The sequence below is a fragment of the Sesamum indicum genome, linkage group LG5 (genome assembly GCF_026168435.1).
Source record: "Sesamum indicum cultivar Baizhima isolate 11 linkage group LG5, ASM2616843v1, whole genome shotgun sequence".
In the NCBI taxonomy this organism is placed as follows: Eukaryota; Viridiplantae; Streptophyta; class Magnoliopsida; order Lamiales; family Pedaliaceae; genus Sesamum; species Sesamum indicum.
The window spans coordinates 12,849,261-12,921,349 of record NC_142661.1 but is presented as its reverse complement, the minus strand read 5'-3'; the positions used below and the strand labels follow the sequence as shown (position 1 = coordinate 12,921,349).

Here is a 72,089-nt window from a genome sequence, read left to right as displayed (position 1 = left end):
GTTGGCTTCAGTAGGATCATCGACAGTTGATTGCTCTCCTACAAATCTTACCAACTAGTTGAAAAACGCCATTGATGGACTAAGAAAAAGCAAGAAAAACTCAAGAAGAGGAGAAGATGAAAAAGTATAAACAAAGGAGGTCAAAATCAAATTTTACAAAAATAATATATGAGAAAGGGAAAGTTCGAAAGCTTCAAAGAATTTTTTTTTTTTTTTTCCCCTTAGGGATTAGGGTGAGTATGAAAGGTATGACTTGAAGTTGCATCAGGAAGGAGGAGTTAAGATAGAAGGTCACCCACGACTTAGCCAAGTTACGCAAAAACCATAACCACTAGGGGTGGTTACCTTCAATGGCCCACTATACGTGACAGGTCACCCTCACTCGCCCAGTACCAAGGCAGGCTAGGGACCTACCATCAAATCATTCTGACAAGGGGCCCAGATTCCAAGAAGGTTGTCTCACCTTTATCTGCGATAGGGACAGTCTTGTCTCTCTAGGAAAAGGGGAAGCCCTTGACTAAAGGCCCTGAAGTTCACTACTCTAAGGATGATTAATTTAGTCAATGAAGCCTAACTCAGTTGGTGAAGTTGAGACCTCATGATCTTAGAGATCATGGGTTTAAATCCTACCAGATGCTTTTAGTGGAGAAGAAAAAATATACATGAAATTAAAAGAAAATCAAACTCCTACCACTATAACAAGAAAGAATATCACTATCAAAAGGATGATTGATTTAGTTCGCTCCCCGGGGGGGGGGGGGGAGGGGATGATGCCGAAAAAATATACTTGGCCCAAGTGAGGCCCAATTTACATAGAGACCCAACGAGAGACCCTTAAGTGCACGAGGTGCTAGAGAGAATAACCTCTAGCCCAGCAGCTGACTTGGGTATCGAAGTTCTAATCCTTTTTGCAGGTCCCTCATTCTAGACTTATGAGAGCCAAAGCCCAAGGAATCCAAGTCCCAGATACATCTAATGAGCTAATTTTGCTCGCATCATAATTGCTATCTCGTGTCTTTATATTCTGCTAATTATATATATTCCAATGAAACAAACACTAAATATACAAAAACATTAAAAAAAAACAAAAAACAAAAAGTTGTATATTCCTATAATTAAATTACATTAATGTACACATGTTTTTTAGCACTTAAAATTCTATAAATAAATAATTCATAAAAATATGTAAACCATCATTATATGTTTAATTTCTAGTGTTAATCTTTATTTAATTTCTCAAATTATCTTATTTTTTTCATTAAAAACTAAAAATATTCTTTTATCATTAAATTTATATTGTAGAATGTCTTTTCTTGAAATTTGAGAGAAATTCATAGAATGACCGTTATTAATTTATTTGGTATGTAGAGTTTTGTTTGTGACTTGAGAAATTGTATTTTGAGATTATAAATTTTATATATTTAAAATAGTTGAATTTTAAAATTTATTTAATTGTACAATTAATTGACTCTATACTAAAGACGTAAGAAAATTTATGAGTCATTAAATTATGGGTTTTTTTTTTTGGAAAACCTTTAAATTATGGGTTAAACACTTACACTCTTCAAGTATATCATCATTATTAATTAAAAAAAAACTTTAATTATCTCCTTTTTTCAAAAAAAAAAAAGAATACTTTAAATTTTGAATAAATTGATAAATATTTTTTAACTTTAAAAAAGGATAAATCATTATATCAGCCAATATGAACCCAATTTGTTCATAATTTTTGTTAAGTAAAGTGCAATAATTAATTATAATTTAGATAAATTGAAAATAAGTATTTTATTTAAGTTATTAAGCACTATCATTAAAAATATTGCACGTATAATAATTCAAATATGAAAATATAGTGCTTTGAATTTATATTTTTCAGTAAATATGTCAATACCAATCTTATTTTATTTAACCAGAATAATTTGCTATCAAATAATGAATTTTTTGCTATCGAACTCTCTTCAAGCAATTTTCCACAACCTATACAATATGATGATTGCCAATGAAATGGCAACTCCTCAGCTGATATCCTACACCGAATTTGATCAAGAATGCACCAACACTTCCGATGAAATCCATCGATGCTGAAAACACAGCTCGTCTTTAATCATATTGATACATTACTCAATTTATTAAAATATTAACATTATCAAGTATTTTTATTTTGGTAGGTCTTGCATTTTTAGAAATAGCGCCAACATTAGGGGTAAAAAGAACATTAACCACGTACTTCGAAAGTTATATCAGTTATTGAATTTGTTATCGGGAGATAATATATGAAATTATGTATTCCAACTTCGCGGGTATATACAATCAAACATTAGTCCGACAAAAATTCAAGCCTAAAGAACTTACATGAAGGTGAAAAAAAAAATTAAATAAATAAATGATTAGATCATATTAGAAGGGATATCCGACACAATCAGCTATAGTAAACGGGGCCTTATTGAATAGTATTGAAATAAGTGGACCAGCTTGCAAGTGTGGGCACCAAATTTTAAAAATACACTGATTTTTTTATTAGTAATTTTTAATCATTAATTATTTTTCTTCATAAATGTATGAGAGCATAATATTTTATTTCAAAAAGAAATGAAATGTTCTGTTAAATTTCAAATTTTTATATAAGTATTTTAGTTTTAATTACTACTTGTAAGAATAGTGGTGTGTAGTCCGCAAAGCTTTTATTTTTCTATGTCTCATCTAATATTTGACCTCAAACTGAAAATGAAGTCCAACGTACATTACAAAGTCAAATCAAGCTTCATCCACCTCTTTCAGCAGCTAACTCAAGTCCATTACGAGTTGTTTGAAAAATTATTAATACATAATATTTGATGAAATTCTATTATTTTTTAATAAAGGTTTGAAATTATTAATTTTACTTTTACTGTAATTTATTAAAAAATAAATTATAAATTTATTAAAAAATCCAAAACAGGGTAGATAAAAAAAAATCGTGTAAGCATTATCCACTTTATCTATAGAAAATTTCAAACAAACTTATTAAAATGAGTAAAATTATAATTCATAATTCATAAGGACGTTTTAAATATATTTATCATAAAAAATTGATGAAAAAACCTACTGAAAAGTGACCAATTCGGATAGTTGTTGGACAAACCTTTAAAATCAAGATAATATTGGTAACTTTACAAACAACGATGTGGTATTTATAATTATATTAAACATTTGGAGACTTGTTGCAATTTACACTATTATAAATTAATACGTGTACAAAATACACATTACATATATATATTATTAATATCTTATCTTTAAATAAACAAATAAAAGAAGAAAAAGTAAATTGTTCAAAAGCAGCAGATGATGAAGGTTGATTTCTGAATACAGATAGTATAGCCACAGAAACAATAAAAGCAAGATCAACTGGTTCACTTGATTCATGATCTACTCATGCAGCCAAATCCTAAGCATCACATTCTATACACAACAGATAAACAGACCAGAAACTACAATCGATAACTAAACAAAACTTTGCAAACTGATATCCTACTCGTATACGCTTCATATTTAACACCATAAACTGATATATTACAGTAGCTTTTGTACGTTTTCAAGGGTCCAAAGCATATATATATATATATATAAGCTATTTCGAATAGGCGCCTGACTCCATGTTCTCGTCGACTGGCTCTGCCAGTGTCAGAAGTACGTACCTTTAAACGGTGCTGCAAGTCTTCCATTCGTTTCCCAGTCTTAACCAGACATGCAGGCTGTCGCTGTTGCTATCATGTGATTATGAATATGAAGAAGGATACATCGGTATGTTACTTGAATCTCAAATTTTTCTTCACACAAACCGGTCGTTGGCTGTTTTATCACCTGCACCACTATTTGATTCCAAAATCAAGTAGGTACTCGTGTGAAAGTTTCCATTCTTGAGGAACGAGCGATAAGCCTACCTCTTGCGCTTGCTTTTCTGAGACGATGATGATGAAGGATTGCTGTGCCAGTTCCTTTTCCGTTGGTTGATGAACCAGTTGTTGATCTGTTTCAGTTGCAAACCCGTTTCCTGCACTAGTCTTGCCTTATCTTCCTCCTACAAGAACATATACTTTACAATGTTAAGAGTCAAGTGGAAATAAGATAAAAGTTCAACCAGTATGTTCAAGAGAGTATATATTTGCATTTATTGCATGCTTACCGTTGGATAAGGCCACTTGGAGTGTGACTGCCACCAAGCTTTCAAGACTGATGTGGTATCACCCGGCAGTTTTCCTGCTCTTCTTTTTCGTAATATTTCTTCTCTGATATCCACAATCTTCTCTTTATAACCCTAAAAAGAAGAAAATCCCAGTTAAAAATTAGTTAGCTACGCAGCAAAGCATGCATCAAGATACACTAAGGAGTGAAGTTCATGTGTTTTCACCTGCTTAAGCTCGTGTTTTAATTCTTGCCTCACCCGTTCCATCAAGGATCTCTCTGTTTCAGTGGGCACCAGGGGACCAAATCCCATACTGTCTGGTCCATCCAGACTTTCATCGAACAAGTTAGTTTCACTATCTGCCTGGTCCTCATCATCATCAGACATGGTTGCTCCTGTACCTTCACCTGGTGCAACCCCTGTCAAGTAATTGTCCAAAAAGATTCATACAGAAAAAATTAGTCCGAGATGAACTCACATGAAAATTGTGATATGTGATTCCAGTTTCTTTTCATTCAGAAGGGCTATAGGAATTTTCAGTCAACGGCAATTGAAAAAATGGAAATGATATTATTCATGCTTTCGCCCATCTTGCGAGTGTATGTAAGACATCACTATCGCCAAACATTAGGAGATGTCAACGTAGTTGTCCCTCTTGAAAGGACACTGACAATGCGGCCATGTAACAAGATGTTGAACAGAACACGCGAAGGAATTAGTGGAGAAATCAAAGAAAGAATTCTTAATCAGTAAAGGTTACAGAACAGAGTAAAAAACAACATTAGTTTCATACAAATATAAGTAGAAACTCAAGGAATTTGGTAAGGACAACCACCAAAATTTAGAAATAGATGTTGCAGTAGTCAATTCTAAAACGTTACTACTCCCTGGCTAATGAATATACTGAAACTAATACATTAGTGATTAGTAGTTTCTATCCATGATTTCACAAGAGACAAAATGTAGAAAGACGGCGCATGATTAATGTGAAAATTGGATCTGCAAACGAATATAAACCAGAAAATGCAGAGTTCAGATTATTACATATAGAAACAATCAAGGAACTAAACATAATGTAGATGATTAAAGGCCCCATGCAATTAGTGTGGTTTTCCAAAAGTTAAAGCTCTGTAATAGCAGGAAATTCAGCAGAACATTGCACTAGGCCATATTGATGGAGTCACATTGTAGTAATAGAACTGGACACATTGATTCACATAATTACCTGTCAAGCTTTGCAAAGATTGCTCAAGCTCCCAACAAGCCATGACTGCTTCCATAGCATGAACTCGGACATGTTGTTGCAGTTGTTCTTTAAAGGAGGAGAGCAATAGAACATAATGCGTCTGCATAAATTTCAAGTTTCAGAATAGGGAGTCTGAATAGCAAAGCAATTATACTATTAACTATCATGTCCTGAAAAATGAAACCACTTTCAAATAAACACAGCAGGACTGAATATATTTACATATAGTAAGTCTAGAAAAGATTACTATGTGCTTCAAGACTGCATCTTATAAGCACCAATTCTTGCCACTGAAGGAGCTCTGGAAGAAAGAGACAATATTCTCTGTCACAAAGACAAACAACTTGACTACCCCCCCTTGCGAACATTAGTATGAGGGTTATATTTTCAAGACAACCATTAACTGGAGTTTGGTATAGCATTTTAGTCTGAACCAAAACCATACTCCAGTATGCAAAAGCTAAAGATTCATGTACAATAGCTTTTTACAACTCACATCAACTTGTTGAATTTATGGAGGATTATGCCAATTAGTTCAATTACTGTCACCACAACAGATAATTAGATAAGGACCTTCAGGACTTGTGATCTTGTTTGGAGATTCATGATCTATCCATTTTCAGAGAAAGGAACTTCTAGAAGCAAAACCAAGTAAAAGTGGAGCTACATCAAGAAAGAGATTCTTTAAAGCACTAAAAAATTGGAGTTCCAATTATAGTGTCTGATAACAATATGGATTCCTCTTTTGATGCGACAACCAGATATACCTTCTCCCTCCACAGTGTTGCACTCCAATTATACTCCTCCAGGTATCAAAACTTCCACGAATATCATCAAACTGAGGTGCCAAGATTAAATAAGTATATGTTCCTATTTTGAGGTTACCCAAACTTACCCTCTTTCCTACTTATTCTCTTCTCCTTATGTGATGAATTCAACAGTACTACATAGCCCTATGCCACTACAGAACCAAACAGTAACGGCATTTAAGAGAAAAAGCCAGAAAATCGACTGTTTGATCACGGAGTGCCTGCAACTCCCTCTTAGGCAAACATAGGCAGCTAACTGAAACTACTGATCATGTATTAACTTCCCAACTCATGAAGGAAAAAGCCATTGAAGGATACATTTCAAGGAAAGTTCGATTGAAGGAAGGCCACACATTTTACAATCATACGGATTTACTGAATTGACCATAGAGAAAATATGGTGTCCACATGCAGTCAATTAATTGAGGGGTAAAATGGATTTTCTGAACTACCCCTAATAATCCGCAAAGCATTGTAAAAAAGAACCTTTGGTTTAACAAGAGAAGGATATATTCTAGCTCGAGACTTGCCACGTGTTTAAGCGTGTTGAGATTGCTTACCGTTAATTTACCCCATCACCAACACTAGAAATGTCAATGGGGGCACTAAATATCCTGACAATTCAACTCATATTCAAGAAGACTACGACGCATGAATGCAGCATCTGTGCTAACAACAAGCCATCATTCAACACAACAATTCCAAAACTCAACGAGAAAATCACAGTCATTTACCTAACACAAGACGTTAAGAGATTGGAACTATGATTTAGAAAGACTGGATTTAATCCGTCTCACTTATAAAAAAGAAAATTAAGCTCCAAGATTTTCTTGAATTATAGCAGATGAATTCACCCAAAAGACCAGAAACGGCGTAACGGGGTGCAAAATTGGCGCTGCTTCTACTCTTCTTTTCATCCGATAAAAGAGAAAGGAGTAAAGAAGAATTAACCCAAAATAGAATTTTCATCTAACAAATCATAGAAGCGACAGCACATGCTCATTCTCACACAGATTGAGGCCATGAGCACAAAGATTCAACACCAGAGATCTAAAATTTGATATTGGAAACTAGACGACGAAAATTCTTGAGATAAAATCAACTGAATGCCATAAATTAGTTAAACCAAAACCCAGAAGTTTGTGAAATTCTAGAAAACTTCAAAATCCTGTTGCAAGAATCCAAAACAAAATTGGCCCAGAGAAACATAGGCATTAAATAAGCACATAAACACACACTTAGTTATATGCATCACTCATATATTAGATAATCTCTGTTGCTTTCAATAAGTGAACACGGGTATATATACCATAAAATTGTCGAGGTCTTTATCATCAAGGGGCTGTTGACCATGTCCTAGAACAGAATACTTAGCCACCACCTGAGACGACTGTGCCAGCTGAGCGTCGATCCTCGGCAGTTGGTCCACCGGAGTAGCTATACGGAGGCACGACACGTGCGCCGACAGAAGCTGTTCGTAAAGGGGGTGGTTCAGAATATCCGCCTTGCACTTCTCTCTCTCCCAGTTGGTGTTGTTGCCGTTGCTACCACTATTATCCCTACCGCCGCCGGCGCTGTCTTGAATGTGATCATTGTTGTCCGGGGGGGTAGGGGGGCTGGGTTGACTTTGAGTGGGGAGCCACTGGTGGTGGAGGGTGGAGCTGTTTAACCATGTGGTGGTGCTGGTGGGAGGCGCTGGTGGTTTATCCTCAGTGGAGGGGTGGTGGTCGGGGAGGAGGGAGCGGAAGACGGAGGGGTGGGGGTGATCGGAGTAGTTGGGATGGTGGAGGGGCAATTCTTGGGAGAGATGGTGGTGGTGGTGGTGGTCCTGAAACGCCATGTCTGTGTTAGCAATACGCCTATTTTCACAAGTGCCCATACACTGTTAATATATAGTAACTGATGCTATTAAGACTTTCAGAAGCAGAGAGAGAGAGAGATGAGAGAGACACAGAGAGAGAGAGAGAGAGAGAGAGAGAGAGAGAGATTTTCCAAGTGTGACAAGGTGCACGGAAGCCAACCTGAGGGAGCTCTTCATTTATTTATTTTAATATAAAAAACTTATCCTCATCTAATCAACTTTTAATTACCACAATTATATCTTTAATTAAATTATTTCAAAAATTAATTATAATTATACTTTTTTATAAAAATAATTCTACATTATTTTTACACCATTATATAAATTATTTCATTATGTTGATGACACCTTAGGTTAGTTTTCTTTTATTTTTATTTTTTTTTTGTAAAATGTGATTTATTAGTCCCATATTTTAGAAAAATATTACAAAGTTAGTCCCATAATTTTAATATAAATTTCACACTTTAAAACATTAACGTAAAATTAGTCCACTCCTTTAGAAAAATATTACAAACTTAGTCCCAAATATTGCAAGTTACTGTGGGACTAATTTTGTAATATTTTTTTTTAAAATAAGAAATTGATATTGATTATTTCAAAAAGTATGAGACTATTATTGCAAATTACCTTATACTCTGGGACTAAAATTTCAATTTTCTTAAATTAATCGGATCGTAACATCCGGGTAGTATTAACTCTTTTAGGGAAAATAGATTTAGTTATAGTTTTTTACTCTTAAATAAAAATGTTAATAATTAAATATGGTATATCCATAATTGCATTTTCAAACTTTGATCTATTTAATTTTAAATAAAATGTACAATTTTATCACATTATTTTCAACATCTAATTTTCAAAGTTGTCCAAAATATTTTTGGAAAAGAAAACCAAACCACTGCATTTAATCCTTCCAAATTGCAAATCAGTCAACAATGATTCATTTCAATTCTATTTGTCAGACATGACAAGTTAAGTCTGAGTATGACTAATTTTCTTTTGGATAAACATTAAAAATTTGGCTCAATTAATAAAAAATAATAATCGAAGCATATTTGATATGTGTGTATAATTTATATTTTTTACTGTATATATTTAATTAAATAAATACAAAAATATAAAATCAACGATTGATTAAAACGGGTAAAATAAATTAACTTTAAATATACATGAACAGAAAACTATATTTACATAAATAAATAATTAAAGAAATGGTTACTTGCTTCGAAATAAGTATATGTAACGGTATTTTATACCAAAAAAAAATAATTGATCAAAATTGATAAAATGAATCGACTTTAAATTTGTATTAATAAAAATTATTAATAGAATTCATTAATAAGAAAAATGCTTATTTCTTGAAGAAGTGAATATTATACGTATTTTAAACGATTCGTATTTAGTCAATCATGATAGTTATTCTAGAGATCTCCCCCTTAATAAATAGTACTAGTGATCATGACAGGCTCGATGCATGTGCGAAACAGGGCAGAAATTTACTTAATATTTATATAATTATATAAAATTAATATGGTATACTAACTGTAATTTTTGGTTATAAATGTTGTTTTATAATTTTTAAAAAATTAAATAAATAAATATTGTAATTATCATGATTTTTTTTTAATATATTTACAAAGAGCATTGTGCTTAGGGGATAAGAGTACAATAAAATGGAGATGAAAGAGATCAAAAAGAAAATGAGGAAAGGAAAAAAAAAAGAGAGAGAGAGAGAGAATTTATTTGTCATTTAATTTTTGGTATAAGGGTAGTTTAGTCCATATACATAATGCATACTAAGTTATTTACGCGGCCTCCCTCGACCTTAATAATATAGTATAGTACATATAGATAGATATATAAATATAAAATCGACTTATTTTAAATCGGCCGGCATTTGATTATGTCAATATTTATTTAAGTTCGATTAAATTAATAATTAAATTAAATTCAAACGTGATATTTTATATTTCATAAATTTAAATGATTATACGTTCAACTCGATTTGATTTGTTACGTCGTAAACCAAAAATAGTCACAATAATTAGGAATTCTTATAATTATATTAGGAGTACTAACTTATTAAAAGAAAATATTCCACCAACGGATTAGTTTGCCGAAATTATATTTTTAGTCTTACAGGATAAGGGATTCAACACATTTAGTCCTCTATTTTACGTAATTCTTGAAATGGTCCGAAAAATATTGAGAAAATTGGACATATTTAGTCCTCAATGACCCAAATTATGAAAACCCCCGCATTTAGTCCTCTATTTTGGAATTAATGTGTTGAATTTTTTAAATTTTGGGACTATTTTGAAAATATCATAAATTAGAGGACTAAAAATGTTGAACTCCATATTATATGGGACTGAAAATATAATTTTACCAAATGAATTGTTTAAACTCTTATATAAATTAATAATTAATTAAAAAGAACAAAATCACCAAATATGAGTAGCATGTAATGTATACTTGCAAGCTAATAATAATTACAAGTCTTGGCTTACAAGGAAAGGAGGGAAAAAGGTTCCAATTCCACTAAAGGAGTTGTTGCTCTAACTGATTAAATGAATTAATTTTTTGAAAAAAAATTCTTTATTACCATCCTATATATATGTATATATATATATATATATTATGAATAATTATATTTACGCTACCTAACATATGGTTCATTATACAAATTATCTGTGTATTTTAAAAAATTACACATACACCCACCAGAAATATCGACATTATTTATGTAAATATTTTTATTTTTTAGAAAATTACACATACATCCCTAGAAATATCAAAATTATTATACAAACTACCCTTATTTTTTAGTTGTTTGGGGTAGTTTCTGTTATTATGCAAAAGATAGGGATGACTTGTTTAAATAAAATATAAATTAAGGAGTGTAATTCCAATTATCCCTATCTATGTATACTTATATTGAAGTGTTAAAATAAAGAGAACTTTAAGAGTGTTTGGATAAGTTTTATAAATTTTTCGAAACATCTTATGAGATGTTTAAGATCTTATAAAATGTTAAAAAATGGTTCGGTATATTATTTTAAGCAGCAACTTATGAAATCAAAATATAGATAAGATTACATTTTTAGTCCGATAAGATAGAGGGTTCAAAACTTTTAGTTCTCTATTTTAGGGATCCTTAAAACGGTCCCAAAATTAAAAAATTAGGCACACTTAGTCCTCTACTTTACGAAATTTTCGAAATGGTCACAAAATGAGAAAAATCGACACATTTAGTTCTCTACTTTACGGGATTGTAAGATTAAATGTGTCGATTTTTCTCAATTTTGGTACCATTTTTGAGAATCCCGTAAAGCATAGACCTAAATATATTGAGTTTCTTTTAACTTTAGGATTATTTTGAAAATTTCGTAAAGCATAGGACACCAAAAGCGTTGAACCCTCTATCATATTGGACCAAAAGTATAATTTCACCTCAAAATATAAGAGGTTAGAAACTCATAAATTCCTCTAAATAGAGTACAGAATTTTCATTATTAATATTTTATAAGTTTTATAGTCTTATTTTATCTAAACACTTTAAGAGCCATTTTTTAAGGTAAGATCAGATATGTTTACAAACTCCAAATACATCTTATAAAATGTACGAATTTATAGAATATTGAGTAAATTACACAAATACCCCTACTTTTTCACAAAATTACCAGTACACTTATCCTGAAGAGTGTTGACGTAATTCACCTCAAAAACTATTGATGTAAGTTTTTTTCTCTGAGGGGACCGTCGATGTAAATTATAATAAAAATCTTACATGATTTATTATTAATTTTATAAAAAAATAGAATATTTATATAATTAAATTTAATTTCAAAAATATTTATTTAATTAAATAAATTTAGTCAAACACCCTCTTCGTTCCAATAAAATCCATGAATATTCAGCACAAATTATCCATCCAAAGCGTGAGATAACTTTAAATAAGAAAATTCCTTTAAATAATTATAATATTAATAATAATAATAATATAAAAAAAAAAGTGGGACTCGAAAAAAAAAGATAAAGAAAAAAGGTTTCGGCTGGGTTAATGAGCTGGCTTAACACCGGCTTCGAGCATAAAGGCTTGTCGGAAAAGTGCTTACAAAGAAATTAGGGGTCGGTGAAAAAAAATTAATATTTAATTATGATTAGTTATTATAATTAAAAAATAATCGTAGTAAATAATTATTGATCGCTATAATGCAACAATTGATAGTTGTGATATTTGCGGGTGGCTAAAAGCCATGTTAAAATTAATTTTCATGATGGATAATTCAAGTTTTTGCGTCATTTTATTTAATCATAGTTAATAATTATTATTTATTATAATTTTAGTCTATAGTCAATAGTAAATTTTCTTCTAGTGGGACCGCAACCCAGAGGTTGGAGTTCGTGTGATACAAAAGTGGAAAAAATGTAATCAACTCTCTTGTGATATCACAAATAAGCAAATTACCTCCTTATAATAAAAATAAATACTGATTTACCTTTCTATATTTCTTAAAATACAACAATTCACCCCCATATGATTTTTAAAATGAAGCAATTTACCTCCCTATATAAGGAGGTAAATTGTTTCATTTTAAAAAGTACAGGGAGATAAATTGCTATATTTCTTTTTATAAGGGGTAACGTGCTCATTTTCACATGGGGTTAAATTACTATTCACCCTACGAAAGTAGGTATTTAGCCTATTTTTATTTGTGGTAAGGTATTTTTTTATTTAATTTGCATTTATACGTTGATTTCCAAATATTGATTTATTGCATATTAAATAATATTGTATTGATTGATTTAAAATTATTAATATTATTTAAATAAAAAAAGAAAGAAACTAGATGAGTATATCGAACTAAAGTACACTCATGTCAGACTAAAGTACAACACTTACAGCATGACTTTTATCTGGAATCACCCAACGAGTTGTGAAGCCTAGAAGCAGCTCATGAGCCTTGTTGATTATGTTTTAAAATTTTTTAGTTGAAATTGGAGTAGATAAATTATGCTCTTAATTAAATGTCATTTATTCACATTTAAAAAACTATAGATGAAAAGAACATAAATTACACCTATCATATAATTATTTATGATTGATAATTAAGTCCCGACGAAATTTTTTTTTTTCCCTAAGAAAATATAGCAGTCTGGACGTTCCCAATATATGATTATTGTTTAATTGTATTTATTAAATATTGATATTTAATAAGAATAATTGTAATCGAGTTATAATAGTTCATCGCTCAATAATATTTTTACCCCTGACGGGATGTCGATGCAAATTACAATTACAGCCTCAAAGACTGTGCTTGTAATTTTTCGGAAAGTATTGAATATTTGTGTAGATAACCATAAAATCAAGAGGAATAGACATGGACCATAAATTGTGCAAGCAACTTCAAATATCATTTATGCAATTATTTTCATAATAAACATACAAGCAATGGCTGACCTGCAATTATATATAATTAAGACAACACAGTTTCTGTAAAATGTCACTTATTTTTTTACCCATGTCTTCTCGTTGTTTGAAAAATTACAAGTATCTTTTTCGAATTTCAATGTTCGTCCAATGATAAGCTCATCTGGTTAAATTTTTGTCTATTTTTTGTGGTGAATTGTCCAAAATACCATTTCGGATTATGAATTATAATTTTATATATTTTTTAGAATTTTTTAAAATATCTTTATAGACTAATATGCCTATCAATTATTTACTACCTACCCTCAATTTTTTGAACAAACATCACGGATAAAGTAGCAATTCCCACCTCACCATTCAGGCCCTCCAATATATTTATTTAATAAAACACCTATCTTTTTAATCAATTCATTCCATCAATTATTTTTCACTGACACATATTTAAAATAATATGTTATTACATAAATATAATTTAAATTACACACACATTGAATATATTTCATTCACTAGTATAAATTACTAATTCAACTCAATTTTTAATAATTAAAAATTATCAATATCGATAAAAAAAATAAAAAAAATAACGACCTTTACAGCCTCAAATCAAGTGATACAAATACTTTTTTTTTTAGGATTCGAATTTATAGTCTCATACTTATAGAAACTTTTAATCTTCGTTCTTAAAAAAATATTATCAATTAAATATACATTTAAATATATTTATCATATGATCAGCGTCTTATGAAATATTAACAATAGTGTGGTAAATATAAAATTACCAATTTGATATTTAGTTTAAGTTATACCACATTTAAATAAAATGTAAAAGAATAACTACGTGGTGGAATTTGATTGGTTGATGAGTTGGGTAGAAATGATAGGTCAATTTCATGTTTACTATATTTTTGGTGTCTTATGAGTATTGGTTTTTGTTGTCAATCTTTTCTAAAGACACTGAATGAGACAAAATATGGTAATTGATTGTCTTATTTTCCTTCACATCTTTATTTATTTATTTTTTTTATTTTTTTCTTTTTTTTTTCAGTAAACGTAATTTTCATAAATAGAAAAAGATATAGTACAACAATCATGAATCAAGTAGTGTTTCCTTCAACAGGCCAAGGGATATGCCACAATCTATAAAATGCATTAATAGAGCTAACTAAGGTAATTCCAAGTATACGCTGTCTAACATCCTCCACAATTAAGTTAGCTACAATATTCGGGTTCCGCTCAGTATGCTCGAATCGCCTAAGATTTCTCTCTCTCCAAATATGGTAGATACACGCTCCCAGTAATGCGCGATAGGCCATCTTTTTAAATTTTTTCCCATCTTTTTGGAGGAGGGGTTGGCAAAGAGAATTAAGGTTAAAGTATATAAAAAAACTACCCATATTTTGAAAACTCTGATAAAAATCTCTCTTTATTTTAAAAATATATAAAGTAAAAATCTCTCTTTGTTTTAAAAATATATAAATTTTTTTTTTATTTTTTAAATGTAGCTCAATTGTGCCTCCCTATTAAATATAACTAACGGTATTAATTTTTTTACAAAATAATTATTATATCTTTATTTAATATATATATGTATTATTTCTTATTTTAATAACAGTTGGATCTGTATTGACTATATCAAAACCATCAGATTTAATATATTAATTTTAAATGTTGGATCTTAAATTTATAAAAAAAATTCATAAATTCATGTTTTACTAATTTTAAATATATTATAAAAAATATTATTTTAAAAAAATAATTAAAAAAAAATTAACCCACCCCCACTCCCGTTGCCCTCTCCACACACGCCCAATCCCTCCGCCACCCTCCCCACATGCCGCCTCCCACAAAAAGGGGCGATGTTGTTGCATTGTTCTGGACGCAGTTGCCCTTGCTGCCACCGTCATTGTCGCCCATTTTATTTTTAACTTTTAAATTTTGAATTTTAAACTAACTAAAAAATCACTTTAATTAAATTAAAAATAATTCAATAAAGTATATTTAAATATAATATAATGAAGTTTTAAATTTTAGTTTAATAATTATAAATATTATTTAAATTTAAGTATAATTTATGTGGATATTTTTAACTAAATAATAATTAAATTATTAATATTATATAATTTTTATCATTTATATTAGTTAAGATATTCTAAATTTGAAAAATGAATTTACTATATTAATTTTTATATTGTGGTTTAATTTAATATTTCAATTTAAATTATAAAACTTGAAAATTTTATATAATTTTTTTTTCATAGTTTTAAGTAAATATATCTAAAAAATATTTTCTTTTTTAGATAGATAAAAGGGCAAAAAAAATCACTCAAAACAAGTAAAAAATGTACATGTGAAATATATAAACACCATGAAATTTTTTTAGTAAAAAAAATACTAAAAAGAAATAAAGCCAAAAGCAGCTAACCCCCCCCCCCTCCCCAAACGCACAAGAAATGTGTGTAATTCAACCTTCCTTCAATTACTAATTGAACAAGTGTTTTTTGCTGAATTTTACAAAATACAGGTGGGATTACTTTTTTAAAAAAATACAAGGGAGTTTTTGGCTATTTTAACAAAATATTGGAGGTAAACATTTAAAGTCGTAGAATCTTGTTATTCTTTTACTTACAAAATCATATATTTATATTAAAATTATATACCAATAATTCAAGAGAAGAAGGGAGGTTTGCTTGGCGGGGGTCGATCGAAAGGGGGCTGGCCGTTGCGAGGGAAGGGAGGGGCGGAGGGGCTCTGGTTGCGAGTGGGAGTTTGCATTGATGGGGAGGAGCAGGAAAGCAAGTCGAGTAGGGATGACAACAACATAGGTTTGAAGCTAGTTCACCTAAATTCAAGACCTGCTCCAAATAAAATTTCAAAACCTGCTCCAAATAAAATTTCAAGACCTGCGCCCTGCCCCACCCCAAACCCACCCTGCCCCGGATCCGTCCCACTTAAATCAAACATAAATTTTAAAACATAATATTAATAAATATTATAAAAATAACAAATTATTAATATATATTTCATTCTATTCACTTCAAATAATTAAACTTAGTATTAAATTTTCTTGAGTTATTTGTAGGGTAAATTTAAGTTGAAATTTAGTTCAAATTTTAAACAACGTGATACATATTTGATCCGGCTCGAATGTGCAACCTCGATCAAAGAGCTTGATCTGGCCACGTCACTTCCCCAAATTTGTGATGGGTCCTGTGGATAAAACAGGAACGTCAGGCTGGTCGGGTTTGTTCCCGACGAAAATCCTCCAACGCCCAAATTAGTGGTGGTCAAGAAAGAAATATGCGATCTAAACTTAAAGAGTCGATGCAATCAATGCCAATTACCTCGATTTAGTCAGATTTGAAATATTTATAGGGTACAAATTGAAGCTGTAAATCAATCCACGTGTCTTGATTTGAGCTTCCCTTACTCCAATTGTACGGTGCTTATTTGTCCTTCGGGTCCGGATCAAATTGCGGGGCGGATTCCGACGACCCGACCTGTGACCTCATACGCGGATCTTAGTGAAATGACTTACGCCCTTAATAAATGGTTGTTTCATCTTTTAATAACTAAATCCTCGTCAATATTTAAATCTTTAAGCTTGCATATTTACATAATATGATATGATTTTTTAAACACTAAATACTGCATGAAAAAAAAAAAAGAAAAACAAAAAAGTTTTGCATGAATTTTAGCCATATTTCATTTAGTTTATTGTTTACTCTCATTGTAAATTACTCATATATTTATTTTTCATTACAATCAAATAGGTCTTATACTATATTTATATCTACATTTTTTTAAATATATTCTATTCAGTCCTTTTTTCCCTTCAATTGTGTTTCTTATAATTCCTCTAATGTAGATTTATATTCTTTCTTTATTTTTTTAAATAAATAATATAATTTTAGGTTTAGGTATTTTAACTAAAATGAATTATATAATATAAAGAAAATATTTAACTAATTTTCTATTTTTTATATTATTATATAGAGTTGAATATAAGCAAATATTTTTTAAGAATTTGGATTTAATGTAATAATTTTCTAATAACTAATATTATTTATAAGTATATAAATATTAAAAATAAAAAAAATATCAACGTGGGTCTAGAATAAAACTCGAGAGCCAGCCTAATTTACTTTTTTTTTTTTTTTTAAATCCTGGACCCATCTTGGGCCCACTTATGAAAGTCAAATCCGCCCCAAACGTGGTGGGGTCCTATCTAACTCAGCCTCGTTGTCATCCCTAAGGCCGAGGAACTAATTTGATATATGTTATAAATATCAAATATGAAATGTTGCTTTCTATCATGACAAATAATAAACAATGATTTTAAGGGAAGAGAATATGAGAAGTTGATCTCTATCATATTAATCGAGTGGTTTACGTAAGTAAGGGTATAAGTGTCTTTATATCCCTAAAACCATAATACAAGTAGTTCATTATCAACCTCATAAGTAGTTTAACTGTGCCGAATATTGACACCTTATTTTTGTGAAAGATACGTTACGGGTTTGAGTCCCAACAGAGGAAGTTGGGAACCAATTTTAATTTGAACCTCCTTTAAATACAAAAATTCACGTAGATGGTTTAATCGTGGCTTTAAAGAATAAGAAGGTTTTATGAATTTTTTCTTTATTATTTAGGACGATTTTATGCATATTTCATATTTAGAGAAAAGAAAATATGTTATATTATGGTTAATTAATTCCTCAAAAATATTTTGATGATTTTTCTTGTACAATTTTTTTTTTATACATAGAAAAGATAATTACATAATTACATAAATATCTAAATGTTAGATCATTACACTAATTATAACAAAAAAAAAAAGAACAAATCTATACCTTATCATAATTGAAGAGTATCTCTTTAGTGTCTCAACTTTTTTTTGGTCTGTTATTTTTTAATTTTTTAAATTATTTCAACCGTTCTTTTTCCCCTCAACCTTCAATTATCTCTCTCTTCGCCCACTCTTCTCTCAATAACTTCCGACAACTTTTAGATTTTCACTATTTTTATTTATTTAATTAACATATATATTTAAAAAGTAACAATTAAATTATTTTTAAGTTTTAAATTAATTGCACGCGCTTTGGGTGTGCGATACATATTAATTACAATAATTCCACATAAAATGAGACAAATACCCAGACGTTTAGTAGGACTTGAACCATGACTTAAAACTTGTTTATAAAACCTCAGCCTTAACCATTAGAAGTATCCATGAATTATATACCTTCACTTGCGATGTTTGCAATAATTTTTTTTTTTTTTTTTTTTTTGTGGAGGGAATAAGTTGTTGAGAAAGTTGTAAGTTTAGTGATGAAAATTGAGAGCGGTTGAAAACAAAAAATTGAAAATGAAAAAAAAAATGATATTGGCCCGTTGAGGGAACAACTTAATATATTACAATTTTATCAATAAATCATAGAAGTTGGTAGGGAATTGCTAATAGCTTTTGGATTAAAATTACTTAATTTAAGCACTTCAAAAGTGAAAACTGTGTTCAAAAGCATCATTTTCAATATATTTTCAACAAAATGTTAATAAATGCTTAAAATAAATATGCGCAAATACCATTTCTTAAAAATACTCTTTTCAACTGATCATCGACAAAAAGTCCGTAAATACTTAAAATAAGCGAAAAAAATACAATCTTGGTAACTAATACAGGGAGGTGGTAGTTTCAATCAGACCAATTCAATACTGCAATAAATGATTGCAATTTATAAAAGATAATAATTTTGGTCCGAAAAATTTAAAAAAATCTCCAATTTTTAGGTATCATATGCAGGTCATGCGACAATTTCCGACCAAATTACAATTTTCGGAACCAAAATTTCCATATTTCATAAATTACAATTCTTTAACACTGAGTGGACCTGGATTAAAACTGCCACCACCCTTATATTGCGGATCAAAATTGCAATTTTGCCCCAAAATAAGGTCGCGCGAGCACCCTTTTTAATGCCGTGCCCACCACAGCGAAGACTGCCCAATTCTCGTTGCTCACACCGTTTTGGTCCCCGCCCGCCCCATCACTCCCAACTTCAATCTTATCTCCCTGTCACTATCATTTCCAGCCCAGCCCCTCCACTCCTTCCTATTTCCCATTCATACTCTCCTATCAAAATAAAATATATATAATTATTCTTTTTATAAAATTTTATTTTTTTAAAAAATCAATTTTTTGTTTCAAAATATATTTTTAATTTATATGATAACTTCCTATTACTAACTCATAATTATTATTTCCCGTAATGCAAAAATAAATAAAATTTACGTATTTTTTGAACTCTTATTTAAAAATATTCCAAGATAAGAATAGGACCACAGTGCGTACTCGAGGACAAATGAGAACACATCATCTCATGTATATTTATTTTTTTTAATAAAATTTTGGGCGATATAAAAATAAAATTTTTTGTTCTTATTTCGTTGTGAATTTTTATTTTTAAGCACATTAGTTACATAGTCGATATTTTATTTAAAAAAATCAAGAAAAAATATGCATTTAATTTTGAAGTTATATCATTAGATAATTTAGTCTAATCGCGTTTCATTCGATATTAGTCCAAGAGAGAGATGAATCCAACTCGAGACAATCGGACGATAAGACTCCAACCCTAATAACAACCCCAAACCTCGTATTTTTTCTGTGAGGTGTTGAATTTGAAGATCTGATTTAATTATAAATATGTACGTATGATAATTATATAAAATTATCACAAATGAATGGCTGTGACTGTTCGGAATTTAAGATCTCAAGCTTCATCAGTTGCCGTGCGTCAGCCACTGCTTCGTGGACCACCTATCATCGATAGGAGTAGGCGTCGGAGTATCTGTCGATCGACATATATTTATATCCCATGTGTATGTGGGTCTTTTTAAAAGATTTCAAAATGTAAAATAGCGAGAAAATTACAATTATTTAAGTAATATATATACTTACTATTTACTGTATATAAAGTCTAAATTTTAAAATTCTAAAGGAATATTTGGGATTAACTTTTGATAAATGCATTTTGAATCATTTTATTCTTATTATAATTATCTTAATGCAAATCGACTCATTTTTAGTTGAAATAATTTTAATGATTAACCATTATTAATTTTTTTTTCATTTCACAATTTTATATGCTTAAATTATAATTTATATATTATTTCCTATATTATTTGATATTGTTTTTATATTATAAAAAAAAAACTATTTATGATCAATTAACGAGAAAGTAATTCTTTTTTTATTTCCATGTAAATTTACTTCAATCATTTTTTTTTCTTCTCATAGTGAATTTATTTATTTTTTTAAAGTTTAAACTGTTACGGAGGAAAATTATTTTGTTTATATTAAAATTATCCACCTATATATCATCCTTAAAAAAATATGGATAGTCTCAATAAACTCCACTCGTATAAATTGATATATTTCTAAAATAAATATACAAAATATTAGTATTAATCTAAAGAATCTAATCTGTTCTTGAGATAAATTTATTAAATAATTTAATGATTATCATAATTATTAATACTTAACCAAACAATCTAATTGGTTATTTGAATTAACTTATTATATGTAATTAAGTGATTATCCATCAAGAACTTAGGACCCCTTATTTAAGTCCACGTGGCTCATGACTCGTTAGTGTCTCGTTGTCCGATTTGTCTATCACGTACAAATTTCACAGTACTGTTTTAAAAAGACGTTTCGTTAGAGAGAGAAGGTTTTGGAGCTTATAAACCATCCAAAGTCCTTGTTTGCAATCAAAATGAGATACTTATCTATATTACGAGCTAATTCTTATATCAATATCGAGGCAAAATTGCAAAACTGTCCCATAGATTTGGGTCATTTCTACTTGACTCCACGTTTTACTAAATTTTAAAATTAACTTCATATTATCTTAAAAATTGCAAAAAGAGTCTAAAATTATTGCAAAAAAGACCCCACAACGTTTTTGGATCTTTTTATCACTTTTAACGAATGCGTGGGGTCAAGTATAAAATAATCCTAAAATACGGGACTAATTTTTCAATATATCTCGATATTAAACGAGCACCTCATTTAAAAATTACATACGAAATTTATATATGTAGATGTATGTATAGAGTAGATGTTGGTGGAGTTGTCTCTCTCGGATGTAATAAGGCAGCAGCAGGAGGGTGCAGGTGCAGGCGACTTTTTCTGGGAGAGCAGGGCTGCGGAGAGGGCGACCGGCGGCAGGGGTTGGCAGTGGCGGTGGTGGTGGGGGGACCACTGGGAATCGAGGTTGTAGGTTGGTCCCCTACATTCTTCTTTTTAATTGGTGTGGTGTGGACAGAAAACCTTTGGCGTCGGCACAGCAGATTCCAATCACTCACAAAATCTGTCCCACGCAACTCTCAATAATGATAATCTGTACTATTCTTCTATGTTTTTCCACTCTCTCTCTCTCTCTCTGCATCCAATTATTTACAACTTTACTCCTCATTTTTTTATTAATTATTGTTGTACGCAGTTTTTGTAAGTATTTAAAAGAAAATATTGATTTTGAAATGATAAGAATTTCTTTTTATAAAAATAATAAATTATAATAAATATGAAGAAGTAAGTGAGAGAAAAATGTGTAGTTGGTGGTTAAGAGGAAAAAGATATAATTGTGAGATTATTAAAAAATATTAAAATTACTAATTTGACCAAATTTTTTTAAAGGAAAGAAATGAAATAAAGGGTAATTTTGGATTTTCAAAAATTGGTACGTCAAAGGGTTTTCTTTTATAGTAGTATAGATATATCAGTATATCTATAAAATTTAATATAATTATAAATATTTTATTGTATATTATTGAGAGTATTATAAATACCTTTTCAAATAAATGTGAAGTGAAAATTAGAATTTTACTCATATTGAATATCTTTTTAGGAAAAATATTAGAAAAGTGTGAAATATACGAGGATGAGTAAAGTAAATAATCCGTAACACATATTAGTTCATATTTTTTTAGAATATTTTAAAGTATATAAAATTATAATCACAATTCAAAAGTCATTTTAGCCGATTCACCACAAAATTAAATAGAATATAATGGAGGCTAAAAGAATGAGCTTGTTGTTAGGCGAATGTGTATTTGTAGTTTTCAAACAATAAGAATGTATTTTAAAATTATGACGAACCTAATAGAAAATCGTTGTAATTTATCCTTTATTTTATTAAGGGTTAATAGAAGACAACCCAACGTACGAGGGGTTTTGCACTTTGCTATCCAATTATTTTTTGATTCTTCTTTTTACATTCGACAATTTAACCTTTGAATTTTACATTTGACGTCACAACAAAGGAGAGAACAATTAAGAGGAAGAGAAAATAAAGGGTGGAAAAATAATTCAAGAATAGTGGTGGGGAAGAATAGTTGGATTCAAAGTGGGGGTTCGTAGTCCAATGATTTCAAGCACCGGCAAAAATTCTTACATCCATTACTTGGTGCTGCTTTTGAAGTAGGGGTTTGTAGTTGCAAAAATGGTGAAGGTAAGACTCTTTTTTGGATTTTTTTTTTTTAAATTGTGGTTTACCTCAGTCTTAAATTCACGAAAGCACGAATATTTACGCGATTGGAATATTCCCTTTTAATTTAATTGAAAGTGAAAAAGAAAAATAAAGTTTTATTAAATCCAAAAATTGGATGGTCAAATGTAAAAAAGAAAAAATGGTTTTGGGGGGAGGGGGGAGTGGACATTTGCTATTATTAAAATAGCTAACTTTTGTTTCGGGATTGTTGTGGTCAAAACGATGGAATTTTATATATGCAGTGAATGACAACTTCTCAAATAATAGTTGTGAGTGGTTATATTGCTATTACTCTTCTTGGATAAATAAGTTATGACAGTTTGAAGTTATATCGTCAAACTACGCATTTCAAATATTATGTTTGGATTGCCGTCAGCCCAAACAAGTTCAAAATGCACCCGTTTCTTGTTATACACAAAGTAAGTTTAAGAACTCTTTACTTTTCTTAAAAGGGCTTATAGCCCATAATATTTTATTTTTGAATTTTATAAGCTTGTTTTTTTTGAAAAATTATCAAACATTCTATAAAATCTTATAAGTTTTCAAATATATTATAAGACGTTTCTTCAAGTACTTATAAGTTCACTCAAATATACTTTAAGTTTATTGTTACTTCTCTCCTTCGTCGAACCAATAGAAGGGCATCGGGGTGGGTAGAGTCGGATTGAATTTTTTATTACAATTTATATTGTATTTTATTGGGTTAATTATATTTCGTCATCTGAACTTAATCATTTCTATATTTTGACATCTATTTTTTTTTCTTTGTATAAATTTACCATATCAACTTTATAAATTTTTGCATTTTGCCATTTATAACTAATTTTTCATAAAATTTTTGTAAAAAAAAATATCACATGCAATGCACATATAACATTTAAGAGTTATGTGATGTGAAGATAAAGTATCACTAGAAGTTCTTTGGGATAATTTTATTTTTCGTACCAAAGTATACTCTTTTTTTAGTTTTAGTACCCTAGATTTCCAAGTTATCAGACTTGGTGCCCAAAATTTTTATTTTTTATTCGTTTGAGTACCCTTCATTAGGTTAATTTCGGAGGAAAAGTTAGGTTGGATCTTGTCTATATAAGGGCATGTTTAGCTGCCATTTTATTCAACACACAAAAAATTTCTATTTTGATTTTAATTTTATAATAGAGGAAAATAATGTAAATTTTTTTTAACCCAATTGCTATTAAAAATAAATACTAATTCAAATCGTTATAAAAATACCAATTCAAATATTTCCTCCCAATTCAAGAAACAAACAGAATCTTATGTTCAATCACCATTTGCATTTTACAAGAAAAATCAAATAAAGCACTCAACGGGTATCAATTTACCTTTGAGTCAAACGAAATTGCATATCCATACTTTGATATATTTTACCGTTGTTTGTGTATAAAATAAGAAATAAATTTTAATTATTGTTTTTGGCTGAGAGAATTTTAATTTTAAATTTATTAAAATTTTCTATTTAATTAATTATAAAAATAACAAAAAAAAATCATTGTTAAAATAATTAAAAGAAAAGTATGAAAATTTGTAGTACAAATCCTCGATAAATGGCGTATGACAATATTTGCATTGTGGCCAAGAAAAAATAAAAAAAAATGTGCTTTTTTAGTAAAATTGATATTTCTTTTATAGAAATTAAATTAAATATGTATTATTTTTAAATTATTGTTCTCAATTATGACATTAAAATCGTAATAAATCAAAATAAAATTTTTTCGTGTGTTGAATAAAATAAAAGTCAAACATGCTCTTACATAGACAAATTCCAGCTTAATTTTTCCTTCAAAATTGGTTGGACCGTTTGCTTTAACGGTCAACTTAACGGAGGGTACTCAAGCAGATGAAAATTAAAATATTTGAATACCAAATTTAATTATTTGAAAACCTAGGGACTAAAACTGAAAAATAGGTATACTTTGGGTATTAAAAGTGAAAATATCCCAAAAAAAATTTAATTGAGTTCATTTTTAAATTTTCATACGAAAACAACTGTTACACTCTTAGCTAGAAAACGGAGCAGCAGCAGCAACTGTTCGATGAAGATGAATCGCAATCGCACGATGGAGGGGTCAGTCACTAACGAGAACGACAACGTTTTACTTAAATTGTGAATTTTACAATCCAAACAAGACGACGTCGTACTATTAAAGGATCCACTGCATCCAACGGTTCAGAAGCACAAGATTCAACGACTACGATTGGTTGATCTGCATTCTCTTTATGTTACCACTCATCTCTATAAATAGTAATCTGTAAACCTCATTTCCATTTGGGTAATTTCTTTCTTCAGCTACATTTTCTATCTTTTTCTCAACTCAACTCTTCTCTCTTGCTTATAACATTACATTTGGTATTCAGAGTCAGGCTTTTCTAATTTATTTAAAAAAGACTATTTTATCCTTGAAAGACTTCAAAATTACAACTTTACCCAGCATACTTTTGATATTTGACACCGTCCAACAAATACATCACTCTGTTAATCAGAATCACGGATTTTATATTAGTAAAATAAAATCGAATGAAAATCTATATTTACCCTCAAATTGATTTAGTATGGACTTTTTTCAGGTGAAATGAATATTTTCTAATCAAATTATCTTTATAAGGGTGAAATCATACATCTTCACATGCATTAGCCCGTCTGAGGATGTATAAAAATAATTTGATAAAAAAGTATTTGTTTGTCCCGAGACAATCGAGGATAAACATAGATTTCTATTTAATTTTTTTGCAAATATCAACAAATTTCGTGAATTTGAACTAACGAAATAATTAACTGTCAAGAGTATTAAACGTAACATTTGAAAATTTAATTTTTTGTTTATTTTAGCGGATTATATTTTATATCACTAAAAAAAAGAATTATTTCTTGTATTATAAATGACTACAACTTAAAAATCATGATAAATTGATATTATTCACCATAATCACACAAAACATGTACAAAAAATATTAAGTTTTGATCATAATTAATTAGTATTTGTCATAATTTTAATTATAGTCAAAATATTTTCTATAATATTTAATTGGTTGTGGCTAATGTTTTCGCTTACTTGCAAAAATCGAAACCAACATTCATTGCGCAGCCGTAGTTAATTATTACTCTTTTTTACTTTTAATCGTAATAATTAGCCATAACAAAGATAATAATTTCTTTTAGTGTTCGAAGCTTGCGATCAAAATAGTAAATGTATATTAGGTTTTCATCCAATTTTTGTAGTGAACTGATCAAGATGTCCTTTTAGATTATAAATTATAACTGTGTTTACATTTTATAGTTTTTTAAAATATTTTTATGAATTAATATTCTCTATATATTATTTATTTTATCCACCTTCAATTCTTTTATATAGTTTTTTTTTTAAAAAAATCGGCAAGAAAAAATAGTAATGTCGACTTAACCATCTCGCGCTACATAATTATTTTTCATTTGATGTGAGTACTTGTAATTTTTCAAATAATGAGTAGTGTTTAATAATTATGTCAAACGTCAGGGGATGTAGTTTAATTTATCCTAATTACTGTTAGTTTGTAAATATTTTTTACTAGCAATAATTAGTGATAAAAAAATTGTATATAAAATTATTAGTAAGTTTGATCAGTAACACATGTATAGTGACAACAACTACTAACTGTCACTATATTGAATTGTTACCAAATTTTCACTAATTGTATTTAGTGACAACTTTGTACACAATTTTTGTCTATAATATATGTCACTTGATATTTTATTACTAATATCATATTTTTTTGTAGTGGCCCTCGATTTAAAAATTTTAAACATAATTAATTAATAAATTTATTTAAAGGACATTGTATTCATAAATGTATTTGTAATATTTATATTTTATAAGGGGTGTATGTGTTATCGTACTAATATAAAAAAAAAAAAATCATTCATACTCACAAACGGCGTTGATGATGTTATGCACAAAATTTTCGTAAAATTGAAAATGTCCTTAACTTATTCAGTTAACATCAACTGATAAATTAATTTTATTTTTTTTCTTTTTTTTTTTTAATATAATGTATTGATATATATTTTTCTCCTATTTACAGTATATTTTAAAGCGCAAAGGATTATTTATTATATACACGTAGAGATGACGTGCCATAATGGCTAGTATTTTTATATTTGAAGAGTTGTCTTTGTAGAGTTCCTTCTCAATATTTTGAGGCGATGGTTGAATATTAGACCGAGAAACTCTTTACAGTTATTAGGGTAAATAACAACGATCTTTCCAAAAATTTGGCATAATTATGAATATTCCTTTATTGTTTGAAAAATTACTAATACCCTTTCATTAGAATCATTAACATCATTTATAAATGTCACTGTGTCTTTTAAAAAATTACATATACATTCCCTAGAAATTTTAATATTATTATACAAACACCCTTACTCTTTACCTGTTAGAGGTGATTTCTATGACTATATACAGATAATTTGTGTAAATAAATTATAGATAAGGGATGTAAATACAATTATTCCTTAAAAATAATTAATAATATCATGATGAGTAATCCAAAAATACTTTACCATTTTTATAAATTAAGACGTGTGTTGGTGGTCAATTGGTAGTGGGCAACTTAAACAATGAAAAGTAAAGACAATTACATAAATAATATTAAAATTCAAGAAAGATCTATCTATATTTAAATAATGATGTGTTTGGAATCAGACAATCAAGTGACAACATTGTCCCCTGTCCTATATTTTTGGTGGCAAATCTTCCATTTCATAATTTAGGCTCAAACACAACTTTCCCATATAATAATAAAAAGCAAACCTATTTTATTTTGTTATAATTAAAAGATAAAAGAAAAAAACAATCAGCTTAACAACTCTTCTGAAAAAGTGTGACAGTAGAAGTTTTCTAACCTGAGAAATATCTGATTTTGATATAGGTCGCACAAATTTCGAATCGGGTCGCTAGATCATTCTTTCGAGCTTCCTATTAGTAGATCCTGAGAACAGAGCAAACGTAAGACTAGTTTGGTAGTTCCCAGCGAAGGCTCTCCGATACTTAAGTTAGAAATATGGGGTCGAAAGCGATTGAATGAGGACGAATGAGATCAAGAAAAAGTAATAAAATACACTTGTCAAAATATTCATAAATGCGAGTATATATAGTGGTATGGTACCGCATGGGCGTGTGACATGTGGCGTCATCTGGATGCTATTACGTCATGCAATCCAACGGCTGGATGGATGGGTTGACTCCACGGATCCGGGTCACCCCGACCCAACCCGAATATACACGCGCTGATCTTGCCATTAACAGTAAAATCCTTTAAAAAATAGGGGTATTTTGGTCATTTAATAATTACCCTCATCAGATTTAAACTGTAATTTTTAACCGAAGGCAAATCTATTGTAGGAGGGTTGATTCGGTAAATTTGAGCAGAATCGAATTAAATGATCCGATTTCCGTAATTGGCTAATTATTTTTTTCTTTATATTTCAATTCGAGATTTTTCTAAACCAAATTTTGTGTTAAGGAAAATAATAAAAATATTTAAAACTAATTATAGACTTCTTTTCTTAATCTTTTTTACAAGTGATACAATTAAAATATTATAAATATAATTCATTGATATAAAAATATGTATGTAAAAACTAAATATAAAAACACATAGACATAATATCTCGATAGCTCGTAAAATTTGTAAACTGAATCGGGTACCAAACTTTCAAAAAAGAAATAAATAAGTAATCGATGATGAATCAAAATTGTTAACGTCAGTTCGATCAGATTGGTTTTATCGAACCATGAAAACCTAGTCCATCACGACAACCCCACTGCAGCGTAAAGTAAATTAAGACAACTCTTTATAATTAAAAGATTGGTCTCGTGTTGAAATTAATTCGATTCTACAACCTATTTTATAAGAAATTACGATAAAATTTCACATGAACTCGTCTCGTAAACGAAGAAAGAAATAAAAAAAAAAAAAACAAAAAAACCAGTTTAATGAGGATTAGTGGATGCAGGATTCTTGGGTTATGACAGAGAGATGATTGTGCAGTGTAATTTTGTATGTAAAAAAAGTGTCTTTATGATTAATTAATGTGGTAATGGTGAACATTATAAGATATGATGTCTGCAATTAAATTAGATGAGATGATAATGTTATGAAATTGTGGGGGTGGGGGAAGGTGCAGTGGACCAATGGGTTTGAGCCACCAGTTTTGACTTTTGATCATATCATCAGCCATTAAAAAGTCTTGTTAATTAACGTTTGATTTTGTCTAAATCTTCACAATTATTAGACTGGTAATCAGGATTAGGTGCGCCCATCTGTCCCTCATTACGGATGTTAATTACGTGTCAATTGGACTTTTACGCGGGAGCAACACGACATTGGTGTTTTTTTTTTAAAGCCCTTTTCTTTTTATATAATATTAGTCGTTGTTGTACGTCTTTCCTGTGTGCCTGTAATGAATAATTTTTCACGCTTTAAAATATATTATATATAAGAATAAAATATATAACCATTACATTACATTAAAAAGAAAAAAAGAAAAAGTAATTTATTAGCTAATGTAAAATTTGAAAAGTTGAATAAGTTAGTTATCTTACCAGTTTAAAGAGTATCTTTGTCTTTACAAAAAATTGATGCGACAGTTTCATTAATCGTCGTTTGTGAGTGCGGATGGAATTTCTTTTTTTATATAGTATAGATATATATTTGGTTCATCACTACATCATCATTCTATTATATTTAAATTCAAATACTAATTCCACGCATCGATTTTTCTACTTCAACAAATGTATTCAAAGTAAACAAGGAAATGACACTACAAAAAACATAGCTTTTCACTATGAATTAGAAGTAAAAAATCGTGGTGGATACTAAATAACCAATGCTGTGCAACGACTATTAGTCGTTGTTTATGCAAGCGTCATCAAATATAATTTACATGTATTCTTAATTGACCCAATTTTACGACGAACATAAATTACATGTATTCTTAATTTTTTTATTTAGTCAGAAACAAATATTTAAATATAAAGTACAATAATTAATAAAATTAATGCAATCAAATTTAGATTAAAATTAAATATTACATAATTTCAATTTAAAGAGAAAATCTTAATCTAGACTACGTGTTGCATAATTGTTTGTGGGAAGCTCAAGTAGACACGATGGTTGTATCTGGTGGTGGATCTGGAGAAGAGTCAGTAGGTGCGAGAATTGAAAGCCCGATAGGAGCGGGTGCACCGTGTCATTATCGCCACCCAGCATCTAAAGCAAGGAAAATTCTAGTTCGGATCAGATTTGGTCGAATCAAATCAATTATATAGCAAGTATATCACTTGTTCTGTAATTGGACACTCTCCCTTAACTGTATACCAATCACACGATAAAGTATATTGCACTTGCCATATAATTAATTCAAATTTGACTCAACGAAGTCCGAGCTAGAATTTTCCAACAAAGAATTCATCCGTCTTGCTATGAATATCACACACTTCCTCCAACCCTGGTTGCAATTTTTCAACTTTTTGTTCCGAGATGGGGTAGGGTTTCCTTTGTTAGTAAGAAATTCAGGGATTGCCAAAAAAGAATATCGCAGTATATTAAAAATATGTATAATAATAGGGAAAATCTCACTTCTGGCACCAACAATTATGGAAATATCACTTTAAGGACAATAACTTATATCTTATCTCACTTTTAATCCTACCATTAAATATAATTAACAGAAATGACCACGTAAGACTCTGTTATGATGTTCACCAATATAATTTAGGGGATAAATTACAACTATCTTCCTCATATTTGGTATGATTACGAAAACTCCTTTATTGTTTGAAAAATTACAAATACCCCCTTCAAATGAAAAATAACTATGTAGTCCTTAGACGGTGAAGCGGATATTACTATCTTATCCTTATTGATTTTTTTAAAAAAATAAAAAAAAATCAAAAAAATATTAAAACATTTGAAGGTGGATAAATAGATAATCTAGAGGGAATATTACTTCATAAAAATATTTTAGAAAATTATAAAATATATATAATTATAATTTATAATATAAAAAAGTATTATGGTCAGTTCACCATAAAAGTTGAACGAAAACCTAATCGAATGGGCTCGTTGTTACACGATCGTTAAAATCAAGAGGATATTGTAATTTTTCAAACAAAATAGAGATGTATTTGTAATTATGCCAAACCTCAAGTGATGTGGTTATAATTTACCCTAATTTAGGCCCTGTTCACTTTTAGTCTCAATACATATAGATAATTGTATATAAAAATTATAAATATATTAGTATTTTTAAATGTTGAATTGGTGAGTTCATTTAAACAATTTATAATCTCTAAAGATTCAAATTATTGTAAGGAAATAATATATAATGTTTCTGATAGAATAAAACTATTTGATTTTTGTAATTAGCTACAAAACATTTATGCACTACTTTAATGTGGAAGCTTCAACTTTTATTTTCCCTCCCTAGATAAGAAGATAATTATATATCATCACATTAGTGAGTAATTCAATATCTATACATTATTATTTATACTTTATTATTATTGGAGATCACCTCTTTAATGTCCCATTTTTTTTTTATGATCTGTCATTTTTTTTTTTTTTAAATTTTTTTAGTAGTTTTTTTTTCCCTTTTCTCAACTTTCATTTATTACTCTCCCTCAACTTCTATGTTTCTTTTTCTTTCCCCATTTTCTCTAAATAACTTCTAACAACCTTTATTTTTTAATATTTTTTTATTTATTTAACTAAAGTATATATTTTAAAAAAGTAAAAAATTATATTATTTATATTTTAAATTAATTGTACAAAACTTTGGGTGTGCCACATTAGTAGTATTTATAAAGAATAATGAGATAAATACATGTAAATAAGATAAAGATCTATATATTTGCTCAGAGTAGAGCTTACCATCTCATAATTACAAGATTATACGACTTCTATCTCAATCACAAAATCAAGACATGTTCGTTAGAAATTACAACTTACGTGCATAAGACAAAGAACGTACGCTTGCTAAAACTGATGATATCAATAATTATTATGTATACACTAGATAGCACTTCCTATTGATATTATTATTATGAATGTTACTTTTTCCTCATATATAATTTTCATGAGAAAATATTTATAATATTAATATGCGCACATGAACGTAATAACTTGATATTTTTCAAATTATAATTAAAAGAATACAGACATTGAAAAATAATAATAATAATAAAACGTGTCAATTTCATACTTTTTTGGGGTTGGTTTTCAATATAATATGACAACTTTAAAATATTTCAAAAAATATAGTACAACCTTTGAAATGTATCTTTAATAATAGTGTAAGTGTCCAAAAAGACAATGTAGTTGTCTATTACCTACCTAACATTTAAAAAATGCAACCTAGCAAAGGACCATGCAATGTATTGCATGTTTTTTGAATGCTACATATCTAATAAAAGCAAATGATTAAATCTATGCATGTTTTCTATACATATATATGTAATAATTTCTATGATATTTAATGTATTAAATATTGTAATTTGCAAAATATAAATCAATTTTGTAACGTAACTAGTTTATGAAAATTAATTACCTTTATCGAATAATTACAAAACATTTACTTTGATAAAAAGAGTTCACGATTATGTTTGAGTAGTTTACGTGTGGTTTCAATGTAAGCCACCAAGTACATATTGTATAATAGTTTGTGGTAGCAAATCATCTTAGCTATAACAGTTGCAACCTCAAACACTATGCAGTATTAGAATCGAGTCACAGTTACTAATTAAACAGCAAAACTGTCAATATTAACTATGACGTCGTTTACTAACCTACTACATCCACAAACGTTACGAGTTCATTATCCTTTACAGAAAGTATGGACGAATTCACTATTTCGATAGCTAAAAAGTCTGATTTAATTGTTTTACGACTAAACTAAATTAGTCCTCGCAAGTGGATTGCATTTTCAGTGGCGTATGTATATATGTTGAATGGAGTAGAAAAAGGAATAGGGTTTGCAACAGAAAATCTAATATATTCACTAGAATTCACTGTTCTTTTGATAACAAATCATACGCCGGATATGCCGAAAAACTCAGAAGTATGAATTACTTGCAAGCAATGAATTAGGAGTTTGAGTACTGAGTACAACAACCCTAAAAGAGAAAGAAAAAGATAAAGGAAGAGGGAGATGGAATCTTTCTTCAAACAATAACATTTTGAAAAAAATTTGGTGGTCCTGTGATAAGAAGGCATTGATTGATTTTTGTGGGAGTGGATGTGTACAACAAAGACTAGTTTGGCAAGTTTGTTGGGAGGGACCATTTGGTAGCAATGGACTTATTCCTATGTGATCCCTTTTATTATCACCAATTGCTACTCAATTCTTTTGCTCCATTGGATCCCTTTTTACCATTTCTTACAACAAAAGAAGAAGTGAGTTAGCACAAATGGGACACCCATGAAATGACCTTGTATTTAAATTCTTGCAAGAATCCGAATTGCTAATCTAAATCGATTTGTTCGTGATATTCAGATGGATAAATGCTTTCTGGCCATCTAAAGGAAGGGCGCTTTAGCGAACTTATTGAAAGGTATAGTAAGAACATTAACAGGAACGGGCTCTTGTTTTTGTTTAAATTAGTTTTTTTTTAATAAAATAGCGTCAGTATGCACATTTTAGTTGTTGCACTAGTTGAAATTTTTAAGAACCTGTTGTTTTTAAAATATAGTATTTTAGTCATACAATGTATAATATAACATATGGGCCCTACATAAAGTACGTCTCGTCAGAAACTAGGGATTAATGAATATAATTAGCCCTTTCTTGTTTTTCAAATTTAATCCCACGAATAAATATTCTCCAATTTAATAAGGTGATTGACATGATTGTAACATTGGTTTCAAACATTTCTTCATCAAATAATTCTTGAGAGAGCTTTTCTTCTTGGAGTTGGGAAAACTACTCGAGTCTATTATGACGGCCAGATCTTTAGGGCGGTGAGAATGAATTCACAAATTCTCGTCCACAATTATAATGACTCATACATGGACGCCTTATATCATAATGTTTATCTATATTACTCAGTGTAGATTTTTTTCAATAATTTTATGCATCGTAAGATAATGAAGTTATAAAATGAACTACCGACGTCCGAATACATGATATAACGATTCACAGTCTATTTAAATATATATGCACCTGAATGACATACAAGAACTCCTATAGTTACATTTGATGTACTATACACATGCCCACCAAAAAAAGCATATTCCCAATTACTAGACTTGACATGATGATAGCATAAAACAAATTCTTTTAGTAAAATATACATGCACATAGGACAATGCTAGTAACCAGGAGAAAACATGATGGGAAGTTTAATAAGTTTGGTTAGGACATGTAGAAATGATTAAACCATTTAAAAATAGATCAAAATAAATTCAACTTCAAGTCGTATATTAAACCTATTCACAAGATGATAGTCGAATATCAGTTCATAAGATGCTACACTTGGTGCACGTTATACCGATCGTTTCATCTCACGAGCTTATGTGGCAAGAATCAAGATAGCATAGTATCGTGTAGGTGAAATTATACTTTTAGTCCTATCGAATAGACAGCTCAACACTTTTTACTTTTCTACTTTACGAGATTTTTAAAGTGGTCTAAAAATTGAAATTTTTTTACACATTTAGTACTATGGTTTACGAAATTTTAAAATGGTCCCAAAATTGTGAAAACTCGACAAGTTAATATAGTCCCATAAATCCCTTAGAGAAAAGGACTAAGTGTGTCGAGATTTCTCAATTTTTAGACCATTTCGAAACTTTCATAAAGTAGAGAACTAAATATGTTGAGCTTTTCCAACTATTGGACCACTTTAAAAATTTCATAAAATAGAAGACTAAAAGTATCGAAAATTTACTCATCGCGCACAACATATGGTCACCACGAGTTGTTTTTCCAACTCCAAGAAGAGGATCAGCATGGGTGACTCCCCATACAAACTCGTCGGGGTCGGGAAAAATTACGTTTGTGTTGTATATACCAATCAAGGTTTTTATAACTAATCTGTTGTGGTCAAGAACTATAGCCTAACAACATAGGACGACATGTACTATATAAATGAATACTATTATGCATGTGATGTATGGTAAATATGCAAATGGAGAAAGACAAGTGAACTTTGCTTACAACAACATATATACATCGAAGTTTCCCCTGCATTGCATCCCCACCAACTTACCACAAAATAAGAAAGTTGTATGCCTTTTCAATTCATGAGGAGAAAAGGCCAAGAATGTGTATATATACACTTTTACAAATTTGGAAACCTTGTGCCCTAGGAATACAACTACCTCTAGGTGCAATACTGTCACTAGACAAACTGCACGTTTGCAAGTACTTTTGAAATGAAAATTTATTAAAATATGCATTTTTTAATAAGTGTTTATTTTCGGGGATATATTTTTGTATTTATAAAATATATTTGATAGAATTATATTATAAAGTATCGTAAGACTGAAATTGAAAAATATAATCTCTGAGGAACCTGTGTGATAAAAGTGTAAGAAATACATTTCGGAGAAGTTGCCAGTTCTCATTTTTTAAAATGTGATTGATTTTGTCGATGATGTCTTAGCTTAATGGTTGAGCTTTAATGAATAAGTTCGGAATCATGAGTTCGAGTTTTACCTTTTACATGTGGATATATATTTGATTTTATGTGATTTTATTGTGATTTATTTCATAATTCCTTATTATATTAATGTATTGACCGAATCGATGTATTTTTGAATCACCCGATTTACTGAAAGAGTGATATAATAATGTAATCAGCGCTTTTATGAAAAAGAAAACATGAGTGATCTTAAGAGTGAATTTGTAGCAAATATTTTGACAATAATCTTAAAAACTTTTTTTTTAAAATTTGTGCTCAAATCGCGGTTTGACTTGGTGTAGTGGGTTTCAAACCCCTACTTGGGCACAAATATTTCTAAAAAAAAAAAGTTTTTTAATTCGAATCGCAGTTTCTAACCACGAACCGTAATAATAATATTAATATATTAATTTAAATTATATTAATATAATTTATTTATTTTTATTAATAAAAAATAACCCATTAACTTCTTTGTAGTGTATTATTATGACATCATCGTCGCCGTTGTCGTGTCACTCCAAGAACAGCTTCTAGCTACAGTTTTTTTTATTGTTATGGGCTTTGAGCTGCTAGATAAAGACACAGCTCATTGGGCTTGCAAGAATTTTCTAGAAATATTCATCAAGTATATAATATATATATATATACACACACACACACTAGTTGGGCTTGTAAGAAATAATGTCTATTGGATGTTGAATGGATAGAAGGTGTGAGATTTGGTACATGTTCATGTTGGGCCATTTTTTTACTTTTCTTGGTAAATGAGGTTCGACTTAGTTGACGAAGTTGTGATTTTATGACTAAGAAATTATGCGTTCATCAATGAAGTCCTGCATAGTTGTCGAAATTTTGGCTGTATGATCTTAGAGATCGTGGGTTCAAACCTCTCTATATGTGTGCAATGTTGTTCTCCTGCATACTGTAATAGTAATTATTGATTATATTTTATTTTTTTGATATTATTGATCAGGGTATGATTGTTGTAATTATCTTTATTAGGTATTGATATTTGACAGGAATTATGGTAATCGAGTTATTTCAATTAATAAATAGTTCATCGCTTAAAAAAACAAAAAAAGAGAGATTATGAGTTCGAGTCTTGTTAATGTATAGATATTGATTTAATTTAATAGTAGTCGTTAATCTAGTACAATAATAATTATTAATTAATTAATACATATTTGATATTGATAATTGGCGTATATTAATTATTGATGGTTGAAATTAATATATTCAAATTCTAACAATATTTAGCCCTTTTTTCAGGTTTCTGCTGAAAATTTCACTTTATTTTAAAAATTGAAAATGGTGGGATAAAATAAAGTAATAAATTTTGTAATTTAGCATATCACTGTTTCAATATAAACCTCTATTATGATGTCCCTATATTTTGCAAATTTATTTTAAGAAATTTTAATATAAATATATATGTACATATAATAAATAATATTTTATATTTTAAAATATATTATAAATAAACCAATACATTCAAAAAAAAAGAAAAAAGAAAAAAAAACTAATTTTTCAATTAATGTAAAATTAAAAAGTTGAATAAGTTAGTTTACCTTATCAATTGAAAGATATGTTTCGTTTTCCTGAAAATTGGTACAGCGGTATCGTTAATTATCATTTGTGAATGTAAATTTTTTTTCTTTTTTATATTAATATAGATTATTTTTTATATTTTTATGGTATCGTTGTAGTGGCTCAGAAATAATGATTTACATTATTATTTCGATAAAGATTGTAGTTTTGGAAATAAAAATTTATTTATTTAGAAAAAAAAAAAAAAATCTAGACAAGTAAATTACCTACCAAGGAAGGGTGTTATAATAAACCCAATGACAGAGACAAAAGTGTGAGATAGTGTCGGGCTTTTTAAAATATCTTATAAGATATATGAATGCTCATAAAATATTAAAAATTAGGGAGAATTATATTTTCTTCTTTTAAAATTTCATGTAATTATATGTAAATCCTCTGTTGTTTAAGAAATTACATCTAATAATCCTGATGTTTGCTTCCGTCTAATAATAAGTCCCTCCATTAATCAAAATTTACAGAATTTGCTTATGTTAACAAAAGAGTCAGAAAAAAAATCTGTATTTACCTCTAGTTTTCTCATACTGATTTATTGCAGGTTAAATAAATCTTTTGTGAACAAATTACCTTCATACATCTTCACGCATTTATCTATGTGAATAGATATATTTTTACCGTTACAAGGGTAGTTTAGTCGGAAAAAAAATTATTTAATTTGTAATAAGTCAGTATCAATCAAGGGTAAATATCAATTTGAATTCAATTTTTTTGTTTATATAAAAAAAATTCAGTAAATTTTGACTAATAGGGGAACTTATTTGTTAAATGGAAGCAAACTTGAGAGATGCTAGATGTAATTTCTCAAACCACATGAGATCTACGTGTAGTTACACTGAACCTCATGGAAAGGGAGTGTAATTATCCCTAAAAATTAGTTTGGTAAAATTCTTGAAAAAAAAGAAAAACGAGCTTTTATAGAACCAAAGAAATGATTATCATATTAATTACATAATTATCGTTATTATATCGTCTTGTGAGTTTCATAATTTTACTTTATCCGACACTTTCAAAAGTTTATTTTTCTAAAAAAATATAATATTTCATAAGCTTTAATTTTTTTTAAAAAAATATACAATTTATACAATATTTTAAATAAATTTAGCCAAACACCCCTTAATCTTAAATAAATTTTACCTTCTAGATAAAAGTGAAAGATAACAGAAGTACGAAACTTTGTTAAAATATTAATTACTTTTGACTGTTCATCAATTGGTGCAGTGACAGCTAGTGAGGGATTAGGGACCAATTTTTTTCAATTTTCCACATCCCTACCTAACATACAAAATAAAGTCAATTAATTTGGCCGTTTTTAAATTGTATATTTATTTATTTTTTGGGTGCAGTAAAGTCTTACTTATATAGTTTTATATTTTATTATTTTGTTAATAGAACTATTATATCTACCAATTTGACTTTTTATATTTTATAATCATCAAAAAAGAGAAAAAATAGAAAATATTACTGCAAAAATTATGTCAAGTTGCGTTTGGATGAGTGGATTTGAATTTGTAGAAAGAATTTTAATTAAATAAAATTCAATGACTCGATATAAAAAAAATTAAAATTCATTAGTGTGCGCTGAAATACAATTCAAATGTGAAATTTATTGATTTTAGAATGATCAAAACAATTCAAAGAATTTGTTATTAGAATTTGAAATCTATAATTTCAATTGTATCAATTTAAATAAAACCTTAAAAAATATCCAAATGTCAGTAATTTGACGAGTTCAGGTCTCATTTGTTTTCATTTTCAAAGGGTCGTTTTTATCGGGCTGATATATTACATACTTTTGAAGGACGTCGTTCTCATCAATTACTCTCTTAAACTGAAAAAATCTTCACTTATTTTTCGATATTTGAGATAATTTTTTAGAATAAAGGAAATTTAACAAAAATATCCTTAATTATTAATAATATGATATATCCACTTAAATTCCTCTCTATAATAAAATTTATCAATTACTTTGATTTAAATTTTATTTAATTAATAAATTAATACTCGATTAATATAAATTTATTAAATGCAAAATAATTCTTTGAAATTTGATTGTATAAATATGCATATTGAAGTTTTGGACGCGTATTGAGAAGATCAATGATAGTACTTTCGGAGTAAGATAAATTTATGAACTTCTTACTTGTGTTTGTGCATTATATTAGATATAATTTTAATGATAATAATGACTTAAATATGTTTTTTTCCCTGTATTTTTGGTACTTTGACATTTTTATCCTTTATTTTTATAGGATTGCAAAAGAGTCCTATAATTTTTTGACATTTCGCAATTTTGGTCAGTTTGCAAAACTCATTGGAATAGATTATATGGGCCTCACAGGGTTCATTTAAAATGGGATTTTGTTCTGATTGGTTCACTTTTGTCAACAAGGACAAAAAATTAAAAAAAAAAAAGAAAAGGGACGTGGCACATGATTTATTTCAGCAACATTTGCAAAATTTGGCACTGGCAGGACCAAAATTATGAAATGTCAAAAAGTTACAAGACTCTTTTGCAACCTTTTAAAAGATAAATGATAAAAATACCAACATCGCCAGTGAGCATAATTTGTTTCGACAATTTTTGCAAAAATTCAGTATCGAAAGGACCAAAATCGCATAATACATAAAAAAATTACAGGACTATTTTGTAATTCTAAAAATATTGCACGTCCCATCAAGCCTGTTGTTTTGACGTTCAAATGCCGAGTGAGGTAATATTGGGGGTAAATGGGTGTTTTCCCCCCTTTTCTTTTCTTTTTTCCCTAGCACTAATTCTATTTCATCCCTTAACATAACCTTAAGTTCAACACGTCAGATTTGACAATAATTAGACCCAAAATCATACCTAATACTTTTACATTAGACCCAAAGTCAGATACATACCTATTAATATAATTTTTTTGGGTATGGATAGAGCCTATATCCTAAAATACCTGTAGGTACATATATCGGATGGGTAAAATTTTAATGCATCAAAATACAATTTTATTCGTTAATTTAATATTATTGAATTTATAAACCTTTAGTAGATCAATACGACTATATATACATCAAATTTGAAATAATGATTTTCTACTTGATTAATTTTTACTAATCCAATATTAGTAACAATGTAGTTGAATAAAATTTAAAGTCAAATTAACCAATATATTTTACTATAGAGCATATTAAAGTGAATATATATATATATGTATATCATATTATTAATAGTCCATGCTATTTCTATCTATTTATCTTTAATTTAAGGATTATCTCAAAGACAGGGCTTTCTTTAGTCGAGATATCTGAGATAGCCCCATCAACTAATAACAACTAATAGACGAGCCCCTTATCCTTCTGTCTGAACTTGCTTCTCGGTACAAGGGGAGGCGACTCTTCACCTTACTAGGGCGCCCTAAAACCAAGATCCAATCGACAAAGAAAGGCTACTGAGCCACTGGCTTAGGAGTGCAACTAATAGACGAGCCCCTTATCCTTCGTCTGAACTTGCTTCTCGGTACAAGGGAAGGCGACTCTTCAACTTACTAGGGCGCCCTAGAACCAGGATCCAATTGACAAAGAAAGGCTACTGAGCCACTGGGTTTAGTTCACTCCAAAATCAGTGAATCCAAAGCAAGTGAGTTTCTTTAGTCCAACAGAAGTAATTGATGGATATAGCATATATACTTTAGCAGTGTAAAATATATTTAGCCTTTTTCAATATTGTGCGCTCATATTTATTTAAGCTTTTTGATTTCTTTTTTGCCGGATTTGACCATAAATTTTAGAAAATTCATTTTATCTCGTCTAATCAGATAAAAACTATTATAAAATACTACAGTTTTTTTATACAAAAAAATTACTAGAAAATATCATGATGAAAATATATATTTCGTACAAAAACTATCGCATAACACAACACAAAGACATTCAATCACGTTTTTTTTCATACAATATACTATCAAAAAAATATTTAATTCGAATATATTTTCATTCGATCATGTCTTTTTGTTAAAAAAAAATATATATATATTATATAACTTTTTAGTCCGAATACGTTTTCGATCTATTACGTCTTTTTCATAAAAACACTTTCACAAAATGTACTAATATGTAATACTTGATCCAAATATATTCTTATTTTTAACCTATTATTCGATACAAAAATAAAATTTAATTTAAAAATCAATAGTTGAGAACAAAAACAAAACAAACATACCTTCGCGTCTGAATAACCAATCTAGACACATTATCTGCTCTAATGTTTTAAAACCCAGCCCGAATCAACTAGGCTAATTGAACCGTCACCGAATTGATTCAGTCTCGAATCAAGTGAACTGGCAAGTTCACGATCTTTTCTAGAATTTTCAAGAATTGACACAAATTAAATTGAACACATTCTATATTAAAATAGAGGAAAGTCCCAATAAACCAACACCCACATTATAATAATTAACTGAATTATATATTCATAAATTAACAAAGTTTTAATCCCATAATCTAATCAAAATTTTATTTTCTATGACTACCTAAGTTACTAGATCATAATTAATAAAATAATATTCATTTATTATTTTAAGAATGGGGCATGCTAACTATTTAAAGGGAATAAAATTCATTCATAACTTAATATAATGGTAAATAATTCATTATTTTTTTTATTACAGAGTTCTTTTACTTTTATTCTTGACCTAAAAACTCTATATTGATTTTATTATCAAATTTTGGCTAATATATTAATTTTTATTGTAACATAATTATGACATTATTTATTTGACTTAGATTCACTCGGCAATTAAACCAATAACTCTTGTCTCAATCAATTTTTTTATTCGATCAATGATTCAAATTTTAAAACATCGCTATGTTTTGAATAAGTTGATTAAAAAATAATAATAATAATAATAAAAATATATAAAACTAACTGTAAAATTCCTTGACGAGTACGTACATAATAAGGCACCGACACGTTTTGTCAGTAAAACCGAGTCCTCTCCATTTTAGGAACTCAAAACACAAAAATACTCAACTCTGGATCCACGTCATTCATTTTGAATCATTACAATTTGGTGCAGTATGTTTGAAATCCTAATACGTGTCAACTCATCCAGATTATTCGATTATTTTGATATTTATGATTCATGTGATATATCTCATATTAAAATAGCCGTCCTCCATGCTCTTGATATTGTACATTAAAAATCAAAATAAATCAATGTTATGTGCGATGATCAGATAAAATTGATTCAAAATTTTAAGTACCATATATCTCGATATGGTGTTAACTATAGTCAAAATATTTGTCGTACTTTTAAGTCGTAGCAAATGTTTTGACGTCGCTTGCAAAGACAACGGCTAATAGCCGTTGCGCAGCCGCGATTAATTAGTATCCACCATGATTTTTTGTCTTTAACTATGTTAATTAACCATAGTGAAAAATAATATTTCTTTTAATAAGTATTTTAATTTTTTTTATAAGGAAAAAGAGAAAATAATTCCAGATATGTGTTTATTATTAAAAGTACTTTCGATACGTTTGGATCCGGCAAAGGATACTAATTAATAGGGTGAATAGCAATTTATCCCCTTGTGATATTGAAAATGAGCATATTACCCCATATAAAAAAATATAGTAATTTACCCCCCTGTACTTTTTAAAAGTGAAACAATTTTTCTCCTTACATAGGGAGGTAAATTGCTTCATTTTAAAAAGTATAGGAAGATAAATTGTTGTATTTTAAAAAATACAGGAAGATCAATCACTATTTATTTTTTTCATAAGGGGGTAATTTACGCATTTGCGATATCACAAAGGGGTTACTTGCACTTTCCCCCTAATTAATATTGTATCTAAATATTTGGAGCAAAATGAAAGAAAGAGAAAAACTTTGTGGTATTTTGATAATAAAAGTAAATTTATCTCACCATTATTATTATGTAATTCGGCTAATTATTTTGTATCTTATGACTACAAATTATTGAAATTTTAAGTAATAATGTGTTTTAGCGCCTAATGCTCATTTGTATTCTAATAATTACATTAAAGCTTCAATTTATCTTTTCTTTTTTATAATTCAACAATATAAATATATACATGTAATATTGTATATTAATTTGTATTCCGTATTATATTTTATGATTTTAAAAATTATTCTACTCCATGTACATATCGTATCGTGTTCGTATTTCTGTATTCATGTCCGTACAAATATAGCAAGAACTAGTGGTTTTCATTCGGTAAAACTTAATCGAATAGAATAGAAATCATAGTAATTAAATAAAAAATTCAGCACGCAAAAATACTATATCACTACCAAATTAAATAATTAATCGGTTCGATTTTGATAATTCGATTGAATTTTTAGATATTTGGGGGTCGAATTTCAGTATATCTATTTTTTCTGTAAGAAACATATAAAAGTTGTCAAAAATTAAAATTTAGAATTAAGAATTTTATCTTTCAGTAATTCAGAATAACGAAAATAGTATAAATTTAATTAACTTACACATAAAAATAATATTTCGATATTCGTACGATTCCATAAATCGATACTAAAAATTGAATTTTTCAATTTGATTTTAGTATATATTAAATTGGATTAAAGGCAATTTTCGTCCCCTAACTTCAGGCCATTCTCGTCCCCTAAGTTAGTAGGCTTCCATTTTGGTCCCGTAAAACTAAAAAAAATCTCAATTTTGGTACAAATTTGGTCGGAAAGTTGAGTCACTTGCCGAAAAAAGTCACATGCCAGGCATGTGACTTTTTAAATTGGGGCTTGCATGTGGTTGATTAAAAAAGATGATGTGGTGAAGACATGGCCTGAAGTTAGGGGACTGAAACGAGAATGACCTGAATGTAGGGGACGAAAATTGCCTTTAAGCCTTTTATTTTCAGCCAATCACAAGTAACTCAACTTTCCGATCAAATTTATACCAAAATTGAGATTTTTTAATTTTACGGGACTAAAATAAAACCCTAGTAATTTAGGGGACTAAAACGAGAATGACCTGAAATTAAGGGACGAAAATTGCCTTTAAGTCTATTAAATTTCTAAATTTGATTCGATCAATTTATCTGAAGTAGGAGGAGAGGGGTGAGGTGAGAGAATGGATAGGGTGACGTCAGCCCAGAGAGAAAGATGAAGATTGAAGCTTAATCTTTTAATTTGATGTGGTTTTCCCCTTCCCTAAAGTCAAAAAAACCTAAACTAAAAAATTATGTATTTAAATAAAAGTGTCTAACACCCATCAATCACTCTCCCAAAACCCTTGCTTTCTGCCCCATTTATTATTTATTTATTTCTTTTTTTTAATTCACTCTTAATTTGTCAATAAAATAATTTCTTTCTTCACTAATAAATTTGCCTCTATTTTTTAAAAAATAAGTTATTAATTAGTTATTATCGCACGCGATTTCTGTAAATATATAAAAAATAATTGTAGTGTGAAAAAATAAAAATTTGTAGAAATAAATAATTATAATTATAAATATACCATCTATTTATAGCAAAATTTTATACAAACACCCCCTGATATATTGTATTGATACCCGTCAAGGGATATATTTTGTACGTAATTTTATAGTGGGTAAGGAGTGTTTGTAAAGTGTAAGGAGTGTTTGAAAAGTGAGAGTCCTGAAATCAATGAGACTAAAAGTGTAAAGGCCCTAAAACCCACGTGCTAAAGATATGGTATTTTCCATTAAAGTATCTAATAAAAATGTGTTATGAGATAGAAAATATTATTTTATAAAAATTATAGAATCAAAAGTGAAAATCCCATAATTAATATGCCAAAAATAAGTAAGATGAGACGAAAAATATTATTTTTCCTAATTTATCCTAAAGAATATGATATATAATGAATGAAAAAGGCATATTCTCATGTATATGTGGATTATGTGTATTGGATGTTGACTATTATTACATAAATCTGGAATTAACATAATGACCATCAACAACACAAATCCAGGCATTTTCCGCAGTGTTCCGCGTTGGCTAAACGTGTATCTTCCCCCTCACACATCCATCCCCATCCCCACATCTGAAAGCATGGTCATCATCAGCATGATGGCAGCATCCACCATCAACATCTTTGAGCCCATGAATTTAAAGAGGATGTGAAAAATAATAAATTCTTTGAATGTTGTAGTACAATAAACCAATATTGAATTCCATGGTTATTAATTATGACAAAAGAAAAAAAAAGTTGAAACAATATGATAGGGATGTATTTGGAAAGATGATGAAAAGACAAAAGTACCCCTGTAAATGCGGAATACCTCGATAGGATTAGGATCCACGTATTTTTAATCGAATCGCTTTGCATTTGATTCGATCAGACCTGGCCATACTTGGAAGGCCAAGATCACTCTACGTGGATCCATACTCATAAAGAGCTATTTTGAAAAAGGTACGTCACTTTTAGCTTAGAGAATATTAATATTATTTATCTTCTTCCTTAATCTTGCACCTAATTAAATTAAGTATCGAATAATCTTGGCTAAGGACCTTCCAGCAAGCCTTAAGATATATATGTTCGTCTTTTTTAGGTTTCAAACATCTCTGCATCGGACCACCCTCGAGGTCACCTGGACCTCCAATTGGGATCATAATAGTTAATAGCTACTGCATAGTATTGTTAATTTACTATTCATTACAATTCCCCCCACCCCACCCCCCAACTTTCGATTAAAATAATCAATTGTAATATCATCCAACTTAATCAATATAATTGCCCAAACATACTATACATTCACATCAAATGACGAAATCTCAGTTCAAACTCTACCTCATGAATAATTGAGAACTACAATGATCAAGTCGAAACATAAGATAAAGAATTCTTTGCCTTAGTCTGTGCTTGCTTGGGAGAAATATCCCATTCCAGTTAACACAAAAAGTCTGTTTAATTGCAAGAAAAATATCTCGTCTCCGTATAAAATTTCTCAAACACATTGCACTAGACTCAAAAAACTATTTACATATCATATCAAATATCATCATTATATTTTTATCTCACATATCCAATCAAATACATAAAAAATAAAAAAATTCTTGTCCCAATCAGATCTATAATTCTATATCATTTTTCTTGGATGAGATAAGATAAAAAGGGCAAAGAATCAGAGTAAATTAGAGGGATGGTGGGGGGTAAAATATTGGGGTTGAATTGAGATTAGAAATTTGGAGTGTTTGAACAAGCCCACATCTAGAGCATAGCTTCAGTGCAGTAAACTTACATTGCAATTCATTAATTCAAAATAATGAAAAAGTCTAACTCAGCTGGTTTCGTCCCTTACTAGCAATATAATTCCATTCCCACCACAATTTCCCTCTCATTTTCCTTTCTCACCAAGAAACTTCAACATCCACTCCCCCCCACCACCCACCCCACCCCCCAAGTCTCTATATAACAACAACCCTCCATCCAATCTCTTCTTCTTTCTCATTTGCTTCCTCCATTTCCCCTTTCTACTTTCAGACAGTTCCTAGGTTCAAAATTTGATCTTCTTAGTTACTTTCTTGCTATATATATACATATATATATATATATAGAGAGAGAGAGAGAGAGAGAGAGGTTTTGTTGTTGTTGTTGGAAAGAATGGAAGGAGGGTATGGTGGTGCAGGTCCATCAGCGGTGAATAACAGCAGCGAGGAAGACGAGGAGTATGCAGTGGTGGAGCTTCCACCGGGGTTCAGATTCCATCCCACCGATGAGGAGATCATCATGCACTATCTCATCAAGAAGGTGATCGATCGACGGTTCACGGCTAGAGCTATCGGAGAAGCTGATCTTAACAAGTGTGAACCCTGGGATTTGCCAAGTAATATACATACACACATACATACATACATATACATATATATATATTTCTTTCATGTGTTAACATCTGAAATGATGAATGATGCTTTTCTTTGATATGATTATGTGAAAAAGTTGGTAAATGATCTTTCCAAGTACTAAAAGTAATTGAAAAGATTCATCATTTTAGCTGTGGGAAAGTAACACTTTTTGTCTACTTCTTTTCAATCATAGCTTATAATCTTTTTTTTTTTTTTAATTATTATTAGGAGGTTTGAATTAATATCTAAGCAATTCATGAGAACATGTGTGTATTTTCGTACTAATCAAGTTGAAATAGTTTATCTCAATATGAATATATATAAATCAAACACATATATATATATATATATATTATCAAGTTGTAGTTATAATTCAGAAGACTTTCCAATATAATTTAATGGAAAATTCAAAATCCAAAAATAAAAAAAATTCAATTTCTAGATCCAGGAAATAATGTTATACATGTATATACTTAGATTCGGGATTTGGATTTTCTATTACAAATCTTACAGTACTAAATTGATCATATTGCAAATCTTATATATTGCATCTTTTACTTCATTTAATTATATATACTCGACTTCTATAATTTATTTCCTTTAGTGGTGCAATATTTGGTCCTCTGATATATACAATTTTTAAAATAGTACCAAAATTTAAGAAAAACTCGACTCATTTAGTCCTAAACTTTACTAGACTAAATGTGTTGTACTTTCTTAATTTTGAGATCATTAGGTAAAGCGTGATTTGGTGTATGTGGTGCGTATGTATTAAATAGAATAGAAGATGTGAGATCGGACCGAAATATTAGTGAAAATTGATACATGTTAGCTGGTTTGATTGTGCAGAGAAGGCTAAGATGGGAGAAAAAGAGTGGTTCTTCTTTTGCCAGAGGGACAGGAAGTACCCAACAGGGATGAGAACAAATAGAGCAACAGAATCAGGGTACTGGAAGGCTACTGGGAAGGATAAGGAGATCAGCAAGGGGAGGAACAGCCTTGTTGGGATGAAAAAGACCCTTGTTTTCTACAAAGGGAGAGCTCCTAAAGGAGAGAAGACCAATTGGGTGATGCATGAATACAGGCTGGAGGGCAACTTTTCTAACTATAACTTCTCTAGGGCAGCAAAGGTACTTACTTCCATCTACTCTCTTCAAAAGGAATTAATTGCCATTTTTTGGCTTCCTTTATATGAATTATTCTTCCCCTTTAAGTACATATATATTCTTGAAATCACGCGTATATATATAAGGAGTCGTGGAAAGTCGAACATGTTACTGTTTAAATTTGTTAATTTGCATATATGTTTGGTATGATTTTTAACCTAGTCGGATTTGGACGGGAGTTAGTTGAGTTAAATATGAATCGAGCACGGATAATTTGGCGTTTTTAGCCCTCAAATTTAATTACTCAGATGGACAGTTCGAATAGAGTATCGAATAGATTGATTTATTTTTCTGCCCTATTTGAAGTATTCTTTTCTTTCTTTTGTGCCAATTTGAAGGAACTTAGTAGTGAAAAAAGTATGTGATTTTGTACCATGTGATGGGCAGGAGGAATGGGTTGTGTGTAGAGTCTTCCACAAGAACACAGCAGTTAGAAGAAGCCCAGGTGTGGAACTAGCAAGAATTGACTCATTTGTGGATCATCTCTTGGACAGCCCTACACTCCCTCCACTCACAGACTACACTTGCAATTCCAATGATCAAATCCCTACTTCAAGTTTTGCAGCTGCAGATCATCACACTGATCATCATGAACATGAAACCAAAGTATCAAGACTAATCTCAAATGACCAAATCTTGCAATATGACCAAAAACACTTCCTTGTTCCCCCAACCTACACATATCTCCACCCCACCATCCCCTTCTCTAGTCCCCCGACAACCGTCTTCCCTTACCAAGCATCGTTGTCTCATGCTCATCAGCATCACGACGAATTAGGCCCAATCATCTCCGGCTACCCTACGACCGTCTTTCCCTTCAAAGGAGCTGACCATGCAAATTTAAGGCTAGTAGCACCAAAAATGGAGCGTTTTTCCACTAACAACTCGGTGATCAGCCATTCTCAGGAGACGGGACTCAGCACCGAGAACATGGGCAACGAGATAACGTCCTTGCACTCCAAGGGAGACATCGAGAGCAAGAAGGCGTTTGATCAAGAACTCAATGGCCTCGGCTTTAGTCCTGACATCTCGGATTTGGATGACTTGTGGAGCAATTGCTAAAGAATAGACATATACGAGTATGATTCTCTAAGCCCGCAGGCCAGTATTTTAGTCCTGCTGGAATTAATGAGTGGGTCATTACATGATTCGCAGACTAATGTACATAGTACTAATTTCGTTATCGTTTGTTTTAGGAGGTTTCGATGTCCGTTGTCGATTGATGTTAGATATAATAGGCGTATATGGTGATTTGCTGACAAGGTTGTGGCTTTGTGTAAACTTATATATGTCAATTCTTTCATTTTTAGCAGTTGAATTAGTTCTTTTGTCATTTTCATCTTAGTTTGCTGCTGATTCTTTCACACCTCTTGTAAACTAGTTGTAATAATATAATTAATTGAAACTTTAGTTATGTGACCACTTCTTTTTCAAGTTCATGACTGGAACTAATTTCGAAAACTTTCTTAGTTGAATTTCCAATGTGGATTTGGTCAATAATTTAGGTTAGAAATTGTCAACGTTTTCAGACAAGCTGGCGTTAACAAGCCACTAGAATGTTTCATATGGAAAATTGTAATTTTAGTTCCATAAGTATGGAAGAGTGACAATTTTAATCGGGTACGATTTTATTTTGATAATTTTGTCCTGCAAATTGTAACTATTTTGCATTTGAGGACAAAAATGATCGAAGTTTATTAAAATAATAAAAAAAGTACATCCAGTTAAGTTTGTCGACATGTACATGTCACGTGAGTTTTTCCGGCTATTTTAACAAATTTCAGCCATTTTTGTCCTTCAATTATAGGATATAAATGTCAAAATAAATTCATACAAAATTAAAATTGTCATGTCCCAATAGTTATACGAGTAAAATTATAATTTTTCTCATATTTCCTATGAAATAATAAAAGTTGTCTGTGGATCCCTTACACTTTATATTAGCTCAAAAGCTCCACAGTCAAGTTTAACTTTGTTCTTACATAGCTAACTATATAGTCATTATTTTTATATTTGTAATAAAATAGATCATTTTTTTGAACTGTACACTGGTTAAGTAGTTAATTATATTTTATCCTTTTATAAAATACTACTACTGTGCACAAAACCCCGTTGAGTAAAAAAATGGCAATGCGATCCTTGATCTTTCGAAAAAGAAAACAAAAAGAAAACAATTGAAGAACTTTGTTGTACTATTATGTGTTTCTTTTATTAATGAAAATTACGTTTACCAAAAAAAAAGAAATTACTATCTTTTGCCTAGATATGGCGTTGTCTGTAAAAGTTCAAGTGGTAGCATTTTTCTTTTTTCTTTTTCTTTTCTTAAGGGGTCACTTTTACTTATTATTATTTTGTAGGGTGAGTTGTTGCTTTTAATTACAAATAACGCGTCAACATTTAAGATTAATGTTTTATGAACAAATATGGGGTCATGGTTCAAACGACTAGAAGTTTGGCTATTTTGCCTCACTTTATGTGATTGATGAAATATCGATATAATTATGTGTATTTACCGTTTCGAAAAGATAATAGCAATTTAAAACATACTTTATGAACTTGGTCCTGAAATAAGGGAAACATGCAATTTTAGTCTTGCAACTTAGAGGGCGATATTTTTAGTTCTCCACGAATCGATTTTTTGCAGTTTAGTCTTGTAATTTTAAAATTTTAGCAATTCTAATACTTGGGCGAAAAATTGCATGTGACTTGCATAGGACCTAATTAAATTGCAATTTTAGTCATCTAAATCAATTCGTACAGGACTAAAAAAATAATCCCCAAAGTTATAGAATTAAATTGCAATTTAATAGGATCATGTACAAGTCAGATGCAATTTTCCACCAATTAATAAACTTTCCAAAATATAAAATTATAAGAGTAAATTACGAAAATTATTCGTACATGACAAAAGATGACAGATTCTTAAATTACAGGATTAGAATTACATATTTTCCATGTAATAATCGCAAGAAAATTCTAGTTTAGAGTTGAGATTTGGTGTCCATGAAACAGGGTGTGACACATCCTCAACAGTCCAGGCTACATAAGTAACATGCCGTAACTTCATCATCAATCAACCACTACTCCAAATTCCAATTAACAAACATAACATTCCTTAGTGAAGTGTAGACACAAAGGTAGAAAGAAACGGGTTTTAGCTGTCGGAATATTCCCAGCTTTCTTTACGAATCTGCAACTGCATCCGTTTTCTTCTCCTCAAATTATGCATCCACTCCACCCCCATTTGGACCACCTTCTAAACAACAAAAATACACACATATGCAACATATATATATATATATATATATATCAAATTTGATCGAATTAAATTAATCACATTACAAGTATAATACACTTAATGTATGATTTCTCACCTCCCCTTAAAGCTTATATACGCCAACGAGACCGAGCTCAATTGGGGAATCAGAGTACGCGTGGGATGTTATTCTATTCTAATAGTAGGTATCATTCTACTTTAATAATAGTTGTTGATTATATGTAATTATCTGATATTGATGATTATATGATTGTTAGTTCAACTTTAATAGTAGTTGTTGATTAGATGTAGTTATTTGATATTGATGATTATATGATTGCCATAGTTATTTGTTGTTGTTAGATATAAATATTTGATACTGATGGTTGTAATCGATGAAAATAATATATAGTTCATTGTTTTCACTTAAAAGAAAATAGTATAAATTACAGCCACCTCCTTGAGATTTGACAAAATTACGAATACCCTGATTGTTTGGAAAATCACAAATACCGACGCTCAAATGAAAAATAATTATGTAGTCGCTATAATATGAGGTGGAATAAATACTACTTTTTCTTATTTTTATTTTATTTTATGAAATATTGAAAAAAATCTAAAAGCAAATTTGACAGTGGGTAAAGTAAATAATTCACAAGCCAAATAGCCCGTAAAATATTTTTAAAAAGTATATAGAATTATAATTCTTAAACCAAAATAGTATTTTTGTTAGTACACCAGAAATTAAAAATTCGATGAGAACATAATGGAGACTAACAGAATGGATTTGCCGTCAAACAAACGTAAATATCATCAATAAGGTATTTATAATTTCACAAACAATAAAAAAATATTTATAATTATGTCAAATTTAAAGAGAAGTAATTATAATTACCAAATAAGAATATGACAGTAATTAATTCAAATCCGGGCTGATTTGATCAGAAATGGAAGTATATGTATATAATTTAATTTGGTTTCTGACAATAATATGGCTTGCTTTTTCAGCATTGAAAGCTAAGCTTCCCTATGATTCATGCTTGCACGTATGGTAACTCTCCTCTTTGAATTTATGATATGCCTTCTTCATTCAACACAATAATATTATTATTATATAAAAAAATAAATAAATAAACATATTCTAATCAAGATTCCTAACTTTTTGCATGGAATTATGGAGATTGAAGTAAGTGTCACTCAACCGTTGGATGTATGCTCATCAATTTCGGACTGTTCCTCCAATTAAGGACATGAATGATCACAAACTAAACTTATCCAACTCTCTATTTACATGTGTAATTACGCAGCAATTGCGCGCACAGGAATTTTTTATTCCGCGCAAGTTTTGTCAGATAAAATTGATTACACAATAAGTCTGATACAATTGTTATGTGAATATTAGTGTACAATTTAAAAACTATGAACAAGTATGTGACCCATAGTTTATGTACGTGTATTATTATTTTATTGTTCAAAAGTACCTATGTATTAAATAGGCTAACAATTGCGCGCAGGAAATCTTTTTTTCGGAGCAGGTTTGGCCAAGTCGTATAAATTACACAATAAGTCTGATGTACTTGTTACGTGAGTATTGATGTACAGTTTAGAGAGAGTGAACAAGTATATGACTATAGTTAGTAAAATACGGGATGAGTAGTAAATGTTATATTATGTGTATTATTTATTTTATTATCTAAAAGTACGTACAAATAATAGGCATAAAGATACGGTGATGGCATTCGTATCCTTGATATATACGTGTATACTAAATTTAATAAAAAAAGTACAGAAATTTAAAATAGTAAAATATATTATATTTTTATAAGTAGGAGACAAATTAAAATTAAAAAAAAAGACATAATCATGCATGGATAAATTATATTTATATGAAAGTTGAAATTTTGAAATTCTATTGATTTGGATTTTATCCAATTTCTCAGTTATTATTTTGAAAAAAAAAAATTCAATTAACATATTTTATGTTGAATAAATGGAACATTCCAACCATTCTCTTTGCATGAGAAGAACTAGTACGTCTACAACTTTGGTTTTGATCGCTAGCATCATCGGCCGACCAGGTGGCTGGAGATCAGAGTGGAGGAGATTTTGCTTGTCCAATCCATGTGGTACGATACTTGCTGCCACTCAAGCTTCGAAGACTGACTGGGGAGTGCGTTGAAACTGAGTATAAAAGAGGAAGAGGGCTTAGTGATTCTGGATGGATTATGGCTCTTGAGTCTGACGGGTATCAACTGTGTTTAGTTGCCCAACTATTGTCCAACCGAACATACAACTTAGAAAGCTTTTGTGCCTTAATCAAAAGTATGCTTTTACCGGTGTGGGGTGTTGAGATTGAGACGTTACAAGAGGGCCGCCTTCTGTTATGGTCCAATCACGTGAATGATCGAAATAGAGCTTTTAACTGTTGTCCATGGAGTTTTGAAACGTAATATCTTGATTTTGAATGGTTTATACGAGGTAGACAATCCTGTGACTCTCGATCTCAACTAGTGCTACTTTTACATTCACGTTCATGATTTACCAGTGAGTAAAATTAATCTGGGGTTGCAATTTTATCCAAAACAAGTTGGGGATATTTAAGGATTTGGAGATGGATTCAGTAGGATGCTCTTGGAGAGCAATGCTAAGAATGAGAGTGGCTATCAATATTAACCTCTCACTTAAACAAGCCTTGAAAATCAGCACGCCAATGGGAGATGAGCATCTGGTCAAGTTCACATACAAGAGGCTCCCAAAATTTTGTTACTTATGCCGCCGACTTGGACATATATATAAATTCTGTGAGCTCCAATTTGCCGACGATTTCTAGGACCCGGGACCAAAGACTTCCTATGGTCCATGGTTGTGTGCTTCTTTGCCATCTAGAGGTCCAGCTAGAGACCCCAATACTGAAAGCTTGAAGGTAGCTTGGTCTCACTAGCAACAACCACAAAGAGCACACCAATGGGGACTTGTGTTTAGGGATTTCGCATCAAGGCAGGAATCCGAGGCTGGAGAATGTGCAACAAGGAAACCTTAGGGGAACGAGAACTTAGACTTGAGAGGAATCGCCAGTGAGGCCAACGAACATGAAGCAACTAGCATACATGTTCATCGAGCCGTAGGTGAGGATGCAACAAATACAAAGAAAGGGAAAGCTCTTCAGCTCATAGCAGCCTAGAATTTGCAAAAAATGAGGAACAAGAGCTTGTTCAAAATACTCTTGTTCAATTGATAGGGCCCGTTCAGGACAATCTTCCCAGAAACCACATGAATCAACTTAATATGTAGAATGTTGTGGAGGGGTCCTTAGTGACTGTCCCGCTAAGATGCGCTGCTAGAGGGCCGGGACGAAGAGGCTGGCCATATAGAGGATGACGGGCACTGTTGCGAGAATGCGAGGAAGCTAGGAAGCAAGCATATATGCTAGTAAAGGTCGCATGCATTTGGTTGATGAAACATTGGTTCGATATCGGCGGAGAGTGCATTGTAATTCGGCCGAGAGCTATGAAAATCCTTTGCAAGAACTGTCAGGGTATGGGATCCCCTTGGACCATTCGAACACTTGTGAAGCTTGTGAACCTCCATCATCTTGGCTTGGTCTTCCTCTCCAAGACCAAGTGTAAGTATATGAGTTATGAAAGGATCAAGGAAACATTGAACTATAATGCGGTTGGCTTCAAGAAGTACTTTGCTGGTACCAAGTTCTTTACAGTAAATAGGTCATCCAAGTATTGTTGTACTTCAATGATTTGGGAAATGGAAGGCCCTGCAATCAACATATAAGAATAGAGCAATAAAGCCTGTGGAGGATGACTTAGTGAAAAGGCAATAATCATGTTTAGATTGATGGAAGCCAAACGATTCCATCTTAGAAGTGAACTCATAGTTCCACTGCCTGGATGCTTGCTTGAGACCATAAAGAGACTTTGTAAGCTTGCAAACATGGCCTTCAGGAACTGGATATCCCTTAGGTGCATCCATTTATATCTCTTCATCCAATGTTCCATGTAGAAAGGCATTATTTGCATCAAGTTGATGAATGTGCCACCCTGCAGAGATTGCAACAACCAGTAAAGTTCTAACTGTCACCACTTTAGCTATAGGGGAAAAACTTTAAAAAAAGTCTGCTCCCTCAATTTGTTGTCTCCCTTTTCCACCAATCTTGCTTTATGCCTATTAATGGTACCATCTGGGTGCGGTTTAAGTTTGAATATCCATCTATTTCCAAGGCTCTTTTCCCAGGAGGCAATGGTGTAACCTCCTAAGTATTATTTGCTTCAAGTGCTGCAATCTCAGACTGCATAGCTTGTATCCAGCTAGGACGCTGTGCTGCCTATTTGTAGGTATAAGGTTCATGCAGGGAAGAAATAGAAGCAACAAAGGAAGAAAGATCTGAACTAAAGGAAGTGACAATGGGTGGCAAACCTTCAGTAGAGTAATCACATACAAATTTCTGTAACTAAGAAGGTTTAGATGCGCTTTTAACAGACCTTCTAAGTTTTGGAATAACCTGAGGTGGCTCTGTTTCTTGTATCTCATTGTTTTAAGGATCTAAAGTAGGTTCTGTACTTAAGACAATGTCAATTTCATGTAAAGGTACAAGAATAAAAGTTTTGACAAAATCTGTTTGTTTACCTTGGAATGGAAAGACATTTTTAAAGAAAACTACATCCCTACTTACTGATGTATGTTTCTCTTTAATGTCAAATAATTTGTATCCTTTTTGTCCATGCATGTATCCAAGAAAAATGTATTGTAATGCTCTTGGATCAAATTTAGATTTAGAAGGATTCATATTGGTACCATAGCATAGGCATCCAAACACTTTCATGTGGTCATACTTAACAAGTTTATTAAATAATTTTTCATATGGTGTGCACCAGTCAAGAGTGACACTGGACAGTGTATTTAGGATATAGGTTGTTGTAAGAAAAACTTCATCCCATAAATATTTAGGAAGAGATGACTGAAACATAAGGGCTCTTGCAACTTGCAAGAGATGCTTATGTTTCCGCTCAACTATTCCATTTTGTTGGGGTGTGTAGTTACATATTTTATGATGTAATATCCCTTGGTTTTTAAAGAATTCCTGGTAACTATTGCTCAAGAATTCACTACCATTGTTAGTCATCATAACTTTTAGGGAATTTTTTTTTTGGTCCATTAACTTTGTCCGTGATTAATTTTAGTACATTAACTTTTGTTGTTATCATATTTTGACCAATAATTTATAGAAATGGGTCAATTAAATATAAATTAGGATTTTATTGCCAATTTTTCTGCTAATTTAAACATTTCCACCGGAAATTGTTAACTTGGCAAGGCCATGGTGAAAAAACAGCCAGTATAGCCACGTAGACAATGAAGTGTACAAGTTGTTAAATTAAAAGTCACGTGCAAAGCACGTGACTCTTCTCAGCCAAATTCTTCAAAAGCGACACGAACAGAAGCAGAACTCCCCCAAATTCTTCAGCCCTAATTTGTCTCTCCTATTTTACGATTTCACTCTATTATTGTGTGAAATCTAAAATTTTTGCTTCTAAAATGGTGATGATTAGAGACCCATCCCTCAATGGCGATCCTCCCCCGATTACGGTTAGTTTTCATCCCTAAGTACCGTATTTTTTGACTCGACTATAGATAGATTTTGTGTATTGTCTTTGTCAACCACCCATTACTAAAAATTATGTTGAATGATATTTGTTTTTAGTGTTAAAGGTGTTGTCTTTTTCACATGTGAACACTATTTTTTTTAATTTTTTTTGTACTTTTTAATTTATTTTTGTTCGACAAGCATGTAGGCAGATTGTGGTTTGTTCTATTATTAAAATAATGTTGGCAGATTTTTGGTCCCTTCATGTGTTAAAAGTTGTGTGCTGGTATCATGTTTGTTCCTCCACGTTTGTGTTTCTTTTATGATTTTTTGTATTATTTTTGCTGTTGTTCTTTTTTTGACAATGTTATCTCTGTTGTTCTTTTTTTTTTTTTTATTTTTTTTTTCCAGCCAACAATAGTGGACTCATTACAATGAGTATTCATTATGGGGGGAGTATGACAAAAACATGATATATGGGAGGGAAAACCTATAAATTCGACAATGTTGAGTACAAATATGTGGGCCTTGGTACATTGAATAGTTAGGAAATTATGTGGGAATTAGAGGGGACAAGACTTATTTTATAAAAGAAGGGAAAGTGCTGAAACAAATAACTTCAACTTCAGCCTTGAATGATATATTTGTTAAATTTCAGCATTTGAGAGAGGTAGATATCTATATAAATGGGCAGATAGTTGCTCAGGAGGGTGATGAGTCTGAGGGGGATGAAGTTGTTGGTGGCTTAAATGACAATGAGTCTTCTTCAAGGGGTGAGGAATTTGATGATAGTGACAGTGAATATGAATATAAAATGAAAGAAGATCAGGATGAAGAGGAAGATGTGGCAGCTGAAAGTGATGATTGTCCAGTTCAGGAGGATAAGGAGGAACTAGTAGATAATGTGATCAAGAGTGAAGCAAGGATGGAGGATATAGATGCAACAATGGTCATGGAAGATGAGGATTTAGGTAACCTGTCAGGTGATGAGAATTTGATATGGAGTGGTGATGAATTAAACTCTAATAAAGGATTTGATACAAAGGAAAAAGGGGAGACATTCCCTATATTCAATCCTTCATGCATATGGGACCCTGAGTTTGCTCTTGAAATGATTTTCAGCACAAAAAAAGAATTTAAAACTGCAATCTAGTCACATGCAATTAAAACAAAGAGAAGCATAAAGTTTGCTAAAAATAGGAGAAAATATGTGAATGCAAAGTGTTCTGATAAAAATTGTAAATGGAGAATACATGCCTGACAAGTGAAAGGTGAATGCACATTTCAGATTAGAGATTATGTTCCTGAGCACACATGTAACAACATCTCATTTAATGTGAAGAACATGAAGTCAAGCTGGTTGTCCAAAAAATACTTTCATAAGTTCAAAACTGATCAAAAAACAACTGTTAAGGGGTTCAGAATTGATGCAATTGAAGATATAAAGGTTAACATCTCAAGAAATCAAGCTGCAAGAGCAAAAAAGCTTGCAATGATCATGCTTGAAGGTAATCCTAGTGCACAATATGCACTGTTGTGGGATTATACTGATGAAGTCAAAAGAAGTAATCCTGGATCAACATTTATATTGGGCACTGATCAAAATTTGTTTGACAGATTCTATGTATGTCTCCATGCTTTGAGAATGAACTTTTTGGCTGGTTGTAGACCAGTAATATGTGTGGATGGGTGTGACCTTAAGTAACCACATGGAGGTGTGTTATTAGTTGCTGTTGGTATTGACCCGAACAACAACTTCTTCCCAATTTATTATGCTGTGGTGATGAGAGAGAACAGGGAGATATGGGAATGGTTCTTAACTTTGTTGAAAAAGGATTTACATGTTGAAATTGATTGTAACTATACCTTCATGTCGGATAAATAAAAGGGCTTGTGGGTGCCTTACAGGAATTGTTTCCTTATGCAGAACATAGGTTTTGTGTTAGGCATCTCCATTCCAATTTTAAGATTAATGGTTTTAGAGGGTTGGCTTTCAAAAATGGGTTATGGAAGGCTGCAAGGGCAACAACAGTTAATCAATTTAATGTAAGAATGAAAGAACTAAAAGATTTGAATGAAGGGGCTTATGCATGGTTTAATGACAAACCCCTAAAAGAATGGAGCAGATCACATTTTTCCACTTATCCTAGGTGTGATATTTTGTTAAACAATGCTTGTGAATGCTTCAATAGTAACATTCTAGAGGCAAGAGGAAAACCAATATTGTCAATGCTCGAATGGCTTATGGAGTATTTGATGAAGAGACTTCAACAAAACAGAGATAGGGTTTTGAAAAGGTGAAAAAGGGTGTTGTGTCCTAAAATCCAAAATTATTGCTTTTGTATTGTTGTTTTAATGATTGTGTATTGGTTCTATATAGGGACATATCCCAATTGTTGCTCCTGTCGCTACAAAACTTCATAATAGAAAAGCTCCAAAGCCATCTGCAACTGCACCAAGTATGATTGAGCAATTTCAACAGTGTTAGAAAGAAGTGAAAATTAAGGAGCCAACTTCTTTTGTTGATGCTGAAGTGGGTAGAAATTTAGTGGATGAGCAAGGGAGTTTAGGATCAACCCCATTTCTTGTCAAAAGGGGAAAATTTTTGTCACTTTATCGAATCTTAGTAAAGCCATAAGTGAACTGCAAAAAGGCAAGAAAAAGGCCTAAAACGTGTAATGCATTGGCAAAAACTCAGTAATATTTTGGCAGAAACTGGTATTCTTTTTGGCAGAAATTTATTGGCAGAAATGTATTGAAAATGTATAGTTTGGAAACTATTATGAAACTGGAAATATAGATGTGCAGAAATTTGATGTTCCAATTGTGCAGAATTTTGATGTGAAGAAATTTCATATTAAAATTGTGCAGAATTTCATGTTCCAATTGTATGTGTGCAGAAATTTGATATTGAAATTGTGCAGAAATTTCATATCCCAATTGTATGTGTATAGAAATTTGATGTTTCAATTGCAAAAAATGACTGAAATTTCATATCCCAATTGTATGTCTGCAGAAAATGCAATTACAGTTCCATTCCCATCCCTTAATCAACACCAAACTTAAAAGGTATAGATTTATAAACAGTTCATAAATACATTCACCAAAAGTATTTGACACCAAATCCTACTTAAATACACTTAAATTACATACACCCTACTAAATAAACTTAAATTACACACATCCTACACAAAGTAGAACCTAAAGCAGAAAATAAGAACGACAATTACAGAAATTAATTTCCATTTTCTACATTTTCTTTTCAGCTTTGCAAAATCCTCCTCATTCTTCTTCATTTCTTCAATCTTAGCTTCGTATCCGGAACATTTTGCTAGCAATCCAGGGATTACAACCTTTGCCCGAGCACACATTGGTGGATCTTCCCAGCAAAAAAATCCACATCCTTCGGTCTACACAAGAAATGAGGAAAAATTTGCAGAAAAATAACTGAGAAAAATGGACAAAAAATTGCATAAAAACGAGTACATTTAACTGAGAAAAATGGGCAAAAAATTGCAGAAAAATGAGAACATTTAATTGAGAAAAATGGGCAAAAATTTACAGAAAAATGAGAACATTTAACTGAGAAAAATGACACTTCACTTTCACTAGTAGGACCAAGATTGTCCGTTGATTTCTTTATCCCATACCTGCGTTCTAACTCCTTAAACACCATTGAATTAAACCACCATCTTTTCATAGAGTTTTCTTGCCCCCTATTTGCATCAAAATACAATAGATGAATAGTCATTCGATCCAAAATTCACAATTCTCTATTTTTATTTGAATATCTTATTTCCTATCAGACTCAACATAGAAATTCAAGCAGTACTCATAAGAGCAAAGGATTCTCTTTCTGTTTTGTGGGAATTCGGGGGTAAGACTTCACTATATATGAATATGATGGAATCCCTTTTCATTCTAAATTCAATATAATGATAAAAAGTGATTTTTCCTATGTCTTCGCATCGAACAAAAAAAAGAAATATTTGTTCGCTCCTCGAAAGAATTTTTTCGTAAAATCTCATCTAATAACTTTCTAGTAACAAGTAATAAATTAAGGTTCTATTCCAACACAGAACGAAAAGACAATATACAGGATGGGTCGAAACAATTCCGTAAAAGATGAGATTAGTAAAAGGCAATCACTGAAATTGGATCTTTGTAGGATCGTCAATATTGTACCGAGGGCATCTTTAGAGTCTACAGAATAAGTATAGCTATCCTTTTTCTGACACAACAATGCAATTTAAATCAGTATCAAAAGGAAGTGCTAATCCTTTCCTTTACCTGTTGATGTAAAATGATGTTGTATTTAATAGAAAATTCTTACAATGAAAGAGATTATTATATTTACACAATTAATTTAAGGAGAGGCGAGATCTAGAAATTTCCTTTTCATGGTTGTAGAGCCAGGTTTTTGTTGGAACCCCCCCCCTTCATTTTAACGAATTGGTTAATCACCAAGTAAAAATTTGCAGAAAAATGAGAATCCTTAATTGAGAAAAATGGGCAAAAAACTGCAGAAAAATGAGAAACATTTAATTGACAAAAATGGACAAAAAATTGTAGAAAAAATCGAGGAAAACCAGTTCAAAAATGTAGAAAAATCGAGAAAAATAATGGAAATTTTAAGGAGAAAAATGAGAGAATAACCTTGTAATCTTTACAAGAATGAAACCTTCTACTTGGGTTCTCATTAGTTCATAAAGTCCTAACCATAGCTCTCTTTCCACAGTAGCACAAAATCGATTTTGAGATGATAGACATGTTTTGAAGACGGGATGAGGATGGAAACAAAATGGGGAAGAAATGTTATTTTTCCCTTTTTATTAGTTGCTAATTGGCTTTGGGAGGGAAAACTAATATTTTTCCCTCCAAAAATTACCACCTCAAGTGCCATGTAACACTATAGTGCCACATGGGACTAAAAATCCCCAAATTAAAGAGCATGTACCGTGCACATGCTATTTTCCAGCAAAAAATTCAATTTTTGTTTGCCGCCGTGCTTAATCGACCAATTTTTGTAAATTATTGGTCAAAATGTGATAACAACAAAAGTTGGTGTACTAAAATTAATCGCGGACAAAGTTAATAGACCAAAATTTTTTTTTTTCCCTAAACTTTTATCTTCTTATTGAACTATGTATGGATCATATTTTGAAAGGAACTTAGCAATGAAACAATGTCTGATTTGTGTTTCATAAGGAAGGTCTAGGTGCACCTACCAAAATCATCCACAACGGTTAGCATGTAAGTACATCAAGACAAGGATTCTTGATTGTGGGGCCCCATATATCCACATGAATAAGATCAAGCATATCTTGTGAAACAGTTTCACTAACAGTGAATGTCATTCTTTGTTGTTTGGCTAATGGACATACTTTACAGTTCTCTATCTTGTTCTTATCACCCCTAAACATTGGAGTATGATTAAGTACAATGTGAGAAGTGTGCCTAGCCTTCTATGCTATATGTTAAGATCAGACACCGTGGAGTGGCAGGCATGATTAATCAGACCTTTTCACAATTTCTGGGAGTCTCCAACTAGAAGGAATTTTGATCAAGAATATACAACTTTCGGACATTTTACCTACTGCTACTATCTATTGAGTCCTGCTGCAATACACAATGAGTGTTAGTGAATGTGAAAGAAGTAGAGGATGATTCACTAAACCTACTAACAGATAATAAATTAAACTTCAGTTCAGGCACATATAACACATTAGTCAATTTAACTTTATCTGACAAATGTAATATTACCAACCTGTTGTACTGATTGCTTTGAACCATCTGCTAAGTGGATATATGAATCATTTACCGTGTTAACAAGGCATTCAAATAGGTTCTTGCTTCTACCACTATCAATGATCCAAGAATCCCAGGTAAGATTGTTTTGAAATTGATTTTGTAGAGGTTTGCCTGAGAAATTATCAAAATCAGTCTAAGCATTGATTTGTGCTTGACCGTTCTCCGTCAAGAATCTTTGAAATTTAGATCTGATCATCTTGCTGTTAGTTTCTTGTCCACTGGAGCCTCAACACTGCAGCAGCTTGACTGTTGGATTCTGCAATGTTGTAGGCTCTATTTCCAGGTGTTTGATCTTTTATATTGTCCATCATAGACTTATACCAATTTGGATATCCAACGATTTCAAAGCATGAGCTCTTTAAATGCCCAGTTTTTCCACACTCATGACACTTCATGCTTTGTTTATCTGCTGCAGCTCTTTTCTTTTGTGGGAATCTTGGCACAAATCCTGCATTTCTCCTATTGTCCTTGAACTCCATTGCAAGTTCTGGACACTGATGGTAATTTCTCAACCAATTTGTCTCTGTTTTTCCACCCTCAAGATCATGAAGTAGGCTTTGTTTACACTAGGCAATGGTTCCATTAAAAGAATTTGGTTGCTCACATGGTCAAAAAGGTTTCATGCAATCCCATCAAGAATTGCATGAGTTGATTGGAAATATTAATGTCTAAGTTTTGTTTTGATGCACCACATTCACACTGTGGCAAGGGTCTCAAACATGTAAGTTCATCCCAGAGTTTCTTTAATTTCCATAATAGGCAGATACTGAAAGCTCACCTTGTGAAATAGATGCTATTTACCTTTGGATATGGTATAGCATTGGGCCATTACTTTCCCAAAATGTGCCTCCACTTCTTCCCATAGTTCCTTAGCCCAATTTACATAAAGAAAACTCTCCACCAATTCTTCAGATATGGAATTTAATATCCAAGATGTCACCATACAATCATTCCTCATCCATTGTTCATTCCCCTCTCCATCTTCATTTGGTCGTTAGCGTTATTTTCACTAAATATGGCGACTTCAGCTTTCCAGTCGTGCGATTTCTTCAAGAATAAAGGCATCGTTGCCAAGCTTGCTTTCAGTCAGCTTCAACAGTTTTCCTCAAGTCAACTTTGACCAATATCAAAAAATTTAAAATTTATCAATACTCAAAAGTAAAATTTTCATTAGATAGACCGTCTCACATATTCCCCTCTATGTCGAAACTTGGAAGTATGTTTTCTTTCTCCTGATACTATACAACTTACTGGCTGATAATACAATGCTCAATATATAGGGAAGAAATTCCAAATTTGTATGACAATTCGATTAGTACGAGGACTTCGATTTTGAGCAGTATTATAAGATGTTTTAAGAATTTAAGAGTATTGAATTGTATTTCAAAAATAAGCTCGTAATGTATTTTAGATAAATAAAAGAATAAATGCTACATTTGGTCTATTAAGTTTTTGTTTGGAATTATTTTAATCCCTTAAGTTCATTTCTTGACGTTATCATTCTTAAGTTTAATTTTTGTATCAGTTTGGTCTTGCTGACTATTTTCCGACAAAATGTGGCTGGATTTTGACTATTTGGACTTGGAGGGTAAACTGATCAATAAGTTTGATTTTATCAATTTCATCCCTAAAGTTTGTAAAATTATCAAATTAGTCTATTTTTAAAATGGAAAAAAGAAATTTTTTTATATTCTTTTTATGTTGATATTTGTAATTATCTTATGTGAATAATAGAAACTTTGAACTCTTATAAACATAATAATATTAATATATTGCTTAATTTAAAATAAATGGTCTTTTTTTTATTCAGTAGTTAAAAAAAATTAAAATTATGAATAAAATTAATAAAACTTATCTAATATGAAAACATAATAAAAAAAACTAAGTTATTAATTTTTTTATTTTAAGAGTTAAAGAAAAGTTTAAGAAGTTAAACCTTAACAATATTTATTAAATGTTTGGATTTTTGGATAAAAAATTGATGGATTATACTTTTTAAGCAGATCTTGATGGATTTCATATATATTTAATTCATTTTTAGAGGTTTTCTATTTATATAGTTCCATTTTACAAAAAACAATCTACAAAAACCTCTTAAAATCACTTTTATATATAACTGAAATCCACCAAATAATCTAGTTAAAAGTACATTTCACCAATTTTTTCTTAAAAATCGCAGTTGTTAATATTTAATAGATATTATTTAGATTTAATTTTATTAGACTTATCTTTCATTTGCAAGATTAAAAAACTGACTTATATTTTTAATTATATTTTTAGATTAGATAAGTTTTATAAAATTTATTCATAATTTTGAATTTTTATTTCACTTTTTTTTTAAAAAAAAGAGAGACTATTTTATTTTAAATTAAGCAATATGTTATTATTATGTTCACAAGAGTTTAAAGTGTTTATTTTTCATACAAGATAATTACATCATTTTCACTATATAAACAAAAAAAGATTTTCTTTCTAACAAAGGAGTAATTTGACAATTTTACAAACTCAAAGGGACTAAAGTAAAAAAATCAAACTGAAATTGACCATTTTACCCTTCAAAAAAGTCAAACTCCGGCCACATTTTTGCCGAAAATGATCAGAGGGATCAAATTGAGACAAAAGTTAAAATTTAGCGATGCTAAAGTCAAGAAACAAACTTGAGAGACTAAAATGATTATAAACGAAAATTAAGGAACAAAATATAGCATTTACCCCAAATAAAATGTCAAAATTTGTTACATGTTAGGGAGTTTCCAATATACAATAAGCTCTTTATATTGTAATAATGATTAAAACGGGCATCACTGCACAAACTACCCCTACGTATTTTTGTCTGTTATGGATGATTTCTCTTATTTTACAAAAAAAAATGGTAATTTGTATAAATAAATTGTAAATTAAAAGGGTAATATAATTATTTCTGTAAAAAAAAAAGATGGGTTGAGCTCTAGTTAAAAAAATTAACATATTATGTTTTTTTTTTTTCCTTATAAACTCTTTAAAACAAAATTATCAAACAATTTTATAAAATTTATCAACTCAGACAAGCATTCTTTGAGCATCGAGATCTACGTCATATTGGTAGCCAGACAATCACTAGGTTCCAAATTTATATAGTTTACAATGTACATTGAGAAATCAGTGCACGTCAGTTGAAACAGGTCCATTGTTGTCCTGTTTTTTTCAACTTCTTCTTTCTCACAAAATAAACAGAAGTAGGGCTGTAAACAAGTAGAACTGAATCAAGAGCATTATTGTTTGAGTTTATTTTGATTGCTATAGAGCTTGCTTTGATTCATAATTTAATCACAGGAGAATCAAGCTCCAGCAGTTTGATATTTTTAAATATATATGTTTTATTTTAGTTTTTATAATTGAATCGACCTCGATCTAGGCTTGATAATTTTATTATACGAAAAGTTAAGTTGAAGTTTGGATTGTTAAATTTAAATTTTTAGGTTAATTTCAAATCAAATATCAAATAGTTTGATTATTTTTTCAGCCGTCATTATTCATAGCAAATTTGAGATCAAAGGTTGTTCGAAAAAGTTCAAATAATGATGTATGAATATATAGAAGCAATAATATGATATTCTAAGCTCAATTATTTATTTATGATAAAAGTTTTTAAATTTTAAAATCCTAATAGGTAATTAATAAAGGAGTGTTTGTGATAATTTAATTAATTCAAGTGTTTATCTTCTTTTTCATAAAAGTTCTGTTGTATAATTTACAACTTACGCTCTTTTTGAATTAATTACATAAATTAAATTTATTTAAGCCAAAAATAAGTTTCTCTTCCACAAGCTTTATTGGTAAAAGTATATATATTAATTATTAGGCGTCGTGGCACGTCATTTCTGTGTACATATAATAAATAATATTTTATATTTTAAAATATATTATGAATAAAAAATATACATTATATTTCTAAAAAAGAAAAAAAAGGAAAAAAAGAAAGAATCAAAGAAAAAAAAGAAAATCAACTTAGGAGCATTATCGGTATAATAATAAAAATAGTATTGTGATGTCATAATCGTCGTTTGTGCGAGAAAAAAGTATTTTCTTTTTATATAGTATAGAAAATTAAGTTATTTTTTTCACGCTCAGACAATTTCAGCTTTTCACAACTTTTCTCGAAACGCTCCCAACTTTGTGCACAACTAAACTTACAATATTCATTACAACTTATATATTCACACCATAATAACATAATTAACTTACGAGAATGTACATCAAAAGACACACTCCCTCATGCCTATTTATGTCTTGGAGCGACCGGAAACCTTAAATTCGAGAAAATAATCAGACCAGATCTTTAATTACTAACAATATTCAACTTTTTTTTTTTCTTTTTGAATTTAAATAGGATCTTAAGCTGGTTCCCAGGTCGCAGAACTCGAACTTATGACCTATCTATCTTTCACAAGAACAAACTACCACCGTTGAGCCACTTAATCGTCCTTTGCTAACGTTCAGCATCCGACTCTACTGCATGATCTACGTGAACCATAGGCAACGAAGTACCTACACAGTAAGATCGAGAAGAGGTAGCTGAAGCTGATACTGAAAAGGACCGTTTGTTCGTGAATTGCTTTGTCGAGAACGACACGTTCCTCCTCTGTTGTGAAGCAGCACTATGTGGGCAGTCGGCTTTTGGTTTGTGCAACGCACATTTGCAGTTGCGATGATACGGCCTGCGCTCCATATCCGTGTCCCGCATTTGCAAGCACCCATCGAAGACACACCGGAACATCAAGACGGCTGCTCCGGTGGCCATTTGCTGTTTTCTCTTTTCTTTCCTAGATTTCGAGTGAGTGTCTGAAATTGTTTGTGCCGTAAGTTGAGAGGTTTGCTGAAACTGTATGATTGTTTGTTGAAGGGTTTATATAGAGCAAAAGGGTCGTTGTTTTTGGTTGATTAGAACAAGGGGACTAAGCCTAGGTTGTTCCGTAATGTTCGAGTGTGTGTTGGAAGCATTTTCCTAAATGACATGAATAGCAGGTACTTCTCAACTCTTTTCAAGAATGTTCTCTTTCTTGTACAATAGAAAGAAAAAGTACATAAATGAATAGTGGTATAGTGGCATGAGGCACAGTAAGAAATAATGTGATTAATAACAACATGAAATTTCTTGTAAAATAATGGAATTTGTTGTTAATTTATGTTACAACCAAAGAAAAAGAATATTTATTTGGTAATTAGTTGGTAGTTGATTTTAACATCGAATTTCCTTGTGGCTGATTTTAGTAGAAAGTTAACTAACTAAAATACTTGTTAGTATAGTTTTGGAGGGAACTTTTCACTTTTTTTTTTTTTTTTTGCCAAAATTAGCTAGAAAATATTTTGTTTCGAATGTTAATTTTGAAACCACAAGAACTTAAAATTCTTATCCTTTGTTAAATTTGTTGCTAAATTAGTAATTATCAACAGATTTACTATAGTTGCTAATTTTACTAGCTAGTTACATAATTTCTTGTAGTGAATATATACATGCAGTCAACTATAAAAATTAGGATAAATTACAACGACCTCTCCTGAGGTTTGGCATAATTACGAATACCTTCTCGTTGTTTGAACATTTATAAATACCCCTGATGTTTGATAGAATTTTGTATTCTTTGGATGGAAATATGAAATTGTCAACTTTACCCTTACTGTATTTTTTTTATTTTTTTTAAAAATTAAAAATTTATAAAAAAATTCGAATTGGATGGATGGAAAATTTTTAAAAATTATCCACTTAGTCCATAAAAAAATTTAGAAAAATAAATAAAATTAAAATTTTTAATTCACAAGGGTATTTTGGTCAGTTCACCATAAAAAATGGCTGAAAATCAAATGAATTGAGCTAATTGTTAAACGACTATTATAATCAGGGGACATTAGTAATTTTTCAATCAACGGGAGAATATTTATAATATTCATTAACAATTAATGAAGGTGTTCTTGTTGGAGTTTTAAACATGTCTAAATCATACTAGAGCCATACGGTATTGTCGAACTGTTATATTTTGGAGCAAAAGGTCAAGAGTAAGATTGTTGTATATATAAAAGTGATAATACATTAATGCGGTCCTACAACAAAATATAATATTAGTGATAACATATCGAGATACAACTTTTAAAAATGTAAAATAAACATATAAATCAAATAATAAGTGATAAGAATTATTTATAGTGACAACTTAATAGCAATGTAACATATATATATTGATCCGGCTCGAATTCAGCGATCCCGAGACACGAACTCGTCACAGATTACTAACTCCTCCAAGATCAGATTTTGGGTTCCCTGAGAATAAGACAAGAACTGTGAGCTCGTCGGGCACGTCCCCAACAATGACCCTCCGGCGCTCAAGTTAGGTTGATCGAGAGAAAAATGTGCGATCTCAAGGTTCGATTACAATAAATGCTGAACAGTTACCTTAATTACGGCATTTTGGGTCTATTTATAGAGCGCGGCTGGATATTGTTGACTGGGCCACGTGGCCTTATCCTGCTGGCTCGCGTCCTGATCGGACGGCTATGATTGTCCGGGTCTTCAAAGCTGTTGTTCGAACTGGGTCGGGTCCTCTGCGACCCTCCCGCTACTAGAGGCGCGGATCCTATGGCGAAAAGACCTTAATACCCTTAATGAAGGGTGTTTTTGCCATTTCATAGTAAATTGTAGTAGATACCTATCATTACTCCCCCACTTATTCAAAGTGCAATATATTGCTTTTGAAGAAGTCGAACGGTCGCGTCCCTTGATCTGTATCCCTGGTGGACACGTGGCGTCATCCTGTGACCTGATCTGCGGCGCGTATCTCTAGAGGAGCAAGTATATAAATACCCCATTCATTCAAACATTTTTCCCTGCTCCATATGTAGACTTTTAGCGACCAGTGCTTATAACTCCGAGTTCACATTCGATCTGCAGCTTCCAGAGCCATCCTGTTCTAAGGTACGATGTCTTCCAGCTTTAGTTCAAATTCTGGTTCGAGCTCTGGCTCCGGGTCATCTGCACCCCTTCTGGGTCCGCTCATGGTTCCTTTTCTACTTCCCCAAAAAGGAACAAAAAGTTTCAGATTTCCAAAACCTCTGATAAATAAGTTGGGTCTTCTACTCTTGAAAAATTCCAAGATAAGCTTGCTAGAAACCCTCGAGAAGCCGTGGTCAGTAGCGTTAGAACCCCTATTCGTAAGATTAGGGAAGAGTATTACATACCCCCATAGTATGAGATTATCCTTCCTGCCACTTTCGATCGTATGCACCGTCCTCCCCCTGGCATCTGCGCTTTTTCTATCAAACATTTTGATGCCGGATTGCGATTCCCTTTGGCTCCCCCTTTAGCCTCGATTTTGAATAAACTGGAGTTGTGTCCTATGCAGCTTTCTCCCAATTCTATTTTTCATATTGTTCTTTTCATCGTAATAATGCAATATTTAGACATAGTTACCAGTTTTGACAACTTTTTGAGTTTATACTCTTTCACCACTTTCAAACGATCCAGTGATAGAGGTTTCTTCTACCTCTCTGCTAAACCTGACTATAGATATTTAGATACTTTAAAGTCGAACGTAGGGGCTTGGCTAGATCGCTACATTTTTGTTCGACCTCCTAGGGGTGTCTGGCCCTTTAAAACTGAATGGAGTAAATATAAACCCGTTCCCAAGATAAGTGGAGGGGGGCTGGAGGGCGAGCAAATAAACAGTTTAACTGTTTATAAATACGATCCCAAGAAGCTTCTCACTAAGAAGGTTTTGCAACTTTCTAGGCTATCTCCAGCGTCCCTCCACATCGAAGAGTCCTTAGGTGATCTTTCATCTCTAGCATGATGTTTTCTTTTATCGTTCTGCTTGAGTTCGCTTACACGCCTCGATTTTTGCAGATAGCATCATCATGAGCTCCCGTCACGCTCTGCGGTTGAAGGCGGCTGAAAATAAAATGGCCACGGCCAAGGCCAAGGCCAAGGGAAAACAGATCGCCCCACCCACTGACCTTCCTCCGAGCTCTCCTATGCCTGTTCCTTCGCGAGCCCGCGAGCCCCGCTGATCGCCAACCTATACAAGTTGACAGTGAAGAGACCCCTTCCCTACCTCTACATGGATATAATTCTAGGGACCTAGAGTTGAATTTGGATAATTTGAGTGGAGATCAAGGGGGTGAGCCTGAGAAACATGACCGCGATAGCGGGGAGAGATCGAAAAAGAAGAAGCAGGCCTCGCAAAAACACGGGCAAGAGGATGATATGAGGGAGAAGGAGCCAGTGGAACCTTTTGGATCTTCAAAGTCTAAATCCCATTGACCCAAAGCCTTGAGTAGGATGGCTAGGGAAGCAGCAGATAAGGCTGGACAGACGGACGAGCGCGAAAGGTTCCTGAGGTTGGAGCAGCTCGCTTCTCACTGGGAGGAGACTAGGGAAGCTTTAAGGGGTCATCAGTCCCATTTGTTTGAACCCCAGGGAGATCGAACAACTCCAAAGTGGGATAGTTCTTCCAGCTCTGTCCTTTTTTCAGAAGCAAGAGTGGAAGCCTTCGATCTTTACAACTCTTTCACCTCCCTCTGCGACCAAAGTTCCTTGGTGACGAACAACCCTGTTCGGATCGAGGAGTATGGGGTCCACGCTCAGCTGCAGGTAATCTCCTATTCTTGGCTCAGCTTTGATGTTTGAATCCGAATAACTTTGATTAATCTTGCAGGCGTTAACGTTTTTCCGGAGCCTGTCCATGAAATGCACATCCTATCGCAAGAACTACATTTTGTCCGATAGGAAAGTGAAGGAGCTCCAGGCATAGCTGGTCGAGAGGGATAGATTGGACCGAATCCATGTGGAAGAAATGCAGACCCTCCTTGAGGAGATCGGAGGATTGAAAAAGCAACTTGCAGAGGCGGAGAAGGCGAGAGAGGTCGCCCTATCTGAAGGTCGGAAGGAAGGGTTTGAGGCCGGTCGGGAGGTCGGACTGGTCGAGGGCCACAAGAAAGGTTTTGACGAAGGCCAGACCGGTCGCATCTCATTGGAAGAACATCATCAGATCTTAGCGAGATCCCGTATGGCTGTTGTTCGTGACTTCCTGAAGATTGACACCTTCACGACTGCTGTGGA

At 31.1% G+C, this 72,089-nt stretch overlaps 2 protein-coding genes across 3 annotated transcripts; one reads left to right on the top strand and one right to left on the bottom strand.

Moving 5' to 3' along the window:
- Positions 1-3,325: 3,325 nt before the first annotated feature.
- LOC105162276 (homeobox protein knotted-1-like LET12) lies at positions 3,326-8,152 on the bottom strand. 2 transcript variants are annotated; one of them, XM_011080281.3, is made up of 6 exons: positions 7,530-8,152; positions 5,391-5,511; positions 4,391-4,584; positions 4,166-4,297; positions 3,924-4,060; positions 3,326-3,843 (listed from the first exon to the last, which is right to left on the bottom strand). In XM_011080281.3, exons 1-6 carry the CDS (start codon positions 8,097-8,099, stop codon positions 3,840-3,842), a joined length of 1,158 nt encoding a protein of 385 aa, XP_011078583.1. In that variant the 5' UTR covers positions 8,100-8,152; the 3' UTR covers positions 3,326-3,839. The 2 variants fall into 2 exon arrangements, with proteins under 2 accessions (XP_011078583.1, XP_011078582.1); XM_011080280.3 differs by having other exon boundaries at positions 3,326-3,851; positions 7,530-8,150.
- Positions 8,153-46,765: 38,613 nt separating this feature from the next.
- LOC105162277 (NAC domain-containing protein 92) lies at positions 46,766-49,677 on the top strand. The gene is made up of 3 exons (XM_011080282.3): positions 46,766-47,153; positions 48,022-48,302; positions 48,726-49,677. The coding sequence occupies exons 1-3, from the start codon at positions 46,931-46,933 to the stop codon at positions 49,398-49,400; spliced, it is 1,179 nt and encodes a 392-aa protein (XP_011078584.1). The 5' UTR covers positions 46,766-46,930; the 3' UTR covers positions 49,401-49,677.
- Positions 49,678-72,089: the final 22,412 nt, after the last annotated feature.

Bases quoted from the DNA above. Each gene is read 5' to 3' on its own strand.
- LOC105162276 (XM_011080280.3), bottom strand. From the start codon at position 8,099: ATGGGCACTTGTGAAAATAGGCGTATTGCTAACACAGACATGGCGTTT. The intron at 4,298-4,390 runs GTGAAAACACAT...TCTTCTTTTTAG, and splicing joins TAAAACACGAGCTTAAGCAG to GGTTATAAAGAGAAGATTGT. The intron at 3,852-3,923 runs GTAGGCTTATCG...GGAATCAAATAG, and splicing joins CAGAAAAGCAAGCGCAAGAG to TGGTGCAGGTGATAAAACAG.
- LOC105162277 (XM_011080282.3), top strand. From the start codon at position 46,931: ATGGAAGGAGGGTATGGTGGTGCAGGTCCATCAGCGGTGAATAACAGC. The intron at 47,154-48,021 runs GTAATATACATA...TTGATTGTGCAG, and splicing joins TGAACCCTGGGATTTGCCAA to AGAAGGCTAAGATGGGAGAA. The intron at 48,303-48,725 runs GTACTTACTTCC...TGTGATGGGCAG, and splicing joins ACTTCTCTAGGGCAGCAAAG to GAGGAATGGGTTGTGTGTAG.